Source organism: Dipodomys merriami, unplaced genomic scaffold (assembly GCF_024711535.1).
Source record: "Dipodomys merriami isolate MVZ:Mamm:240054 unplaced genomic scaffold, mDipMer1.0.p SCAF_255, whole genome shotgun sequence".
Taxonomy (NCBI): Eukaryota; Metazoa; Chordata; class Mammalia; order Rodentia; family Heteromyidae; genus Dipodomys; species Dipodomys merriami.
The window spans coordinates 1,429,438-1,501,526 of record NW_027203993.1 but is presented as its reverse complement, the minus strand read 5'-3'; the positions used below and the strand labels follow the sequence as shown (position 1 = coordinate 1,501,526).

The 72,089-nt window shown below is 39.1% G+C and overlaps 1 protein-coding gene across 1 annotated transcript; it reads right to left on the bottom strand.

The window, feature by feature from the left end:
• Positions 1–16,392: 16,392 nt before the first annotated feature.
• LOC138836716 (vomeronasal type-2 receptor 116-like) lies at positions 16,393–56,766 on the bottom strand. Its single transcript, XM_070035408.1, has 10 exons — positions 56,690–56,766; positions 52,926–52,979; positions 51,761–51,949; positions 38,644–38,790; positions 34,070–34,358; positions 32,566–32,916; positions 30,971–31,189; positions 18,462–18,585; positions 16,844–17,534; positions 16,393–16,723 (listed from the first exon to the last, which is right to left on the bottom strand). Exons 1-10 carry the CDS (start codon positions 56,764–56,766, stop codon positions 16,393–16,395), a joined length of 2,472 nt encoding a protein of 823 aa, XP_069891509.1.
• Positions 56,767–72,089: the final 15,323 nt, after the last annotated feature.

Sequence of the window (72,089 nt, the reverse complement as noted above, 5' to 3'; positions counted from 1 at the left end):
ATGAACTTTACAATTTTGGTGGGGAGGGAGTGGGGGCGGGGAGGATTGGGTGGGGGGCGGGGGGAGGATGGGAAGGAATGGGAAGGGGAAACAAAGGAGGAGGCTACAATGCTTGATAAAAAATGTAATCATTATCTTGCCCATGTAATTGTAACCGCTCTGAACAGTATTTTCACAATAAAAAAAAAAAGAAAACAATAAAAAGGAATCTCAACCATCCTTTTTGCAAGTGAGAATGCCAAGACTGAATAATTTTAGGGGTTATGTTTGGTAATAAAACAATGGAGTTTCAACTTTTGTTTCTTGTGATGTATTAATGTGAATATATTCTTGGACCTGGATGGTTTATTTTGTCTCTATATAGAAGCACATACTTATTTAGGGAGGTATGCAATAAAACACTTAGGGTTGATCAGAGCTTGTTAGCAATAAGCTCTCAAATGAACTCAGGAAAATTAAAACGTCTGTACCATTTCTATCAATTTTCTCACATTGTTCAAAATAATCAATTTTAAAAAGACCATATACTGTAAGAAGCAAAATGAATAAAATAAAGGTTAACTGTGTGTGGGGGAGGGGTTCACGCACACGCGCGTGCATTCCTGGGGCTTGAACCTCAGAGGTCTAGGTGCTGTCCTTGATATTTCCCCCTCCATCTTAATTCTACTGCACCATCAATTGAGCCTGACCTCCATCTCTGGCTTTTTGGTGATTAATTAGAGGTAAGAGTCTCCTGGATTTTTCCTGCCTAAGCTGGATTTAAACTACAATTCTTAGATTTCAGCCTCCTGAGTAGTTAGAGTTATAGGTGTGAACTACTGGCACCAAGCTAAAATCAACTATTTTAATTAAACTTGTGCTTTCCATTTGAAATTCATGTACAGCAATATATGTATTTCAGACCAATGAAATAAATAACATCAGAAAATAGGAGAATGGGAAAACGCTACCAGCTGTACATTCAATAAGGGTCTAATATCCAGAATTGAAAGATTATGAAATTAGAAGTCAAAGAATTAATAACCCAATAAATAAATGGGCAAAGCAACTAAGTACAGATTTCTTAAGAAGAGAAGTAAAAAAGGACAATAAACATATCAGGAATTGCTGAACATCTCTGGTCATGAAGTAAACGCAAATCAGAACAAAGTGAGACTCCATTTCACCCCAGTGAGCATGGTCATCATCAAAATTACAAACAACAGATGCTAGTGAGGATGAATTGTTTGTGAGAATATAAAATGGTGTAGACATTATGGAAGGCAGTTTAGGGATTCTTAAAATAACCAACGTAGGATGATCCAGCCATACCACTCTTGGGAATCTATTCAAATGTTTACAAGTCATGATATGGTAAAGATATTTGCACACCCATGTTCATTGCTGTACTATTCACTGTAGCCAAGTTAGAAATCAGCCTAGATGTCTTCAAATGGATCAAGAAAATATGGTATAGATCCACAATGGAATTTAATTCATCCATAAGGAAGAATATTATTGTATAATTTCAAGGAAATGATGGAAAAAAATCATGTTAAGTGAAGTAGGTATAGCCCAGAGATACAAAGAACATGTTTTCTTTCACATATGGACGTTAGATTTAAAGTATACATATTTATGAAAACACATACAGGGTCATATGCATTTCTTACAAACTGAATAATTACAGTATAGTATATACACCAGAGGATTTCAGTGGTGTAACTCTTTTGAGTAATTTTTACAGTTTAAGAAAATAAATATCAGGAAGATGGAACATGTGTTGTTGGTGAGTGGTGGCAGGATGAAGTCAAGGGAAAGGAGCAAAGGCATGGAGAAAGGAAGAGTGGATAAATGCAATCATTATACTCAATGTACATATTTTAAAAGGAGCTAGGTAGATTGAGGTGATATATGAGGTTGAAAGAAATGTGATCCCAGCAGTGGCAGAAGCTGGGCAATAAAAATTAAAATTCTTGCTACAGTAAATTTCAAATCTTGCCTGGTAATTGATGTCTGATAGGAAAATGTAACATATGCCTAGAGACTGAATTTACATTTCAATCTTCCATGCCTAACTAGTTAACATGTGTGTGTCTGGGCATGTAAACACATGTGTGTGTGTGTGTGTGTGTGTGTGTGTGTGTGTGTGTGTGTGTGTGTGTGTGTGTGTGTGTGTGTGCATGCTAGTACTGATGCTGAAATGGAGGCTCTGTGTACTATTCCTACGCTCAAGGCCAGGGATCTACCAATTGCAGCTTTTTCATGGTTAGTTGTACTTAAGAGTATTACAGGAATTTTCTGGAGAGTCTGGTTTCATACTCTGAGCATAACATCTCAACCTCCTGAGGAGCTGGGATTATAGGTATGTGTAACCAGTATGGAGCTTTAGTAGTCCTTGATATTGACTTATTGACCAAATTTGTTGTGGTTGCTGCTAGTTACTAAATCATAATCTAAATCCACATGGATTCAATGGACGACTCTACTTTCCCCAGTTCCCATTAGACAATTATTAACACACTATCGCAGAAATCAGCTTTCACTGACATGAGCATGCCCCATAGGGAGATTATATCTAGCAAATATCCTCTCATTTAGATCAGAGAGAATCTTCATAGTCTAAGTGCTCATGGTGTGCACCAGCCCAGATACCACAAGGGAGTGTCTATTGACCTTCTGCAGTTGTCAGACGTGGAGGTTGAGGAGAGTATATTAGTGAAGCTGGTGGAGTGAGGGGTGAGCCTAAGGCCTGGCTTCCACTTAGATATGATAAGCCATTGCTACCATGTCTAGAGGACATAAAGGGTCCACTCAATGGCTCAGAGATGTTGGATACTCCAAGGTATGGCTCTGCCACCAGCATAGGGTATATCTTGACTTTGCACTTGCTAGCTATAGTCCCAACAAGTCCTCATACATTCATATATGCAAGGAGAGCCTTTAAGCTGGATTTTCCCTTTCTTAGACAAAATGAATCCTTTGTTTTCTTCATCTTAGCTCCAAAGATTTCTTCCATTTCTCCCTCTTCTGTTGGTCTTCCTTCCAGGCCAAGGATGTCATTCCAGTCCCAGCGCTTCCACTTCAGCATGTGTAGGTGTGTAGGCTTGCACAGTTAGAGCCTGGTAGTCCAGCCTATAGTCTAGTCCTGAGGGCATGGGATCATATCCAGGCAGCCACAGATTCCAGTCAGGACTACCTAAGTGGAAAATGACAACTCTCTATGGTGGCTAAGGGAGTACCCAACTAGCAACCTGGTCAGGGCTGCACAGCAGGTAATCATTCACAAGCAGCTTGAATTAGAGGACAATCTGGTAAAGGATGTTCCAATATCAACCCAGGACTGTGAGTTATTGGTTTCTTTTCATGGACACAACTTTTCTTTTATGCTGTAAGAAAAACAATTCATCTTATAACTCTGTAGTATAAAAAACAACCAGAAAAGAATTTTCTTCCATATTATTCTCCATGCTTCCGTGGTAACCCTGGGGACTATCAGGTGATTGCCACCATGTAAGAGCAGTGCTTTAAGAGATGCAAACTTTAACTTCTTCCATCATCCAGGTAGCCTCTCCTCTTCCCACATTCAGAAAAGATTCTACCAATGTGTGCTCTCATTTCTGTAGTTGGGCACACTTCATTTATAGGCAAAGTAAGAGTCGTTATCAAAACACAGTCTCCAAGGTTAGTTTGGAACGTCCACATCCTAAATTGTCCTGAAATCTCCACAGTAGACATATTTTTGCTCTTAACATTTTTGTGCCTAAGCTAGAGATTAAACTCAGGCCCTGGATGCTCCTGAGCTTTTCTTGCTCAGGCATTACACCATATCTCTTTAGTCACTGCTCCACATCCAGAATTCTGGTGGTTAATTTGAGATAGGAGTGTGGTGAACATTACTGCACAGGCTGGTTTCCAACTGTAGTCCTTACAGCCTAAGTAGCTAGGATTAGAGCCTGGCTGCTGCAACTGTTTTTACATTACCCATAGTGAGGTCTCAAATAGCAATTAACTACCGAGTGCACCATCACTTTTCTTGGTTTCCAAACCCTTGAGAGAGATGACCTCTAATGGAACTGCCTCCTCCATCCCATTTAAGTTTGAAGCTAACCTGTTAAGGCCACAATTCTGACATAAGACCATTTCATTCATGTTTTCCTAGCCTTCTGTCAGAATGGCTTCTCCCAGAACAAACCATTTCCAGACTAGAGAAGCTTCCTGTGATATTGTTTGGGGACATTTATTCATACAATTCTAAGGATTCATAATTCCAGTCACAGAAAAAGGAAAAAATCCAAAGAAGGTGACATTCTAATGAATCTTGATAAATAAATACCACCAGTATATTGAGTACTGCCTCAAAGGCTGGCATGAGAATTTCATTCCTTTGATATTGGAACAGGGTTTGAAGTCTTTGGAGTTGCAAATTTCTAACACCTTTTGGTTTATGTTTTATGTATTACATAACTCTGATTATAGAAAGAGTGTGAGAGTGGAGTGTTTGTCATTATCTATTATATTGTACACACACACACACACACACACACACACACACACACACACACACACACACACACACACATCTTTCAGTTCCTCTGGATATCAAAGAGATATCCATTCCATTCCTTTATGTTCTTTGTATTTTTCTCAGAAATTTCAGGTAATTGTTCTTTAGAGCTGATACTCTACATGCTGTATATTGTTCTTGGCCTCCTGAATAGCCTCCGGGTTTCAGAAAGGACCAAGTGAGCTCAGAAAGACGAGGGGTTGGAACATATAACAGGAGCTGTTATATGTTCATGTTTGCTGCTGTTTTCAAAGAAGGTGAATGAAGCACCAGCCCATTGCTGATAGGAAGTGCTGCCATCAGAGTTTCTTTACTTTTACTCAATGGAAAAGTTGAGGAATCATCTCTCAAATGAGGGAAGTGTCTCATGAGTCAGCTAAATGTGGACAGGTGGTGGCCAGATTCAGAGGGTTTGTGATCTGGTGAGGTAATAAGACCTCTACACAGCATCTGAAATCACTACCTGTGATTTCAAACCCAGTACAAAAGTCACCAGAGCTTCAGTCTCCAGCTCACCTGCTCAGCAAGATGCAGTGAATGGAAACCCTTCAGCTGTGAGAACAGTGCTCTGCCCTTCATAGCCCCACCTAGCCAACTCCTGCTACTTTCACCTTAGTGCCGCCCCTCTCTGACCCGCCTAGCCAACAGGAACCACTTTAATGAGGCTCTGTTCCCTTCTTTCCATAATGCTTCATTTTCTCCAGGGTTTCATTCCTCTCTTCCTCCACCCCCTGAGCAGGTGCGACTTTAGCAAGGCTTCACTCCTTTTCCTATCTTTTAAAATTCAAGATATATTCATATCATGTTACAAAACTGTTTTGTGGTTAATGTTAATTTCTTTCTTTTTCCCTATTTTTTTGAAAAAAAATAATGTGATAACTCGTAGACACATTTGTTTGCACCAATATTGATGAGCTTCTCTGATATTTGAGTTTAAAACCATTTCCCTTTTTTTCCTTTGGCCTGTCGAGCCAGGCTATCTCAGAACTTCCTCAAAACAATTTACTGTGGATCTTCCTAGTCAGGCTGTATGGTCAGATCAATTTCGTTGATTTTAGGCTCACATCACCACTTCCATTGATAAAAGTTTTTCCTTTTAACAAGCAGAAAAATTAATAATTATGTCCTGTGACCCAGGTTCACATTAGTTACATTAAATGAAAAAAGCAAATAATTTAATTTTAATTTAATTTAATTTAATTTTGGGTCCAGTCGTGGGGCCTGAACTCTGGGCCTGGGCGCTGTCTCTCAGCTCTTCAGCTCAAGGCTAGCACTCTACCACTTGAGCCACAGTGCCACTTTCGGTTTTTTTCTTTTTGCTTATGTGATGTTGAGGAATTGAACCCAGGCCCTCATGCATGCAAGACAAGCGCTCTACCACTGAGCCACCTTCCCGCCCCAAAAGCAAATAATTTTTGATCATGGTAACAATTTTTTATGCATTACAATGAAAGTACTTTAAACGTATTTACACACACACACACATACACTTTTGCACAAAAATTTTTAGGCATGATTATTTTTAAAATAAAATGAAAATCGACCATAAGTTCTTCAGAATTTTAGTGGCAAAATACATTTTGGCCATTTTATGATTAAACCATGGACTCAATGCTAGAAAAACAGGCAACACCAAACAAAGTAAAAGTCAAACCTTTAAAACAATTTTAATAATAAGTCCTACTATCACATTAATTGACCTTTAAATACTTGCTAAAAGTGTGGGGTTGTATAAAAACCAACCACATGTCCAAGATGGCAAAAAACATGTCAGGATGGTAAGAAAACTTGGTGGAACATTAAGTAAGTAAGCGAAGAGGAAGCAGGCAAACAAGAAGCAGAAAAATATATAAGCAGAAAGACAGAAAGACAGATCACACAGTAACACGGTAACACAGTGTGGATGTACTCGAGAAGATATAGAGAAAGTTTTAGCTAAGAGAATTTAAGTCAGGATGGCTTGCCTTGAGAGGGAACCTAGAGGAGGTTCCCTGAGACCCCGTCTGCACTTCACCTCTCAAGAGCACAAGCAGAGAGGCAAGCAAAGAAGGGAGGGAGGGAGGAGGGGGGGAAAGGGAGAGGGAGAGGAGAGCGAGAGGGAAAGAACACATAGTGGATTTCCTTCCATTTTCTCATGCACTCATGGAAATTACATAGGCTCCATAAAATATTGGGAGACCTGGACTCATTTTTCAGCAAATATTGGGGCTAGGCTTGATGAACTATGTGTGCTAGCCCATAGGCTTCAGCTTGGGCAAGACCTTGAGGGCCTCAGGCTGTGTAAAAGACAAGCTCGAAAGGAATGTTGAGTAATTTGGGGCTGGTCCCTCCAGCTGATTGGCCCGTGGCACTGCATCTGGAAATCCACTGGCCTGTCGGGGGATTCCAGCCACCCTTAACCAGTAGTGGGGAGTGGTTTTACAATTGGGGCCCAGGCCCGAGAATGCTCAGAACTTGGTGCCTAGATTCTCCCCTGAAAATCAAAAACACAGACTCAGAGTCCCTGGCCTAGAGAAGTGGCCAGTCGCCCAGAAGAGGGGGGACCGGAAGCTGGGGATGTAGCATGCACAGTCGTGGGGTGGGGAGGGTAGCCTTGGAGGTCCTCTGTGTGGGTCTGAGACCAGCACAAGGTCTGGGGGCAGCTGGAATTCCCAGGGGGAAGAACAAGAGCCAGGGGGGGACCAAGATCAGAGTCGTGGCACCAATGAAAGCTCAAGCCCAAAAGACCCCCCGGAAATCCAAGCACATATGGCAAAGCTTATTGTGAGCAATTGACAGACACCACTGTCAGGGGGTGCAGTAGCCTGTTTATGTGCAGGGGAGTATTTTTAAGGGTGCAGGGGTAGAAAGTTCCCCTTCGAATGGGGAGTGTTCTGTGATTACAGGGGGAAGTTAAAGGTAACAAGTGACCCCAGGAGGGGACTTTGGGGCAACGGTTGTGGCTAGGACTGCTGGGTCACTTGATCTGGGAGAGAGCAGATGACCTAGGGTGCAGCAAGTCAAACCCCAGTGGAGGGAGGTGCGCTAACAGATAGCAGAACACCCCAGAGGGGAAGCTTACAAGAGGGGGAACAGGGAGGGCAAGCTGGAAACAGGCAGGGCTGACACCTGCTGTGGCAAATCTCTCTGTCCTGCCGGGGTGGGGACCCCTGTCAGAGAAGGGAGGATGGTTGCTGGCACTGGGCATTAAGGATCTGATCTACCTGGCTTGTCAGTCAGTGTACGGGCCTGGGCCAGTATTGATTGCCAATCACAAAGGCTAACTGTCCAATGAGAAGAAGGGGCAGTGAAGCAAGGCATGGCAGCGCCTGGTTCACCTGTTGTTTCATGAGGCCCAAGGTGGGGACAGCATGGAAACTGTTTCTCTGGTAACTTTGGGATCCATTAGGGGAGACAACATAGATGAGAAGACCATGGCGCCTGTTGGTGGGAAACTGGAGGACTGGCTGTGACTCCTGCAGTCCCCTCCCAGGGACCTGAGGCCTGGGTCCCCCTGCCCAGGCCTCTACCTCTCCAGACAGGCAATGGAGCACAGGGGGACTGCACTTGCATAGGACGGGACCTGAGAGAGACTTGAGGTTTCAGTGCCTTCCCTCTCTTCCGTAGGGAGGCTTTGAGTGTATTCCTTCAGGATTTGCTGATGGAGCCTCTGAACTTCATGTTTGCCCACATTGCTACACATGTGGCTGAGGCCGGAGTGGGAAGAGAGGGGACCCTCTATGACCACTTAGCCCCAGTGACTCTCTACAGACTTTTAAAAAGATACTAATTCATATCAGATGCTTGAATGTGCAAAATCAACTCTCCGTCTATAAAAGATTTTCCTTATGATCATCTTGTTTTTAAGGTGACCCTAGAGGGGCTGGGAAGGTGGCTTAGGGGTAGAGCACTCACCTCACATGCATGAGGCTCTGGGTTCGATTCTTCAGCACCACATAAGCAAAAAGAAAAAAGGCTGGAAGTGTTGCCATGGCTCAAGTTGTAGAGTGCTTGCCGTGAGCTGAAGAGCTGAGGGACAGTGCCCAGGCCCAGAGTTCATTCCCATGACAAACAACAACAACAACAACAACAAGAAAAGAGGATAGAAGAGTTCATGTAACTTTTTAGGATGTTTGCTTTCTCTATAATGTCTTCAAACAGAAAGGCTGAAGTCAGAGCTCTGTATAATAGCTACTTATCCAGATGGACTACAGCATTTGGGCAAAATATTTCACCTGTTGTTTTGTCTTTAGGTAGTTGGTCAGACAGGGTAATTCACTGCATTTGAGAAAGGTTGAGAAGGGGCACTCTGAAAGACACCTTTGGTTCTGCCTGATGGGGAAAGGTTTTGTGTGTTTGAGTGTTGGTGTGCGTGTGCAATATGTTTCCTTTTTTTGTCGGTTGTGGGGCTTGAACTCTGGGCACGGTCTCTTATCTTTTTGCTCAAGGCTAGTTCTCTACCTCTTTGAACCATAGCACCAATTCTGTACAGTATGAATGTCAAGGACTGGTCTATGTGTAAGGTCTATCATGTTTGAACAGGAGCATCTTTGTTTTTCATAATCATCTTCCAGCCTGTTGATAATTGATGTTAATGAGGTGACTGTGGTGCAAGACCTCTGTCTTCAAGATTATTGGTGACTACACAGAGTGAACACATGCTTTGCATTGGCTTCTGCCCTGGAGAAAATGTGGCAGGGCTGAGATGTGAACTTGTGTGGACTGTGCTAAGTCTAGGTGGTGTCAGAATTACATTGTGGGCCATTCAGTTGGGGTTGGGAACAAGTCTTTATGTCGAAAAACGAACTTTACAACTTTGGTGGTGGGGGGTAGGTTATGATGGGGAGAGTATGGGAAGGGAAGGGAAGGGGAAGCAAAGAGGAGGCAACAATGCTTGATAAGAAATGTACTCGTTATCTTGCCTATGTAATTGTAAGTCCTCTATATGGTATTTTCACAATAAAAAAAAGAAACACCACAGGTTTGGTATCAGAACTGTTGGAAGAAAAAAAACCATGCCAAATCATTATTGCACTCTCTCTGGGAGACTGATGGCTGTTTAATTTAGTCTGTGTGAAAGAGACTTTTTTTTTTTTACCATCTTTCATGGTTTTACCTATCTTGGATTCTGAGTTATTTTTGGTTTTTATGTACTCATGCAGAAATAGTTTACATGCCATAAACTTGCACATTATGGTGAACGTTAAAAGATATTTTCGGGTTGTTTTATTGGTCTTTTCTCTCCATATGTCTTGATTTGTTTCTTTTTAAAATAAATTGACTATGCTATTTATGTTGTCTGAAATCTCATTGCATCATAAATTACGTTAAGGAAACATCAATTGTGTAATGACTATGGATGATTCAAAATTAGTAAGAAAATTTGGTAGTACAAACATTTCATCAGAATTTTTAATGGTTGTTTGCATGGAGCTTAGTTCCTATGTGGTCTTTCATATTTGAAAATGTATCTCTCTCCTGTCTTTATATTGTATTCTCTTTCTGTCCATTGTCTCTCCATTCCTTCTTTTCCTTACCTCTTAGTACTAGTATTCTGTTTTTAATTTGAAGTTTATATTTTATAGTAAATGAAGTCAAATGATGCATCTTTGTGTATTAGTCTGGTGTTGTATGATACTGCTATCATCCATTAGTTCCAGGAATGTTCACACCTGGTATTGACTATATAGACACTAATGCCATATGAGAACAAAGACGTTTTTCTTCTCAAAATACGTGTTACCATATATTTTGACACTTTTATATGGTGTTGTACATAGACTCTATGTCCTCAAGCATACTAGCTATTACATTAGCTCACTACTAGTAACATATATTTCTGCCCCTGCATACTGTGGAATTCTTAAGTTTCTCTGAAGTCTTCCCTTTAATGTGTGCAATTTAAAATTTGTGATGACTTGTTTCTTCAGATATTTTAAATATGTTGATTTCCATTTTTATTTCAGGATAGATTGAGAGCATATAACATTTACAAAAGTTATAGCTGTTAGTGTCTATTTGTAGATCAGGACATCATCTATGCTGATGAGTGCACTATGTTATTTCAGTAGATTACGCACATTGCAGTTGTTGACATGAAGTGTTCTGTAATGTCAAAAGACTTCAGTAGATGGAGTATGCTGTGAATTGCCATGATGTAATTACGGGTATTCTTGGCTTTCTAATCTATTACTGATCTAGATGCGTCAAAATCTCCACATACAGTCCTGATCTTGATTTTAGTTTTCTATTCCTTTTGTGATTTGATGGTCTCTTTAGCATAATACTTATTAGCATCAAATAAATTAAGGACAATTATACCTCTAGGAATAATACTTGAGCTTTTAGTCCCTTTATTCCCTTAGTCTAGTTTTTTCTGAAGTATGATTTGAAGTTTCACATAAATATATTTTTATGCCTTTATGTTATCTATATATCTTCATATTGATTTACTTTTAAAATATCCATATCTATTTACACATAAAATGTAATACTTTGATTATATAGACCATAATGTTTTGAAATATGTAAACATTGCCGAATGGACCAGGCAATTGATGTAAATATGAGCTCTTGTCTGTCATTCTGCTGTGGTAAGGTGACTTAAAACCTAATTCCTTGGAGATTTTCCGGGTGCCTTTCAATGTTCTTAACTGTGGTGATCATTTTTTATTATAGATCTGTCACTCGTTTTTTGTATAGGTGAAAATTTCAATCCATTGAATGGTATCTCCAGAACTACTCCACAGCATGTGTTTTTGTATTTAACATGGTTTTACTTGTGTAGCAACAAAATTTTGTCCTTATCTTCTAGTTTACTGTCTCTATATTTTAATTATCATATGTAGATAATTCAAATAGAAAGTTATCATTGATCTACTGAGATTATTATGCATAGTTGAACGTTTTCTATTTGTTTAGTCCTTACAGATTATGTATAAATGTCTAATGCTTTCTGTGCACTCATTATAATTCGGTGCTTTATGTGTTTTCTCTGCTCCCTTCAGAAATCAAGTATATTTCGTATACTGTTATTGATGTCCCACTTACAGACATATGTATACAATTCATCTAAATGGTCTTTCCTATTACAGTGTACAGTGTCAGTGTAAGTATCTTGGCATGTACCCAACTCCTGGTGTCCATCCTTTAAATAAATGAAATCATTCACTTTATATTATCATTACTATGAACTCCTTCTACATTGTTGAGGTTCCTATCTTGTCAGAAAACATTTTTTTAATACAGATTTGAACTTAAGAAGTTGATTAATTTGCTTCACATTCATGTAAGTATTCTTAATACTGCATTTTTGTACTGAGTTCTTAATATACATTTTCCTTCTCTCTAGAAAATTTCTATTAATAGTTCCTGTAATGTGGAAGCTGGTGATGGAGTCCCTTCCATTTATTGTTTTCTTCAGGCTGTATGATTTCCTTAATTTTATCTTCATGACTATTTTTTATTCCTCGTACTCTAGTGCCCCATTGAGCAAATGTAATCATGGCTTCCTTTAAGTGACTTTATACATGCATAATTTCTCTGTAGTCTTTTTGGTAATTTCTGATTATTTGTTGATATTTCATATATAAACATATTTTCCCCTTGTTTCTAAGGAATTTTTCATTATGGTGCCTATGAGCCCTTTCACTACACTTTATACTTGCTAGTGAGTGTTTTGTAATAAGTTTTGTGTCCGAGATTTGTTGGAAATTGTTTCATTTCCATTGACAAATTATTTCCCTGTTTCATTGTTCATATTTATATTATTTCCATTGATATTTTATTTTCATATTTTATTTCTTCATTGTCATTGGAGAGTGAACATTTGCATAGTAGAATGGTAGAAGTTCAGACCTCAGATTCACCTTCTTCCAGTATAGAAATCTTTGGATGTATACACGTCGGAGGTGGTTAGGCATTTAGGAAATATTTGTTGTTGTGACATGATACAGGTTGTTGTGCTTGTTTTCACTTTTTCAGTATAAAACTTTTAAAATTTAAACAAAGGGCTGTTTAAGACTATGTGTTGCAATATCTCAGAAAACATAAGATTTAAAGTCCTATGTTTGAAATCAGTGTAAACTAAGTATCTAATCTTAGGCCATAAACTCAATTTTTTCCTATTTAAATGTGAAAATCTTTTTTTTCATCCCAAGGAATCAGTAGCTCTGGATAAAATATTCTCAGTAAAGTCTTTATTAAAAGTTAACCATAACTAAAATTGTTAGACTAATGAGTGCAACGTATTAATACTGTATTTTAACCTATATCCTACAAAAGCTCTTTGTATTTTAAACAGCCTTTTCATGTCTCTCTTCTAAGAAGTCAGTGTTTTAGTTTCAGTTCTATGTTTAGAAGGGTAGGCTTTCACATTGGAGCAAGGCGGTACACTCCACATGTTTCTTTCAACCTAAAGAGAGAAGAATTGAGGCAGAAGAGGTGACACTACATTTTTGCAATTGTTAAACATAAGCAGATTCTTTGTCACGATACTTAAATAAATAGAAGTATGTCAGAATGTAGTATTTACTTCCAGATTATAAATGTGATGGGTAAATTACTTTTACTTGGCTACTTAAATTTCGTCTTTCAAAGAATTTTGTTTGATTTTCATCAGCAAACATCCTTGTGTGGACATTTTTTTAGTCAAGAAAAGAAAAGAGAGCATACCTAGCAATAGCAGGTCTGGGAACTTGAAGGCCAATGAGATCCAAGGATTATCACATTAATTCAATTTTGGACAACTAAGTGAAAGATTAGGCTTCCCAAATAGATGCCCGGTGATGGACTTCATATGTACCTGTTCTTTTGTAAGTTGATTTGTGTGTGTGTGTGTGTGTGTGTGTGTGTGTGTAGGTCTTAAGGATTGGAACAAGAGCTTGAGTGCTGTCAGCTTTTGTACTCGAGGTTAGCATTCTACCATTTGAACCACAGTCCCACTTCTGGCTTTATTTTCGGGTAGATGGAGGTTAGTTGGACATAAAGGTGTCATAGGCTTTCCTGCCCAAACTGGCTTTGAACTCAGATCTCAGCCTCCTGAATAACTAGGGCTAACAGACATGAGCCACCAGCGCCAGGCTGAGTCTTGTTTTTATCACCAATATGTATACTATGTATTGCATTTGATCTTAATATTCTGTCTCTAAAAGAGTTGTTGATTTTAACCTCCTTTGCTTTTTCTTGTGTGTTTGAGAATCTGGTCTTCTGTACCCTCCAGCAAGAACTGTAATGTAAAAGTGTGTGACTTCATTTAATCATGATTGTAATGCAACGTCACTCTTTTTTTGTGACTCACATGAAATTAAGGTGATCAAAATCCAGGGACATCATCCTATGGAACTGTGAGTGGCCTCAGACCACTCATATCTCTGCCTTTGTTAGTGAATACTCACTATAGACATGCATAAAATACATGTATATATCTACTATGTACTTCCGTGGCAAACTTGCTACCAGTTTGAGTGGCCTACTCTTCTCATGACCTATTATTTAATTGAGTCATAAGCATTTGAATGTTCTCTTGATTTTTAATGCCTTATGATCACTAATGTTAAAGCCAGAACTTCACCAAGATGATGATGGTTGTACAACATTGACAGGATGTCTTAAGGACTGTCTCTTGTCTCTTTTTCCTTACAGGGAGTTAATAACTTGCTGATGGCTACCAGGCACTCTCACTTCTTCATAGTTGATATTGAGGAACTCGTATGTTGTGATGATTGTTAATTGAGTGCTACTTAATGGGTAAGCAGTGCTTTACACAGCAACAGTAATCCAACCCCATTGATGAAATCATTCAAATCAAGAAAAAAATATATAACATGAACTGCAATAGAAATGGGAATATTTTACCATCTCTTGATAAAACATTAACAATTTATAAATATTTGCTAAATAGTATCCCTGTATAAAGGAACATACAATTTTACCCAATACATTATCATATTTCCAACTTAAAACTAAATAGAAGCCCATTGTCAGTATATAATCACTTGCCTATTAGAAGTACAAACTTCTAAAGGTTAAATGAGCAATAGCAAACAGCTAGAAAGACTGCCGTTATGCAACCATGTCTTAAATAGTCCTGTGTTCCTTAAAGATGTATAGAACCAAATAATTCAGTCTGTTAAAATTAATGTATAATGCATTTCTTCAAAAAATATAGTGCTGGAAATATAACATTTTTGTTATCAAGAGATGTAACAACATCAATTAATGATATAAAATGACAAAATGTGTATACATCCTGTATGTTTAATATTTTAAGTGATTAAACAAGAATAAGTTGAAAAGTATATCCCGCCATGGATAAGCAAACTATTAGGAATCTACACTTCCCTCAGCTATTACTCCTAAATCCAATTATTTTGATATACAGTTGAAGTGTGTTTTTGTAGAATGTGCACCACATTGTTGCAATTCTACGACCTTAGAGAGAGGGAGACAAAGGAAAGGCTGGGGACCGGCCACCACCACAGCCACCAGGGCAGACGGTGGCCACCTGCAGCCCCCAGTCTGCTGACACTAGGTGGATGGCCGTGAAGTGAGGCCTTCAGAAGACACCTCCACTGCGACGAGAAGAAACATGCCCCAAAGCAGCAGTGAAGCGCATCAGGTGAAAACCCTGAGAACCAAGAAGCAGCAGATAGAAAACTCAAACAGGAGGTGATGGTAGCTCAAAGATGGTCATCTAGGATCCAGAATGCCAAAAGTGGCTGCATGGTAGAGGAGGAAGAGGAAGTCATTCTGACCGAGTTGTGCATTCTGGAACCCAGATGCTTGCTTCAGGGATGTTTTGGTGGAAGGGACCCATTTTCATTAGACTTTTTTGAAGACCCATTTGCTGACCTTTTGGGGATCAAAGGGGTCATGGAGGAAGTGGGAAGCAGGGCGAAGGCTTGTGTCACTCTGCCTTCCCGGTTTCCTTCACCTGGGTTTGTGGGTCGTGGAGGCCTCTCCTCCGTGTCATTTGGCCATGGTGGGATGGGCAGCTCCAAGTCCACACCAATGTCCACTAACACAGTTAACGGCAGGAAAAGAGCTACCAAGAGAACACTGGGAATGGCCAAGAAGAGTAGAAATTGAAGAATACGGTCGGACAAGTCCTTGCCAATACAGAGTTCAAGGTGGGGCAAGAGGAAGTAGCAGGAGCAGAATAAGGAGACGGAGAAGAGGAAGCTGACCACAGGAACCTCGAGCCCACCTGTGTGCCCTGGGTCGCAGCTTCTGCCTGACTAGATGGCGATGGCTAGCACGCACTCATGGATTGGCAGGGTCAAGGCATTGCAGGTGGCCTGGTAGATGTTTGGGACACAGCCTCAACTCATTCCTTAGATCTTCTCCAGCACTAAACCCACGAGCGTGTTCTTTGAGTGTCGCAAGGTTTTGTCTTGTACTTTTTGGCTGATATTTTGTAGTGGTGAAGTTCAGGAAGGTACAGCCGGAAGCCGGCCACATCTCCGTACCTGCACCTTTCCCGTGGTGGCATGGTGTTATGGCAACTCACCCCGTAATTTAAGGGTAACATAAATCATCAGTCCTTCTTTTTGTCCACAGTAATCTGACAGCACACTGTTGGCTATCTTAATTGCTTCACTTTTAAGATCATTGCTGTAGTTGTCACTCTCTCCAACTCCAAATTTGACTGCTTAAATTTTGCTAAATCTCATCTTTCTCAGATGTGTAATTGTTCTTAAGAAGGTTTTGCTCACTGATTCTGTCTCTAGCTTTTACAGGTATGGCTTATGCTGGGGAAAACCAAGCTGGTTATTCACAAACACACACACACACACACACACACACACACGTATGCAAAATAACCAGCTGTTGGGCAGATGCTTGACCTGAATGCTTCAGTTGCACACTTAGGTCCCTGAAGACGACGTCTCACTCTTGCACAGTCTGTTGAGCTCTGTCCTTGACTCACTCCCAGACCATCGCTGCTTCCCCTCTTTTCCTCCAAGCACTGGTGGCTGTGTGCTCTCTCGTGCCTGTCCCTGTCCACACGGCCTGGGTCTCTCCACATGGGCTTTTTCCCCTGGGAAGTGGTGACGGCGTTTAGGGTGTCGCACACCACCATGGGGAGATGCTGTGACATCCCTGTGGTGGAGGTCCCGGCTGTGCCTGGCTCCATTGGACGTGGTATGGCAGTCATGCTGGGGCAAGTCGGTATTAAATACATGTGGAAAATGTGACCTTCAAGGCACATGAAGAAAAATAAAAGTAACAGAGAGAGGGAAAGAAAACCGAAACAAAACATATTGAAGAATATTGGCAAAAAACACACGTAGGAATGTAAATACACAATTATCAAACAAAGTAAGCTCTTGGCCATTGAACGTATTAGGCAGGTTCCTGGCCAGGAAAGCCAAAGTGAAGCTGACCAGAGCCAGGAAGCCCAGGTATCCCAGGACACAGTAGAAAGCAGTGAGGGAGCCCTTGTTACACAGGATGATGAGGTGGTCATGTTCAGAGTGTGCATCTGTGTCAATGAAGGGAGGAGAGGTTCCCAGCCAGATTCCACAGAGAGTCACCTGGATCAGGGTGCAGATGGGGATGATGAAGTTAGGAGCTCCTGATAGCATAAGCCACCTCATCCTTCTCCCTGGAGAAGTGACTTTGAAGGCCAGAACCACAGTTACAGTTTTGGCCAAGACAGCAGAAACAGCTACAGTGAACACAACTCCAAATGTGTTCTGTTGTAGAATGCAGGTGCTGGTGTTGGGACGGCCAATGAAGAGCAAGGAACAGAGGAAGCAGAAGATGAGGGAGATAAGTAGGATGTAGCTGAGAGCTTGATTATTAGCCTTGACAATGGGAGTGTTCTTGTGTTTCACAAAGACCCCAAGAACAACTGTTGTGAGTGTAGATAAAGAAAGAGCCATGCAGGCCAAGGCCATCCCTAAGGGTTCTTCATAAGTCAAGAATCTTGCAGCTCTTGGGAGGCACTGGTTTCTCTCTGTATTGGCATACTGATGATCTGGACACTTCATACACTGCTCCATATCTAGTGAAGAATTCAAATAAACATTTATCCATTTCCAATACTTAAAAGGAAATTAGAAAGTCCCTGTCTAGAGATAATACTGACACGTGAATTCTTAGTAGCATAAAGTAAATATTACCAAGTATTACCAGACATGATCACTATTATTTTTATGTCTTCGTCATGTTCCCACACTCATACCCATATTCTCATACTTTAGTCTGATTGAAATTCTTTTGCTTGTAATGACCATCACAAATATTGTTACTTGCCATTTCTAATATCCTATGAATAATTTTCTCTGCCTCTTCATGCTGCCATAATTCTCAGACATGTGTGCACAAGTCAAACCCCTTATTCAAAATTGTGGGTAGTAAAACTTTGCAACTTCCTCTATATTCTCTATACAATATAAATTGGACAACTGTGACCCTTCCTTGAAATTGTTATATTTGTCTCTTCTACTCACCTATAGAGGATGGAGAAATCACTCTTTGAAACTATAAAGTCATACTATGCACAACACTTTTGCCTGCATCTTACACCAAACCAAACCCAGAGTATTTTCTCCATTGCAAGAACAGTTCTAAGATCTAGGAAATAAAGATATACACGATCTGTGTTTTCTTTGTAGTCTGAAGGTAATTTTGAAGAAGATGGGGTCCTCGTGCTTAAAAAGATTTGCACTTACTATGATAGAAGTTAAGCTTACATTACTGAGTATTTGAATAAACATATATACAATAGACCAGAAAAAATTAATCTTATGCATAAATCAGAGTCCATGATGTTTTTTTCAAGAAGAATCAACCAGTGTCACAATTAGATGATTAAGTGAAGGAAGGAAGAATTTGATTCTGTAATCATAATATACAACTTTTGCATTGGCTTGCATGGATTGGGGATACCAGCAAAGAAAATGAATTTCTCACTATGGCATGAACTTACCTGACCCATTAGCAATCTCATTCTCTGAGCACGGTGTGCAATCAAAGCAACAGGCTGCCTTTTCTTCCTGAGGGGATTTCCTGAATCCAGGACCACAACTCTCACTGCAGGCAGATTGAGTAGGCTGAGGACAAGCAGATATTTGTCAGTATTTGTTTAGACTTTACATAATGCTCCAACAATCCATAGTATTAAAATACTGAATTATTAGAACTGAATCTAGAGGGGGGACTAAGATGGCAACTGGGCAGTAGGGAAACACCACAGCTCTCCCCCCCAAAAAAGAGAGTTCAAGTTCCATCGCTTAATCTCCCCAAGTGACCGGCAACAACAAAAAGACAAACACCCTGAGAAAAACAGAACGAGGGAAAAAAACAAAATAAGAGAGAAAAAGAAGAATTTCAGACAAAAGAAAAGCGAAGAACCCTCCCCCAATCTTTACTGGCGACACTTCTGCACGTGAAGCCGCTGCCAGCCCATCCCAGTGGGGGCTGCCAGAGTCCTAGAGACACAGGGGTTTGTCTGCAGGTCACCCACACAGAAGCCACCTAAGGTACCGATGTTGGACCTGCTGATCGCTATGAACAGAGAAACCTCTGAGCCAGGAGCTTGCACAAAAATCCCACCCCCACCCCTCACTGTATATCTGAGCAGAGAGGTTCCGTCCCACCAAAGCCACTATGCACGACACCGGGAACCCCAGAGCTACAGAGGACACCCACAGAACAGCAGAGCAAAACTGCAAGGAACCAGTGCTGATCCAGAGAGCATAAGCAGAGACAAACCCCAGTGCTCAGTGCATGGAGGACCCTCCCCTACCTCTTGGGCAGATGCTGGAGGCCCACCCTATGGCGCAGACCAGAACAGCATCAACTGAGACAGAGACAGAAGTGAAACATGCAGAGCGACCACCGCCCATTCCAGCCCACAACCACCTCAACTGAACTCTGATTGCAACAACAACCAATGACCTACATCACACAGAAACAGCTACTAGCTCCAGGGTGAGTACCCTACAGGGGACAGTGTATACCTCAAGGGAGACCACAGCTGGTGGGAATCCCCAGACCCTGACCCAGCCTCCCTATCCCAACATCTGGACCACAGTACCCACTAAAAATGGGAACTTTTCGAGAGCTCCATCAGTCCATGGAGCACACACAGCTGGCCAGGCTAGAGCAAGAGTGCCCCTGGAAGGGACCTTAAATGCCCAAGCCAGGAACACCGCCATTGTGTCAAGACAACCAACAGTGGAAGAAATTTGAACTGTGTATTCCAGGCTGCATAACCTAGGCAGGATACACAACAGCACAGGTCCAACCGGCATGCCCCAGGCTAGGGGGCATGGGAATCCAGTGCCTGAGCAACACAACAAATTCCTCCTAACTGAAGTCAGAAGCTGAGCATATGCCTCAGCAGAGGGGAGAAAAACAGGGAACTGCACCCCTTGGGCAGCACGCCTGTGACAGCAAAAGACCCGAGGGGTCAGGACAAGAGAAGCCCAATCCATACCAGAACCTGACCCATATATTCTAGGCTGGGAATTGGACAACACAGGCCATAAGCATCTGATAATAGTCAGATAGGCTGGTAAGGTGGCTCAGCAGTAGAGTGCTGGTCTTGGGTGCATGAGGCCGTGGATCTGAATACTCAGCAACACATAAGCAGAAAGGGACCGAAATGGTGCTGTGGCTCAAATGGTAGGGTGCCAGCCTTGACCTGTAGAACTGAGGGACAGCAGCACCCAGGCCCAGAGTTCAAACCCACAACCGGCCAAAAAAAAATATCAGGAGCCCATAGCAGACTCCAACATCTGGAAGAGTGCATCCAGCACATCCGATCTCGCCAAGAGCATCTGTAGGAGAAAACAGGAGCAGTCTAGGCCATTCAACCTTCTAAAGGCAGGAACTGCCAGTGATCTACAGCAGAGAGCCAAGAACCCCTATGTGGTTCAGACCAACAACTGGAGGTTGGCTCCCAACAGAACCGAAATCAGTTACAGACTCTCTACCAGCACAGAAACAGCAACCAAGCAATGACAAACACCTATTGAACAAAACAAAATTTCAGATTAGTCTCCAATAATCCCTGAATCCCCTGCAAAATCACAGAGAAAAATTACAAGGTTTATCAATACCCAGGATAGCAAGCTATCACCAAAAGCAAGCAGCCAAGCAGAGGAGAGCTCCAGTGGGAGCAAACAGGAATGGAAGACAAAAGCTACATCCAAGAGATGCTGTAGGCAATGACTCAAGGAATAAAGCAAGAAATAGACCAGAAATTGAAAGAGCACAGAGTCGAAATATCGAAAGAGATGCAGGATATCAAACAGGAGATGCAAGCAAAAATAGAGGCAGACCACACCTCACTACGAGGTGAGATTAGCGCCAAAATAGAGGCAGTACACTCCTCATTGAAAGGTGAGATTAGGACTTTGAGAACCAATATTAAATCCATAAATGAGTCCATTTCCTCCATGCAAAAAACAATGGAAGACACAGATAACAGAGAGAACGAAATGAAATGTAGATTGTCAGATACAGAAGACAGAATATACCAACTGGACCAAAAAATTACAGATATGGAAAAATCACATAAATTATGCTGAAGGGAAGTTAAAGAGTAAGCAGATAGTGCCAAGAAATTTAACCTTCGTATAACTGGAGTGGATGAAGGTGAGGAATATCAAAGCAAGGGAATGCAACACCTATTCAACAAGATAATCAGTGAAAATTTCCCCATCTCCAAAAAGAACATCTTACCTACATTACAGAAGCATATAGAAAACCTAACAAGCAACATCCTAGGAGAAACACCTCTAGACACATTATAGTAAAAATGATAGGTCTGAATAATAAGGAAACAATCTTGCATGCAGCAAAAATGAAGAAGGAGTTCTACTACAACGGGAAAAAATTAGAATCACTGCAGATCTCCACACAAACACTGAATGCAAGAAAGGCCTGGGAAAGTACCATACGAGCCCTGAGAGCAAACAACTGCCAACCCAGACTGATATACCCGGCAAAGATAGCATTCACATTCGATGGAGAACTGAAAAATTTTAATAGCAAAGAAAAACTAAATGAATACATAAACATTAAGCCAGCATTACAAAGAATACTAAGAGGGGGAACACAACCTGAAGATAGCAACAGGGAACAGGGATCTGTACCCAGACAGGCAGTAATAGACGTCTAACTGAGCAAACACAGGAGGAAAGGAAAGAAGAAAAACAAGGAATGACAGGGACCACAATGCATCTCTCTATACTGTCTTTTAATATTATCAGGCTTAATTCTCCAATCAAAAGAAAAAGAACTGCAGACTGGATCAGAAAACATGACCCATCCATCTGTTGCCTTCAGGAGACCCACTTCTCAGCCAAACATACAAACAAACTCAGAGTGAAGGGTTGAAAAGGATCTACCAATCAAATGCCCCCAGTAAGAAGGCAGGTGTAGCAATAAAGAAGGTGTAGCAATCCTGATATCTGACAAAATGAACTTTTCATTGAATTCAATGCACAAAGACAAGGACGGACACAACATAATAATACAGGGAACAATCCAAGAGGAGAATATTACTATCATCAACTTACATTCCGCAAACATTGGTGCACCCAAATATGTTAGGCAAATACTCTCAAACTTACAGAATAAAATAGATCCCAATCTGATAATACTAGGAGACTTTAATGCCCCACTCTCACCAAAGGTTAGGTCTACCAACCAGAGGATTGGCAAAGAAGCTACCAAGTTAAGTGAGGCCATACTTCATGTGGAACTAACTGACATCTACCGAGTATTTCACACTGAATCAACAGAGTACACATTCTTCTCAGCAACTCATGGAATTTTCTCCAATATAGACCATATCAAAGTTCATTCAAGGAACTTAAGGAAATACAAGGGGATCAACATAATCCCCTGTATCCTATCTGACCACAGTGGAATCAAACTAGTTCTCAATAACAAAGCATACCGCAGAAATTACTCAAATACATGAAAATTGAACAGTACACTTCTAAGCAATGCCTGGGTAATGGAAGCGATCAAAGATGAAATTTAAATATTCCTACAACTCAATGACAATGAAAAACACATCACAAAGAAACTTGTGGACACAGCAAAAACAGTCCTGAGGGGCAAATTTATTGCCCTCAGTGCCCACATCAAGAAAATGGAGACAGACTAAGTAAATAATCTCATGTTGCAATTAAAACAGCTAGAAAAAAAAAGAAAAAAATGGAACCTAGATTTACTAGATGGAGCCAGATAACCAAACTAAGAGTGGAGATCTATGAAATAGAGAATTGGAGAATCATAGCCAAAATTAACCAAAGAAAAAGCTGTTTCTTTGAAAAAATAAACAACATTGATGGACCACTGGCAAGATTAATTTAAAAAAAGAAGAGAGGAAACCCATATTAACAGGATTAGGGATGCCATAGGAAAAATCACAACACATACCCAAGATATCCAAACAATTTTAACTGACTACTTTCAAAAGTTATACTCTCTAAAGAAAGAAAACCTGGCAGAAATGGTTGCATTTTTAGAGTAACACAAGTTGCCCAAACTGAGCAAAGAAGTAAATCAATTAAATAAGCCAATATCCTACAACAAGATACAGGAAGCAATCAGAAGTCTTCCAACAGAGAAAAGCCCAGGACCAGATGGATTGACAAGAGAATTCTTAAAGACACTTAAAGAAGACCCTTAAGATCCTTAAAGAAGGAATAATACCCATACTCCTCAAGCTCTTCAGAGAAATAGAGAGAGCTATCCCAAACTCATTCTATGATACCAATATCACACTCATCCCAAAATCAGACAAAGACCCAACTAAAAAAGAGAATTACAGTCCAATTTCCTTGATGAGCAGATGCACAGATCCTTAACAATATTCTAGCTAATAGAATCCAGAAAAACATTAAAAATCATAGACTACAACCAGGTAGGTTTCATCCCAGAGATTCAGGGATGGTTAACATATGTAAGTCAATAAATGTAATCCAACACATCAACAGAGCCAACGTCAAGAATCACATGATTATCTACACAGATGCAGAAATCGCCTTTGATAAAATTCAACATTCATTCAAGCTAAAAGCTCTGGAGAAAATAGGAATAGAAGGAACTTTTCTTAAAACAATAAAAGCCATTTACTACAGACTAATAGCCAATATTAAACTTAATGGGGAAAAGTTACAACCAATTCTCCTAAAATCAGGCAAAAAGGCAAGGATGCCTTGTCTCTACTCCTCTTCAATATAGTCCTGGAACCCTTAGCCAGGCAATAAGGTGAGAAAAAGACACTAAAGGGATCCATATAGGAAAAGAAGAAGTTAAACTATCCCTTTTTGCAGATGACATGATACTATACATTCACGATCACAAAAACTCCATCCCCAAACTCTTAGAAATCATAAATCACTTTGGCAAAGTAGCAGGATACAAAATCAACCCACAAATATCAGTTGTCTTCCTGTACACTGACAATGTACAAGCAGAGTGGAAATAAATGAAGCAAACCCATTCACTATAACCTCCCCCAAAATGAAATATTTAGGAACTAACCTAGCCACAGATGTAAAAGAACTATTTAATGAAAACTATAAACAGTTAAAGAAAGAAATTACAGAAGACACTAGGAAATGGAAAGACCTCCCATGCTCTTGGATAGGCAGACTTAATATAGTGAAAATGGCAATACTGCCAAAATTAATATACAAATTCAATGCAATTCCTATTAAAATCCCAATGACATACATCTCTAAAATATAGAAAATAGTCCAAAAATCAATGTGGAACAACAAAAGACCTAGAATAGCCAAAACAATTCTAGGGAATAAAGATAACATGGAAGAGATATCCATGCCAAACTTCAAGCTCTATTATAGAACCATAAAAACAAAGACAGCATGGTACCGGCATGAAAACAGACCCGAAGACCAATGGAATAGAATAGAAGATCCAAAAATAAAACCACAGGCCTCCAGTCAGCTGATACTTGACAAAGAGGCCAAAGACATACAATGGAAGAAACACAGTCTCTTCAACCACTGATGCTGGGAAAAGTGGGTGGCCACATGGAGAAGACTAAAAGTGGACCCCAGGCTATAATCATGCACTAATATCAGCTCAAGACGGAATAAAGACCTTAACATTAAACCAGCATCTCTGAAACTATTGCAGGACAGAGTAGGAGAGAAACTTGAACTTATAGGCACAGGAAGGAAATTCCTGAACAGAGTCCCAGGGTCACAACAAATTGGAAAGTGTCTCGACAAATGGGACTACCTTAATATAAAAAGCTTCTGCACAGCTAAAGCTATAACAACCAAGCCAGAAAAGCAACCATCTAATTGGGAAAAAAATATTTACCAGCAATATATCAGGGACGGGGTTTATATCCAGTACATACAGGGAACTCAAGAAACTAATCCCTTCCAAACCAATTACTAAATGGGAAAGGGAACTAAAGAGAGACTTCTCAGATGAAGAGATAAAAATGGCAAAGAAACACATGAGGAAATGTTCACCATCGCTGGATGTGAAGAAAATGCAAATAAAGACAACACTGAGATGCCACCTTACCCCAGTCAGAATGTCCCACATCATCAAGGCAGCCAACGACAAATGCTGGAGGGGATGTGGAGAAAGAGGAACCCTATTACACTGCTGGTGGGAATGTACACTTATACAACCACTTTGGAAAGCAGTCTGGAGGGTCTTTAGAAAGCTGAATATTGACATCCCTTATGACTGAGTCATACCACTTCTAGGCATCTATCCTGAACAACAGGAACCACTATACAAGGACACATGCACCTCCACGTTTATTGCAGCACTGTTCATAATAGCCAGGATATTGCAGAAGATCGAATTGCAGAAGATCGAATCTCAGGAATTGAAGACAGTCTAGATATTATAGAGAAAGAACATACAACCATCCAAGACAAGTCCAAGAAATATGATAGTTCTGTCCAACCCTTGGAAGACATCTTCAGAAGGCCTAATCTAAGGATAATGGGTGTAGAGGAGCAGCTAGAAACAGAAGTTAATGGCCTAGGAAATTTATTGAACAGGATCCTAGCAGAGAACTTCCCAAACATGCAAAAAGATAGGCCTATTCAGATACAAGAAACTTTTAGAACCCCAAATAGACCAGACCAGAATAGGACATACCACTGCCACATTATAATCCACACACGACCAAATCAAACCAAGGAAAAGATCCTTAAAGCTGTCAAGGAGAAAAGATTAACCACCTATAAAGGGAAACCAATTAGAATCACCTCAGATTTCTCAGCAGGGACAATCAAAGCAAGAAGAGCCTGGAATGATGTATGCCATGCCCCAAAAAACAAACAACTATCAACCAAGAATTCTGTAACCAGCTAAACTCTCCTTCATAACTGAAGGCCAAATAAAAATCTTCCATAGCAAATAAAAATGAAACAATACATCTCCACCAAACCAGCCCTACAAAAGATTGTTAAAGATGCCCCACACATAGAAAACCAACAAGACCACAATAAAGTCCAAGAAACTGCATCCAAACTGAGATTCCAAGAACCATAGGAAGAACACAGTTTTTGCAGCCCCCAAGAAGGTTGATAACATGGCAAGAATCCCAAATATCTCTCAGTCTTATATCTTAATGTTAACGGACTTAACTCTCCAATTAAACGACACAGACTGTCTAGTTGGATTAAAAAACAAGACCCTTCTATCTGCTGCCTGCAGGAGTCACATCTTGCCCGTAAAAAAAAGACACATTTTCAATGTTAAAGGCTGGAACAAAATCTACCAAGCAAACGGACCCCATAAAACAGGCGGGAGTTGCAATCCTAATATCAGATAAAATAGACTTCAAATTAAAATTTGTGAGAAGAGATAAAGACGGTGGCTACATACTAATTAAGGGATATCTCCTTCAGGAGGATATTACAATTCTAAATATCTATTCGCCAAACAATGGAACACCCAAATTTATCCAAGAAACACTACTTTCCCTCAAATCCCATATAGATCCAAAGACATTAATTGTTGGAGATTTTAACACACCAATCTCCACACTAGATAGTTCAACTCGGCAAAAAGTCAACAGAGAAACTCCAGATCTAAACAGCTGCATAGATCAACAAGATTTAACAGACAATTACCAAACATTTCACCCAGCAGCATCAAAATACACATTTTTCTCAGCAGCACTATTTTCTAAAATAGAACACATTTTAGGCCACAAAGCAAACTTGTCTAAATTCAGAAACATTGAAGTTATACCTTGCATTCTATCTGACCAAAAGGGAATAAAATTAGAACTCAACACCAAATGCCACCAAAGAAAATCCGGTATCACATGGAGGCTGAACAACACACTGTTGAATCACGAGTGGGTCATGGAAGGTATTAGAAAGGAAATTCTAATGTTCCTGCTATTCAACAAAAATGAACACACAAATTACCAGCTCCTCTGGGACACAGCAAAAGCAGCACTCAGAGGCAAGTTTATAGCTCTGAGCTCCTACATCAACAAATTGGAGAGATCTACAACCCACAATTTAATGACACATCTAAACCTCCTTGAAAAAGTGTAGCAAGATAAACCCCAATCCAGTACACAGAAAGAAATAATTAAAAGTAAATCAGAATTAAATGAATCAGAATCCAAAAAATTATAGAAACAATCAACAAAACAAAGAGTTGGTTCTTCGACAAACTTAACAAAATTGACAGACCCTTAGCAAGTCTTTTCAGAAAAAGATGAGAACACACCCAAATTAATAAACTCAGAGATGAGAATGGAAACATCACCACAGAAACAACAAAGATTCAGAACACTAAAAGGGAATAGTTCTCAAAACTTTATGCTAATAAGTTTGAGAACTTAACCGAAATGGACCTTTTCCTAGCAAATATTGTCAAGCCAAAACTAAACCAAGATGAGTTTAACCATCTTAACAGGCCCATATCAAGCATTGAAATAGAAACAGCAATAAGAGACCTGCCAGCTAAGAAAACTCCAGGACCAGATGGTGTTACAGCGGAATTTTACATGGCCTTCAAAGCAGAGTTCACAACAATACTCCTCCAACTCTTCAATGAAATTGAAAGAGAGAGTTCAGTACGTAACACATTCTATGAAGCCATCATAAGCCTCATCCCAAAACCAGGCAAGGACTCATCAAAGGAAGAGAACTATAGACCCATTTCTTTGAGGAAAATTGATGTAAAACTTCTCAACAAATTTTGGCCAATCACCTTCAACAATTCTTCCAAAAAATTATACACCACAATCAAACAGGATTCATTTCAGGGATGCAAAGCTGGTTCAATATATGCAAATCAATTAATATTATTCATCACATCAACAGGGGCAAGAAAAAGAACCGCATGGTTATCTCAACAGATGCAGAAAAAGCATTCGACAAGATCCAACACCCCTTTATGATGAAAGTTTTGGAAAAATTAGGAATCCAAGGAACATTCCTCAATATAATAAAGGCTGTATATGACAAATCTACAGCCAGCATTATACTTAATGGTGAAAAACTAAAGCCATTTCCTCTTAACTCAGGAACAAGACAAGGATGTCCACTCTCTCCACTTCTCTTCAATCTAGTATTAAATTGCCTAGGTTCAGCAATAAGACAAGATGCAGACATAATGTTGATCCATATAGGGAAAGAAGAAATAAAACACTCCCTCTTTGCATATGACCTGATCTTGTATTAAAAGAAGCCCAGAGATTCCACTCCCAAATTACTCAAGCTGCTTCAAAACTTTGTCAAAGTAGCAGGGTTTAAAAATTAACCCACCAAAATCAATGGCTTTTCTGTATGCCAACAATGAGAAAAGTGGGGCTGAAATTAGGAAAGCAACCCCATTTGTAATAGCCCCACAAAAATAAAATATCTAGTAATTAACTTAACCGAAGAAGTGAAGGACCTCTATGATGAAAACTTTGAAATCTTCAAAAAGGAAATCAAAAGAGAACTTATAAAATGGCAAAACCTCCCATGCTCCTGGATTGGAAAGATTAACATCATGAAAATGGCAATACTTCCCAAGGGTAACTACAAATTCAAAGCGATACCTATCAAAATTCCAACCTCATTCTTCAAGGAAATAGAAGAGGAAATCCAAAAATTCATATGGAACAATAAAAACCCTGAATAGCAAAAACGCTCTTCCATGGAAAGAACACTGCTGGAGGAATATCAATACCAAATTTCAAAGTCTACTATAAAGCCATAGTAATCAAAACAGCTTGGTACTGGCACAAGAACAGACCTCAGGACCAATGGAATAGAATTGAAAACCCAGAAATGAACCTACAGACCTATAGCCATCTAATATTTGATAAGTGAGCTGGAAAAACAGAATGGAAGAAAGACAGCTTCTTCAGTAAATGGTGCTGGCAAAATTGGTTCACTACTTGTAGAAAACTAAAGCTAGATCCTTATATATGACCCTGCACCAGAATCAACTCCAAATGGATCAAAGACCACGAAGTCAAAGCAGACACTCTGAAAACATCACAGGATGGGATAGGAGAAACCCTACGTCTCCTAGGCCCAAACTGAAATTTTCTGAATAGAGACGCGGAAACACAACCAATCAAAGAAAGGTTGGACAAATGGGATTGCATGAAGTTGCAGAGCTTATGCATGGCAAAGGACATAGCTAGCAAGATTAATAGAAAGACCATGGATTGGGAGAAGATCTTTACTAACCATACAACAGACAAGGGTCTCATATCTATAATATACTTAGAAATCAAAAAATTAAAACCCCAACAACAAATCCTCAAAGAAACAACTGCCCAATTAATAAGTGGGTAATGACTTAAAGAGAAACTTCTCTGAAGAAGAAAGAAGGATGGCCAATAGACACATGAAGAAATGCTCAACGTCCCTAGCCATAAAAGAAATGCAAATCAAAACAACATGGAGATACCACCTCACTCCAGTTAGAATGGCAAAAATCAAGAACTCTAACTACAACTGATGCTGGTGGAGATGTGGACAGAAGGGAACCTTACTTCATTGTTGGTGGGAATGTAATCTTGTTCAACCACTTTGGAAAGCAGTATGGATGTTCCTCAGAAGACCTCACATAGAGCTCCCCTATAACCCAGCAATCCCACTTTTGGGCATTTACCCAAATGTTTACAAACAAGGCCACACTAAATCTACCAGCACAACTATGTTTATTGCAGCATTATTTACCATAGCTAAGATCTGGAACCAACCCAGATGCCCCTCAGTAGATGAATGGATCAAGAAAATGTGGTATATATACACAATGGAATTCTATGCCTCCATCAGAAAGAATGACATTGCCCCATTTGTTAGGAAATTGAAAAACTTGGAAAAAATTATATTAAGTGAAGTAAGCCAGGCCCAAAGAAACATAGGTCCCATGGTTTCCCTTATTGCAATATCTTGTATATGTATGAGTCAAGTGGAAAAGATCAGATAATGTGATGTTAGGAAAATGAACCCTTAGATATGTACTTTAATGTTTTTTTTTCTTTCATGCATTTCTAACGCATTTATAAGAGTATCTCTTCGTTGCTTTGTATGTCCCTTTCCCACAGTATAACCCCTGCTTTCACTATAGTTGATGTCAGTGTAACTTGTGGAGGACATGGGTAAAAACAAGTCGTTTAAGGATACAGGTGGACCTGTTGCAACAATGAGATGTACAAGTTGTCATGTCGAAAACGAGCTTTACAACGTTGGTGCGGGAGGGGGGAGGGGGGACGGATTGGGTGGCTGAGTGGGGGAGGCTGGGAAGGGATGTGAAGTGTAAACAAAGGAGGAGGCTGCAATGCTTGATAATAAATGTACACATTATCCTGCCCATGTAATTGTTACCACTCTGTACACTATGTTCACAAAAAAATAAAATAAAATAAAAAATAAAAAATGAAAAAAGAAATATGTATCTTATGACACTATTCTAAATCACCATGTAGAGACTGTGAATGTCTATTTTTTTTGTCCTAGTCCCAGGGTTTGATATAAGTACATGTTCATTTTCCTTGGGCTTTTTTCTCCTGAAGGTAAGCACTCTACCACTTGACCTGAGGTTCCATCTGAGGTTTTTGATGGTCAATTGAGAAAAGAGTCTCAAAGACTTTTCTGCCCAGTTGGACTTTCAACAGATATGTAATCTTAGTCCTGAGGATATTTTTCTCCTGAGTAGATAGGATTACAGGCATGAGTCACTAGTGTCCAGCCCTGCTTTTATGGTGGTTAAATGAAAATAAGCCTCTCAGAGAAGATCCTGCTTGGACTGCCTTCAAACCACAATATTTTTATCTCAGTCTCCTAATTAGCTAGTATTACAGGAATAGGTTGCTGGCATCCAACCAGATATACATTTTAAGGCTGAAATTTTCTTATATGTTATCCAACCAGATATACATTTTAAGGCTGAAATTTTCTTACTTATATGTCCTTAAAATCATTGCAATTAAACCCAATCCACCTCTATTGTTCCTATGGCCCAGTGTACCATATCTTCAGATAAAGACAGTTGATGAGCATATGGAGAAAACTTTCCTACTTTCACCTCAAGTTCAAGACCTTCTGGGAAATTCCATATGTTTACAATGTCATAGTCTGCTTCCAATTTCCTTTTCTCATCCAAAGTCACTTGATCTCCAGCAGTATTGTGAAACTGGATGTTCTTCAGAAAAGAGTGCAGCTAAAAGACATACATCATCTTATGGTGAAGTACATCCTGAGTTACGAAAGAAAACCTGAAGAAAAAAAGTTCCTGATTGCCTTTAAATTTTGATGTAGAATGAAAGAATAGTAGAACCACCTAATGAAGCATTCCAGAAGAGAATCTATGGAGGAATAAAAATAATTTTGCCAAATCTTGGTCACTCAGCAAAGGGGTAGATGCAATCTTTTCAAAAGAAACCAAGTCTAGAGAGTCACAAATAAGATGACTCTCAGTAGTCTAGCCAGTGTTTCCCACAACCACTAATTTTATGCATGTTGCTAATCTGAACTTGGTAAAATTTTAATATTTAAAGTAGAATAAAACTAGGTCCCTTATCCAAAATGTGGATAATTCTATTCAGCAGGTCATTCTTTTGCTATTACATAAGAAACTCATAGGGAAACTCAAGGTGCATTTATAGTTTTCAAAACATCTGCTATAAGGGAGGGGTCAAAGCAACAGCAATATATACAAGACAATATTTTGGAAATGATCTGTACAATTTTAGGGGGAGAGGGAGGGAAAGTAATAGAAAAACGAATGAAGGGGTAACAAGTTTGACAAGAAATGTACTTACTATCTTACTTGTGTAACTGTAACCGCTCTGTATATCATCTTGACAATAAAAAATACGGAAAACTATCTCCTATGAATATGTTGAGGCTATTTGTAATTAAAAGAATTTATGAAACATGGAACTCACTTGATCCATGTTATGGCCTGCTTTTCCTGAAGAGCACTAAAATACGTCCAGAGTACTTCACAGACATTTAAACAAACATTATTTGTTGGTTTTTGGAAAACATACCAAAAATGCTTAAATTTTATATGGCATGAAAACTATCTAGGAAGTGACATTGCCTATGGGGTATGTGATCTAACACAGAAGGCCTTACCTGTGCAGGGGAAGTCACTGCCCCTTCCCTCTTTCCCACTGTTTGTGCTTCTGTTTGATGAAGAAGCAGCTCATGGAGAGCCTGGGCCACAGCATACACAGCATTGTATATATGGTAACTGTCTCCAGACATAGTCGTGTCAAAAATGTGTCCAGGCAACAAATCCAAGGAGGCTTCGTGAGGACAGTTCTCCCACGTTACACAGTCTGACTCTGAATCTGAACAATTAAAAGACAGGAACCATAGCCTTGCTAGGAAAAAGTCTTCTGGATATTTGAAAGGGTTAACTGCCTTTACAAAATCTGTGAATCCCAAAATATCTGGATGATGGTGTGAAAAAATGAGAGGTATATGTAATGAACCTAATACAAAATATTTCCTCCTCATGGTGAACTCTAGCTGTGAGTTCATGATACAAACTTTTCCTTTTACTAAAAATTGCTCAATACATCTTACCATATCTAGTAAGGCTTCATTATCACCATGTATGATGAGGACGTTTGCTGAAGATTTATTAATCTGTTTATAAAGTGCCATGACTTTAAAAACATATGCCAAACCAGAGGTTGGGATTGCTAGCTCAAAGTCTACACAAATTCTATTCTTGTCCATCTCTTCTTTTAATTCAGGAAGAATCCACAAGCCATTCTCATCTTGTGAGGTCAATAGTCCAACCCAGTTCCAGCTGAAATGAAGGAGTAAGGAGATCAGGGCAATGGCTATCGATGTGTCCTTTGAGGCCATCTGATACAGAGCAGGAAAGTTTTTATGGTCACTCAGAGCATGATCAAAAGGCCCAAATGTAAGCTAAACGGAATGAAAATTGAATGTTTCATGAATGAGAAGATTTCTATCCATTATGATCTCACTTATGATATGTATTAAATAACCATTTGAAGTAGGTGGAAGGTAGATTTTTCTTAGTTTAAAAAATTGTTTTTAATAGTTGTACATTTCAATTTGTTCCTACAAAGCTCCTTGATCTTTGTCACTATTTCCATCAACTCATTCAATCTATAGCAACTCTACCCATTCCTTGACTTTCCTAGGTCCATTTTCACACACACACATCTGAATATGTATATGTATCTAAATATCTATATATAGACATATACATACATATATGTGATATGTTGTATTTTCCCAACATCTACTCCATATTTCTCTGCCCCTTTGCACATCCCTCTAACAACTCTCCCCAGACAAGTTATGCTTCAATGTTCTAGTGCTAGTTTTTTATATCTCTTTGTTGATCAGAAATGTTATACCATGGGATTCCACCTCTATGTGTACCATAGTTTACAGATTAATCAAATCTATTTGTAAATGGATATGTGTGTGTCCTATATTTATTTTATATTACATGTTCATATTTTAGATTTAACTTTCACATATGAGAGAACACATGTCCCTTTCCCTTTGTGAGTCTGAGTTATATCATTCAACATAATATCTTACGTGCATGTGCACACATGTGTGTGTGTGTGAGTGAGAGAGAGAGTGTGTGTGTGTGTACTATTGTAGGAGCATGAACTCAAGGCCTCGTGCACTTCCTTGGCTTTCTCCCTCAAAGCTACCTCTCTATCACTCAAACCACACATTACTTCCTGCTTTTTGTTGGTTAATTAGAGATTTCTCCTTAGTAGCTTGGTTTGCAGTTAGCCATCAGGACACAGCTCAACATATTGCTATATTTTAAAGTCATTTTTCCATTTCCTGATTTTTTAAGAAAATTATTGACAATGCTTAAAAGTCCAAACAATCTCTTTGTGGCTCTAACTTTTCCAGTCCCTTTACTAAAAATGGTAGTGTGGATCTCTATTACTTTGAATACTTACTCTTGATATCACAAAATTTGATAGGCTCATAAATCCAGTATCTTCCTATAATTATCTTCTAACAGATGAAATGGCACCAAATTAGATACTTTTTTATATCCCTTCACTCCTCCCACTCTCACCTGGGGAAACCTGTACAGGTTCAGCAATATACCAATCTGGGAAGATAATAATCCTGATGGTCCTGTCAGTACTGCTATAGACTTGCTCACTCTCACACAGGAGTAGTTTGGAAGGTTGTCCTTCCCAAAGAGGCTCGTGAAGGGATTTTTAAATGTTTTCCAAGTTTCCATATGAGCATTACAGATATTAAATCCTAGCGTCAAGTTATGTAAAATATGAGGATTTTCATTGATCTCTTCAATAGCAAATGCCAAGGCCAAAACAAACTGGTAGGTGTTGAAGATAAACCTGCATAATGAGCATAGAAATTTAAAACATCAATTTGATGGACTAAGTACTTGCTTCTCTGCCAATGAATATGTTAAAGCATTATCCCAACTATGATGGAATGCAAATATAGTCTTTTATGCTTCTCTATGGGATTAAGGACATGAAGGGAATTTGTCATGCATAAGATTAAGAAACTTAAGAGAGAGCTTGCTTATTCCCCATAATCACATGCACCACAGCAAACACTAATGTTGCCCATTAAACATGGAATAGTCTTTCATGAGACACCAAATATTCTCTTGCTTTTTATCTTCGAGTAACTAGCTCCACTGTGTGAAAAATCTTGTGTTTTCGGTCACCCAGTTTATCTTATGTGGTTATAAGGCAGGCTGGGCTAAATAATACATCTTCAATAGTTATTTAAGGAAGATTCTATATTAAGTTTCTCTAACTAACAGACCTGAAATATTGAACAGCTCTTCCTGCAATATCAGCCAGAAGACAGCTCAAATACCAGGTGAAGGAATTTTATTCTTATTTATGTAATAAAACCAAGGGGATGAATCTAACTACAAGCACATCATAATGGAGAAAGAAATCTCCAACATGAAGAGTAATGAAAGAATTGTAAGCTTTACATTGAAATCCAAAGATTCAAGGCCACCATTGTAAAATGCAGTAATCTCTATTGCCTTCCCAACATTGTTAGGTTGAGATTCTAGAAAGACTACAGAGGAATAAAGAGAATCAACACTTTGCTCTCTCTCTCTCTGTTATGTCTGTGCAATGGTGTGAGTATGTGTACACACACATTCTAAAGAAATAATATTGAATCAATACATATTGTTTAAAAAGGAAATAATGGAGGCTAGGAAGAAATAAAAATGTGAGGCTTAACTTGTTTAACTCATGGTATACACATACTTGAAATTTCAATTTGGAAGCCTATCATGTTAATGATGTCTTCTAAACAGAAACAAATAGTAAGCTTGAATAAAGTCTAATTGAACATATGCATATATAGGAGGAACCTGAAAGAAGAATGAAGACGTGTGGAAAATGATTGGTCAAAAGCTGACAACACTATTTTGAAAAAGCAAATATTAGTGTATTGAGGATTTAGTAAATGGTTGAGAATGACAAAAGTTAAAATGCTTGTTCTAAGAAGCAATGGCAGAATTTAACTTTCCTAATGTAGACAATGATAGAAATATGAGATAGCTAGAGATGAAAGCTTAATCAAATATTTGACCACAACACATACTCGTGTACAGAAGCTATAAATGGAACTCATAACACATAGGTATTCCTCTGTTTTCCTAATGGCTGACTCCACATTAGAATCCATAGAATCCTGGAGAGCACGGCAGACAATCTTTAAAATATTAGGGACAAAAATGGATAAATTGGGTACTAAGATTACTGTTGCCAGCAAAGACATCCATTAGAAGTGAAGGATAAAAGGGTAAAGATATTCCCAGACAAGTACAATTAAAAGAATATACTCCCACACACCTGTTCCACAAAAAAAACAACAAAAGTATTCTATTTGTCATCCAAATTTAATGCACATGTAATATGACCACTTTGTGAGAAAATCAGAATGGGTAGACAGCTGTTTGAAGAAGTTTTTAAATGGGAAATGTTAAATGTTTATGGAACTACTGTATACAAAAATAAATAGTTATTTTTACATAGTTAACAGAAAAGCATTTTGTGCAAAAGATTGAACCATAGATGAGTAATAAAAATATTCAAGAATGTGTAAAACCTACTAGTCAAAGTGGCTATAAAACTAGTTGAAAATACTCTAACATTGTAAATGTGCTAGCAAAATCACACACACAATTTTTATGCAGAGGGAAAATTGTTAATATAATTACATCTTGTAATTACTGTAGAATCTAAAATTGGATATCCAATATTACAAATGATAAGAGGAATATAATGCAGTTGCAGTTCCTGTTTGTCTTTAACATTTCATCTTAATATATTAAATGAAAGATTTAATTTAAAATTAAATTAAAAGATTTCATTATGACATTTCTGAACATTCATTTATGGACTTTGATCATAGCCCTCTATTGCTTGTATGTTTATTTTCTCTTTTTATTTCATCCTCCTCATCCCAGAGAGTTGTTATTCCAAAATAGCTTCTTGTCATCTATTTTCAGCCCAGTAATTACCAGAAAATATATAACAGCAAATGAAAGCACATAATCCAGTAATCAAAAGACACTACTATTGAACTTCCTTCATAACCACTGAAGGAGAGAAAAAGTCGAAGAAGCTTCAATTAACATGGAGAACAAATTACATAATAGCAATAAGGAACTGTGACCTGTCAACAATGACTGCAAAGGTAAATGCATGAAATTCTACCAGTAAGAGCTAAAATGGATGAATGAATAAAAACCCAAGGCCAAAGGAAACGTTGATGCCAAGAAACTCACTTCACCATCAGTGGCCCTCAGTGAGAATAAGAAAGGTCAGTAAATACAATTGAAATACAAAAGAAATTAGGAGTGTGTATAACATATCCAATAGACTTTAATCAAAGCAATGAAGTGACATTTTGTAATGTAATGATGAAGATATCAAGTTTACAAGATGAAATAGCAATTCAAAATGTGTATTTACATACTATACAATCACTAAACTATGTTAAGCAGACTTTGATAGTCCTCAATATAATAATAGCTGAAGATTTTATGGATGGATCATTCTGACAAAATCAACAGGGAGGCAGCAGATCTAAATTTCAAACTTGATCAGAAGATCCTCACATACACCAGCTGAACACCTCATTCAACTTCTGAGTAAAACTTCTCTCCAAGCAAACAATCATGGGATGGGACACAAAGCCATCCAGATTTTTAAAATGTTGAAAGTATATTGAGCATATATACAAACACATATAGTAAGGATAGAAATTAAAAAGGAAAATAAGCATATAACGTGAAAATTACATGAATTATCCATTAACCAAAATTAAGTAGTAAAATAATAATTAAGATTATTCAATTTAATTAAATGATTAATGGATGATAAAGTGAATTGTTTTCAAGGCAAATTTCAAGAAATAAATATAATGAAAACCATAAATAAATGAAAATAAATGAAAATAAAATGAAATAAATAAAATGAAAACCATATTGGTATAGAAAAAGGGGAATAAAAGGAAAACATAACCTTTCCTATAAGTCAAGAGAACAGATAATTAGCTGAAGCACCTGCACTGCATCTGAAGGAACTAGAAACAAATTGATTTTTTTATTGTACTGTTTTCTGTTCTTCTTTTTCCTCTTTTTCCATTTTTCCTTTCGCTTTTTCTTTGGTATAATCCCCTCTTGTCCTGTTTGTTATTCCTCTACCCTCTGTTTTGCATATAAGCTTATCTAATTTGTGGAAGAGAATGAAAAACAGAAAGGGTGGGACAAAAGGTGAAACAATTAAGCAATGATACACATTAGACAATATGGCATAAACTATACCCCTTGTCAGGGAGAGTAGTCGGGATAGGAGAAACTGAAGGAGAATGAGGGAGGGAGTGACACTGTTCAAAAAGAAATATACTCACTAGCTTAATTATTTAACCCCTTTGTATATATTCTTTACAATGTAATTTTTAAAAATTGAAAATAAAATAATGAAGATAAAAGAAAATTAAAAAAAAAACTATGGCTATAGAAAATTTAGGAAATGGTAAAAACTTCCACAAGTTAGTAAAAGGAATGAAATAATCAAGTAGAAACAGTGAGACAAAAGGTATGCCAATTTAACAGTAATACTTACTAGACACTGCTTTGGAAATGAATTTTACATCTTGGAGCAGAAGAGGAGTCAGGCGATCAAGAAGTGGGAGGAAACATGTGGAGGCGTAACATTGTTCAACAAGAAATGTATTCTTTACCTGACTTACATAGCTATAACCTCTCTATAATCATCTTTATATTAAAATTAAATTCAAAAAGAAAAGGAAATAGAGTATGAAAACACAGAAGCAATAATCAATCAAGCAAAGAGGACGTTCTACAAATCAAAAGGTAGATAAAACTGAAGTAAATATCACGAAGAGCTTACCATCATAGAAAGAAGAATATACTTGGATGGAAACTAGATTTCTCTCTTACTTGTAGGCAGAAAACCGCTCAAAAGTAGATGCGAGATAAAATAATGAAACTGAGGTGTTTCTCTAGCAAAAGGATGGGAAGACACAGAGCATTTATGTGTGCACTTGGAGTTACCATTGCCCATCCTGAGAACAAATTTGTAAATGGAAATACAATGATGAGTTACTTACGGCTTGTTCTGTCCATCTCCAGAATCATCACTTTGACTGCGATCTGTTCCCAAAGTGTAGAGAGGGAAAAACCCAGCAATCATTACATCTCCATCCATGTGTGCTCGTTGCTTCATAGTAGAAAAGCAGCCAGTGCCAGCACAGGACCTGATAAGGAGGGGAAGCTGGAGAAGAACAATTGTGAACATCAAAAGGCTCATTTTTGACGCACCTGCCTAGGTGAAATTCTGGCTGTCAGGTATATATATTCATAAATCTTTTTATTGGTGTCTATGTGTCTTTTTATTGACAGAGAGGTACACTGTAGCGCATCTTTCATTAAAGCCTCTGTGAATCCTCAGGAATAATGGGTAAAACTTCCCTGGGGCTCTGCATCTGTGGCCCTGAATGCAGAGAAAAACATGAATTGAAAACATGTTTGCAGATTCTCCTTCTTCATCCTAAGTAATGTGATTTCCTCCAGGACAGCAGATAGTGATGCCCCAGGGATGAAGTTGTCTTTGATGTATTTGCTCTAATATCTGTGTCAAGGAACTATTTGCATCAAAGTTATTTGGGATGACGCAACCGGATTGCATCAGAATATGCCATTTCAGGTGCATGGTGAAATGGCCAAAAAAATTATGCCAGTGAGATGTCAATGAAAGATATTATTGCATCATACCCAGATGGTAAATTCACACACCTATTATCCAAAACAGCTACAGAACATTGCTGGTTGATTCAAGCAGGTTACAATCCAGATTCAATATACAGAGGTCTCTACAAATGCATCCATTTACCATTGCCTAAGGAAGCAACAATGTTCCTGATCTATTGATTGTTTACTTTGTTGTGCTAAAAGTTTTTAGTTTGATATAATCCCAGTTGGTATTTCTTGTTCTTGTTTACTGAGCTATTTGGAGTTTTAATCAGGAAGTTACTACCTAAACGAAATTTTCCATTTTTGTCCATATTGTAGTGCTTTATCTCAAGTTTTAGCTCATAAACATCAGGGTGCTGAAAAACAATGATCATTCACAATATAGGGCATCCTTGGTACTTGGACACGGTGTCCAGGGAAGATGGCTGCAAGTGTGTCCCTAAAGAACCTCTGTGAAAAGAAGCATTTAATCAGCACATGGGCTGGCCTTGTGTGTACACATGTGGGGTCTATACACCCAGGGGCATGGCTGCCTGGTGCTCTCTCTCTCTCTCTCTCTCTCTCTCTCTCTCTCTCTCTCTCTCTCTCTCTCTCTCTCTCTCTCTCTCTCTCTCTCTCTCTCTCTCTGCAGACAGCAATTGCTTCCAGGACTCTGAGTAAAGTCCCACAAAAGACAAATGCATCAAAAAAGGACACAATGGAATTATATGCTTCCATAAGACAGAATAATACTGTGCCACTCAGAAGGAAATGGAAAAATGTGGAAAAAATTATATTAAGTAAAGTAAGCCATACCCACAGAGACATAGGTTGCATGGTTTCCCTCCTTTTTTCTAACTAGAATATTCATATAAGTTAAAAGTAAACACGCTGGATGATAAAAGCCAAAAATACACTGGATGGAAAAAGACAAAAAAATACACAAAAACACATGATAAATTATACTGGACTCCAATAATTCACACTGTGAGACCCAAGGAGGATATTCTAAAGAGGGTCATGAATCCCAATAAGTGATTGCATATGAGCATATAAAATGATATTTATAGATATGAACTCAAAGACTTGGAAATGAAGGTTTCGATATTTTGTTTATGTTTTCTTTGTCTTGTTTTTATTTTCTGTACATTTTGTCTTGTATGTAAGTTTAACCCTTTTGGGGAGTGTAAAGGGGGAGCATAGAAATTGTAGGACAAAATGCAGCAGAGATAATCACTAGACACTATTTTGAAAATGAACTACAACTCGTGAGCAAGATTGGGATGATAAAAATGGAGGAAGAAAGGGTAGGGTTGATGCTGTTCAAAAAGAAATGTATTCATTAATTGACTTACTTAACAGTAAGCCATCTGTATATCACTTTTACCATAACAGTAAAAGAATAATCTTCTAAGATGAAGTATGTATCCATTAAGTGTTTGTAAGAATTAAGGGGATATTGAATTGAATTATAATTGCAGATGTTCCACATACACTAATGGCAAAAATAGGGCATTTCTGCTCAAAATGAATAGTATAACAAAGATTTTACCTGCTATTTGAGTGAAAGATAGAGTATCTCTATGCCGCTAGAATTATTGTATGTATAGTTTGTCTTCCCTAATGCCATTAGGATATCACAGTACAACACATTGTCACTTTAACCTGGACAGGGTTAAGTCTATTACAAGGTGTTGTAGAACTTGACTTCACAGCCCACCCTTTCTGTACACCTACCATAAGTTAGCTAACACCCAGCATATACTGAACTATCTGTTCAAAAGGTGAGTGCCAATTCTAATACCATGGGACTCTTTACCTGCAGGAAGAACATAAGGAATAGGCTTGTGAAGTATGTGCTCAGAGAAGCATCCTTTTTGGCTGATGTCAGAACCACGTGTCCATAAACAGTGGTGGTGCTAGCTTAGGCTGGTCCTTTGAAGTGTGCTGTCCACAGCTGTGGAAACTTTTCTGTGCCTCTCTTTCCTTATAAGTATAACATTCTCTGCATATAGTTTCAGTTATCTGAGGCAAGAAACAAAGAAGACATTTTTATGAAGAAGACACCAGATTCTATCTGGAAGAAATTTCCTATCCTAGATATATACAGAGCAAGGATAGCAGAGATGAGACTGAGAAGACTCTAGTCACACAGACATATCTGGGGTTGGTTGTCCATATGTATGGAGCACCTACAGCATAAAAGCGTTATTTCTAGAAACTGAGCGTAATTTCCTAAGATGATCAGGAAACCCATGCTCTGCTGGGCTTCAGGAAATAGAGAACTCTCTTTAACACTAGAAATCCTGAAGAGTTCAGTAGGTGTGAAGTCCTCAAAGACTCATCTAGACAGAATGAAATTCTCAACTCCAGTTTGAACTTCATATCATAGGACCAACTCAGAAAGTAAGAATGCTTTGGTATCAAGGGAGGATAATTTTCTTCAGCATGTTGGTGTGTGTGTGTGTGTGTGTGTGTGTGTGTGTGTGTGTGTGTGTGTGTGTGTGTGTGTGTATGTGTGTGTATGTGTGTTGGACATGGGCAAGCACTAGAGGCCATAAGTGTTGTGATGTGCCCTAGAACCCTGAGGATTGGGTCTTTTTCTACAGGAAGAAGAAGACATAGAATGGTGGGTATTGTTTTCAGCTCTGGACGAGGCTGCAGCTTAAAGTTTAACTCTGTGACAAGTCATTCTCATGACAGAGAAAGGTCATCCTTTCAGAAAAGAATACAGCTACTAACAACATTTTGTCTCTGGCTTCCTCCCTAGAGTTTATCATCACTAAATACTTGCCTCCTCCTTTGTTTTCCCCCTACCATTACATCCGTCCCACCTGAACAACTACCACACACCCTTGCCGAAGTTGTAAAGTTCATTTTCAACATAATGTCTTGTACATCTCATTGTTATATCGGTCAACTTGTATCCTTTTCTAAGCATTTTGTTTTTTCCCTTCTGCTCCCTGAATTAGAGTAGATGCAGGGCAATGAAAACAAATACAGTGACAGTAGGGGTATACCATGAGGGGAGAACATGCAAAGCAACAAAAAATTACATGGCACATTATAAAGACATTAGAAACTATAGTAAGAAAGAAAAAACATATTTGTGTCCCTATCTTGGGGTTCATTTCACTTAACATCATCATATATGGTCATATGTACATAGCTTTTGGCCTTTACTGTTTGTCCTACATATGTACTAGATATTGCAAATAAGGTAAACCGTGGAACCTATGTTTCTTTGGGCCTGGCTTACTTCACTTAATATAATTTTTTCCAAGTCTTTCCATTTCCTATAAAATGGGGCAATGTACTTATTTCTGATAGAAGCATAAAATTCCTATATATATATATATAAATATAAATATATATATATATATATATATATATATATATATATATATATATATAATATGCTACATTTTCTTGATACATTCATCTACTGAGAGGCAGCTCGGTGGGTCCCATATCTTAACTATGGTAAATAATGCTGTGATAAACATACTGTGCTGATAGCTTTAGTATTGCCTTGTCTGTGATCATTTGGGTAGATGCCCCAAACTGTAATTTCTGGGTCATAGAGGAGCTCTATGTGGAGTCTTTTGAGGAAACTCCATACTACTTTCCAAAGTAGTTGAACAAGTTTTCACTCTCAACAACAATGCAGTAAAGTTCCCTTCTATCCACATCCCCTCCAGCATCTGTTGTGATTAGAGATTTTGATTATAGCCATTCTAACTGGGGTGGGGTGTAATCTCAATGTTGTTTTGATTTGCATTTCTTTTATGTCTAGAGAAATAGAGCATTTCTTCATGTGTCTATTGGGCATTCTAATTTCCTCTTCAGAGAAGTTTCTCTGTAAGTCTTTAGCCCACTTATTTATTGGGCAGTTGTTTCTTTGAGGATTTGTTGTTGGGAGATGTAGTTTTTTGAGTTCCAGGTATATTTCAGATGTGAGACCCTTGTCTGTTGTATGGCTAGTGATGATCTTCTCTCAATCTGTGGGCTTTCTATTGATATTGCTAACTATGCCTTTGCCATGCAGAAGCTCTGGAATTTTATGCAATCCTATTTGTCTAACCTTTCTTTGATTTGTTGTGTTTCTGGATTTCTATTAAAAAATTTCAGCCTATGTCAAGGAGATCTATCGTTTCTCCTATTTTGATCTGTAATGTTTTCAGGGTTACTGCCTTGACTCCAAGGTCTTTGATCCATTTGGAGTTGATTCTTGTGCAGGGTGATATATAAGGATCTAGCTTTAGTTTTCTAAAAGTGATTAACCAATTTTGCCAGCACCATTTACTGAAGAGGTTGGTTTTTTCCATTCTATTTTTTAGCTCCTTTATCGAAAATTAGGTGGCTATAGGTCTGTGGGTTCATTTCTGGGTTTTCAATTCTATTCCTTTTGTTGTGAGGTCTGTTCTTGTGCCAGTACCGAGATGTTTTTATTATTATGGCTTGGTAGTAGAGTTTGAAAATTGATACTGATATTCCTCCAACACTGTTCTTTCTATTAAGTATCATTTTTGCTATTTGGGGTCTTTTATTGTTCCATATGACTTTTTGGATTGACTCTTCTATTTTCTTGAAGAATGAGCTTGGAATATTGATAGGTATGTCATTGAATTTGTAGATAGCCTTGGGAAGTATTGCCATTTTCACGATGTGGATCCTTCCAATCCAAGAGCATCAGAGATTTTTCAACTTTCTAAGTTCCGTTTTGATTTCCTATTTCAGTTTTTTTTCCTCATAAAGATCCCTCAGTTCTTTGATTAAGTTCATTCCTAGTTATTTTATTTTTTGTTGGGCTATTATGAATGTAGTTGCTTTCCTGATTTCAGCCACACTTTTCTCAATGTTGGCATATAGAAAAGCCATTGATTTTTCAGAGTTAATTTTATACCCTGCTACTTTGCCAAAGTATTGAATCAGCATGAGTAATTTGGGATTGGAGTACATGGGATTCCTTAAATACAAGACCATGTCATCTGCCAAGAGGGAGAGTTTTATATCATCTTTCCCTATTTTGATCACTTTTATGTTTCCATCTCGTCTTATTGCTGTACATAGGCATCCTAATACTAAATTGAACAGAAGTGGAGAGAGTGGACATCCTTTCCTTGTTTGCGAGCTAAGAGGAAATGGCTTTAGTTTTTAACTATTAAGTATAATGCTGGCTTTAGATTTGTCATATGCAGCCTTTATTGTATTGACGAAGGTTCACTGGATTCATAGTTTTTCCAGAGCCTTCATCATAAAGTGGTGTTGGATCTTGTCAAATGCTTTCTCTGCATCTATTGAGGTAAACATGTGGTTCTTATCCTTCCTCTTGTTGATGTGATGAATTATATTAATTGATTTGCATATATTGAACCAGATTTGCATCCCTGAAATGAAACTTGTTTGATTTTGCTGTATGTTTTTTTGGAGGAATTGTTAAAGTCGATTGGCTAAAATTTTGTTGAGGAGTTTTGCATCAATGTAGATCAAAGAAATGGGTCTCTAGTTCTCTTTCTTTGATGAGTCCTTGCCTGGTTTTGGGATGAGGGTCATGATGGCTTCATAGAATGAGTGCGGTAATCAACTTCCTCTTTCAATTTCATTGAAGAGTTGTAGGGGTATTGGTGTCAGCTCTGCTTTGAAGGCCTTGTAGAATTCTGTTGTAAATCCATCTGGTCCCGACTTTTCTTAGATGGGAGGTCTCTTATTGCTGCTTCTATTTCAATGCTTGATAGGGGCATGTTAAGTTGATTTAATTCAACTTGGTTTAGTTTCGGCATGACAATATTTGCTAGAAAAACTTCCATTTTTGCCAGGTTCTCAAACTTATTAGCATAAAGCTTTGAGAAGTATTCCCTTATAATGTTCTGAATTTTGGTTGTTTCTGTGGTGATCTTTACATTCTCATCTCTAAGTTTGTTTATTTGGGTGTGTTCTCTTCTTTTTCTGATAAGATTTGCTAAGGGTCTGTCCATTTTGTTAATTTTTTTTGAAGAATCAACTCTGTTTTGTTGATTCTTTTTATGGTGTTTTGGGATTCTAATTCATTTAATTTTGATTTAATTTTAATTTTAATTATTTCTTACCATCTACTGGATTAGGGTTTATCTTGCTGCTCTTTTTCAAGGAGGTTCAGATGTCTTATTAAATTGTTGGTTTCAGATCTTTGTAATTTATTGATGTAGGAACTCAAATCTATAAACTTGCCTCTGAGTACTGCATTTTCTGTGTCCCAGAGGAGTTGACAATTTGTGTGTTCATTTTGTTGAATGTTTTGAATATGTGAATTTCCGTTCTAATCTCTCCCATGACCCACTGGTGATTCAACAATGTGTTGTTCAGCCGCCATGTGGTACAATACTTTCTTTGGCGGCTTTTGGTGTTAAGTTCTAATTTTATTCCCTTGGATGCCATTTCCTAGCCTTTACTGTGGTCTTCTTGGTTTTCTAAGTTTGGAACATCTTAAGTAGGCCTGGTTTGGTGGAAATATATTGTTTCAATTTTTCTTTGCTATGGATGCTTTTCATTTGACCTTTGGTTATGAAGGAGCGTTTAGCTGTGTACAGAATTCTTGGTTGACAGTTGTTTGTCTTTAAGGCATGGCATACATCCTTCCAGGCTCTTCTTGCTTGAATCATTTCTGCTGAGAAATCTGAGGTGATTCTAATGGGTTTTCCTCTATAGGTAATTGATCTTTTCTCTTTGAGAACTTTAAGGAACCTTTACTTGGCCTGAATTGATGCTTTGTGGATTATAATGTGATGGTGGGATGTCCTTTTCTGGTCTGGTCTATTTGGGGTTCTAAAAGCTTCTTGAATCTGAATAGGCATATCTTTTTGGATGTTTGGGAAGTTCTCTGTTAGGATTCTGTTAAATAAATTTCCTAGACCATTACCTTCTGTCTCTAGGTGCTCCTCCACACCCCTTATCCTCAGATTAGCCCTTCTGATAGTGTCTTCCAAATATTGAATAGTTCTATCATATTTCTTGGATTTGTCTTGGATAGTTGTATGTTCTTTCTCTATAATATCTAGGCTGTGTTCAATCCCCGAGATTGGATCTTCTGCATGGTCTAACTTACTGTCAAGTCTCTCTATCTTGTTTTTAATTTCTTTTCCTTCTACTTGGTCAGCTTTGATGGCTTCAAATTCTTTGTTGGAACTTTGTTTTAGATCTTTAGGAACTTTACTTCCTTAATTTGGTGTTCCGTGTTTATTCTCAAATCACTCAGTTGATTGGTTATGTTTTCCTTGGACTGCCATTCCTTCTGTCTGGCTCCATTCAGCATTTCATTTATGGTCTTCCTGAATTCTATCTGCTGTCTGTTTATGGATTCCATGAATACCTTTATGGTTCTTTGTCTATTCTCATCCCACTCTTACAATTCCTGCAATACTCTTTGATTAGCTTCCTCATGTTTTACACAACTCCTGTAATTCTCTATGACTGTTCTCAGCCTGCTCACGTGATTCTTGTATTTCTCTTTGACTGTTCTCACCCTGCTTACACAACTCCTGTATTTATATTTAAGTAGCTTCTTAATGCTAATAAGATTCCTGTATTAATTTTTTGTTTGCCTCTTCTTGCTCCCTATGCAAGTTTTCAATAATTTCAATTACCATGTTTACCAGTAGTATTTGTTGAGCTTTGGGGGAACTTTTTTCTGGATTATTCATTAACTATTCTGTCACCTGATTATCATGAGTGGGAGTTCAGATACCTGGACTTGCCATTTTTCTTGTGTTTTTCTGGCTTGTTCTGCCCATTTTGTATGAAAGTAATACCAATTTTGTGCTAGAGCACTATTTTAAGGCAAACATCAACCAGAGTCCTATAGTTGCACAATCAAAATGGCTGAAGATACAATCTAGTTCAATAGACACAATCTATTCAACATCAAACAATCATTGATTAATGGGTTAAGAACAGCAAAGAAGGATTTGGAAAACCAGAAATTATTAGCTTTAGGGAGAAATGTGGGGAAAAATAAGACTAGAGGCATGCGGAGATGTAAAAGGAGAGTAAATTTAACCAAGTCCTAATCTTTGAGAGGGAAATGAATTGGACAGAATGATAGGAGAGAGATTTAAAAAAACAAAAAAAAATGGAAACACAAAAATTTAGGTTTAAGAAGTGAAACACTTAAAATTACATAAGTTTAAAGATATTATTTTGAGAAGAAAATGATAGGAGGACAGGAGGGGAGGGATAGAAAGGAAACATAAATTTGTGGAAGCAAGGGAAAAAAACAAACCTTTTAAATAAGGATACAGGTGGACCCATTACAATAATGAGATGTACAAGTTGTTATGTCGAAAAACGAACTTTACAACTTTGGGGGGGGGAGTTGGTGGGGGGACGGGAGGGATGGCAAGGGATGAGAAAGGGAAACAAAGGAGGAGGCTACAATGCTTGATAAGAAATGTACTCATTATTTTGCCCATGTAATTGTAAACCCTTTGTTCAGTATTTTCACAATAAAAATATATTTAAAATTAGTTATTGAAAATTATGTAGTTATAAAGAGATAATACTGCTATTAAAGAAATTAAGCCTAAGAGGTTGTTGAGTAATAAATTTCTGGATGAAGTATGTACACAATTGGGAATAAGGTCTAATAATTGACAACAGGTATATATCTGGGCATGAGCAGAGCAACAATTAAGTGATGAAAAAAAGAAAGAGAAAAAATGTAAACAACAAAAAAAGACCAAAAGATCAAAAGAGTTTAAACACACACACACACACACACACACACACACACACACACACACACACACACACACACCACACTCACACACACACACACACACACACACACACACACACACACACACACAAACACACACCAAAAATAAAAATTATGAGAATAAAAAGAGTAACAGAAAACACTTAAAAATAAAAATTTTAAAAAAGGTTCAAAAAAGAGTTCTTTGATTTTTTGGGTTTTTTTTTTGGGGGGGAATGGGAAGACCCTATATCTCCCCTGTGTTTGTAACCATTCTCTTAGTGGAGTTTCTGGTATGCTTGTGGTGTTTGGTTTTCCTATGGCCTGATTGGTTTCTTAAGTCATTTTGTTTGGACAGGCAGAAAATGCTCTGTGTTAGGCAGGAATTTCTGATCCTCCTTCCAGGCTAGTTTAGTAGGAGGGAGATCTTCTTTGAGTATCACAACAGGGGGAGTTGGCTGTTTCCTTTAGTTTGGAGATGCTGTGATGAGGCTAGGTTCTGGGTAGGGTTGAGGCCTTTCAGTATACAGTAGCTTTTCCCTGAGGGGCTAGCTCCTGAGACACTCACAGATCCCAGCTTGAAGCCATTCTCAGGGTTTATGTTTACTGAATTTCAATTGTTTGTCTAGGCTGCTCCAGGGAGGGACAGACTTTGGCTCTGTTTACCCGGTGAAGAAAGTCACTCTTCTTAGGGCAGAGCTATCTTTAGAGGCCTGGGCTGGGTGACTTTCCCCTCGGTTGAACTGAGCCTGGTAGGTAACTTCTAGTTCCTATGACCTGCAAAATGACTCTTTTGTTTTCTTTCAAGGCCTGAGTTTGAGCTAGCTGCTCAGCCCAGCCTTTGTCAGTCACAAAAATGGAGATCTCCAGTGGGGTGGGGGGGCAAGGGTTGGCCTTCTCACCTCTGCTCCCTGATAAGGAGTGAGGATGTCAGGGTTCAACTCAAGCCAGAGTCTTGATTCCTGGGTCATCACTGGTCTGCGATCTGCAGGATGAAGATATATGCTCCTTCTCAGTTCTTTCTGGTGGTGAGTAGAATCACCTAGTCCTCTGTTTCAGGCACCTTTGTCCTGGACTCTCTCTGTTGTAGGTATGGAGGGTACAGCTGCCACTGCCTCTGCATCTGCTGCAGCCACGGCTACTGGTAATGTTCAGATCTGTCTCCTTGCCTAGATTTTCCCTCTCTGGCCAAACTCTCTGTACTGTTATTGAACACTTGGTGTGATTCTCTACCCTAGGACTGTTCACTGGAACACTAAAACTGCTCTCTATGAGAGAGCTTGTTTGCCCTTCAGCTTCTCCTCTGCCATCTTCCTCTGAACACCCTTAACAATATTATGACATGATATTGTGACATCACATTCACATTGTGATATCACTGTGCCATTCTGTTTTCACCATCCTTTTTTGAAATCACATGTTAGAAATATCATGGGTTTTAGGACTTCTAGATCCTTCCTTGAACATTTAACCTCATTGTGAACTAGTAGCAATAGAAATCAGACATGTGATTATAATATTGCAAACTCGTAGTGACATCACTATTCCATAGGTGACCTCATTACCACCGTGATATCACTAACCTCTTGCGTCATCACATTGCCATTCAGACATTTCAATCGGTTATAACCTCTTAGCACCTTTGAAAAAGCATATGGCCTTTGTGAAATCAAAATTCAATTCTTTTTTTTTGTTTACCCTTCAGCTCCCTTCCCAGCCTCTCCCCTCCCCTCCACCCAATACTTCCCCCACTGAACCCCCACCGACATTGTAAAGCTCATTTTTGTCATGACAATTTGAACTTCTCATTGTGGCAACCGGTCCACCTGAATTCTTAAACGACTTGTTTTTCTCCATCTCCTCCACAAGTTATACTGACATCAAATATAGTGAAAGTGGAGGTTATACTCTGGGGGAGAGACATACAAAGCAACAAAGAAATAATCTTATAAATGAGTTAGAAACACATGCATGAAAGAAAATAAACATTAAAATACATATCTAAGTGTTCATTTTCCTAACATCACATTATCTGACCTTTTCCGCTTGACTCATAAATATACAAGATATTGCAAATAAGGGAAACATTGGGACCTGTGTTCCTTTGGGCCTGGCTTACTTCACTTAATATAATTTTTTCCAAATTTTTCCATTTCCTAACAAAGGGGGCAATGTCATTCTTTCTGATGGACGCATAGAATTCCATTGTGCATATATACCACATTTTCTTGATCCATTCATCTACTGAAGGGCATCTGGCTTGGTTCCATATCTTAGCTATGGTGGGAGAAGATCTTTACTAGCCATACAACAGACAAGGGTCTCATATCTAAAATATACTTGGAATTCAAAAAATTAAATCCCCCCAACAACAAATCCTCAAAGAAACAACTGCCCAATAAATAAGTGGGCGAAAGACTTAAAGAGAAACTTCTCTGAAGAAGAAAGAAGGATGGCCAATAGACACATGAGGAAATGCTAAACATCCCTAGCCATAAAAGTAATGCAAATCAAAATAACATTGAGATACCACCTCACTCCAGTTAGAATGGCAAAAATCAAGAACTCCTAACAACAACAGATGCTGGAGGGGATGTGGACAGAAGGGAACCTTACTTCATTGTTGGTGGGAATGTCAACTTTTTCAACCACTTTGGAAAGCAGTATGGAGGTTCCTCAAAAGACTTCACATAGAGCTCCCCTATGACCCAGCAATCCCACTTTGGGGCATTTACCCAAATGTTTACAAACAAGACCACACTAAAGCTACCAGCACAACTATGTTTATTGCAGCATTATTTACCATAGCTAAGATATGGAACAAAATTCAATTCTTTACTCACATAATCATTATGGTCTAACAATTGAGATCAGCTACACCTTTGTTATATTACAAACCCGTGGAGGCAGAATCACCAGTGTGACATCATTTACCAGTTCTCTCCTCATAACTTTGTCATGATGCCCTTGTGATACATAGGCCCTTTTTGATCTCATAATCTGTTTTTTACTTCATATATCTGGTATGACATGAGATATTATAAATACAGTCTGATATCTTGAAAATTGTGTCATCACTCTGTCAGATATCATGAGCATTGTGTCACATTTTGACATCACATACCTGTTGGGAGTTCATCACGTTTGGGCCAATGCATGACTTTGTAGATCTCACAATCCCATTCTGAATTCATATTCTCATTGGGAGTTAATGAAAATTGAAGTCAAGTATGCCATTGTGACATCATCAACCCACTGTGACATCATAAATCTATTGTGACCTCATCACCATTATGGCATCACCAACTAATTATGACATCAAAATATTATTATGATTTGATATTGTGATATCATATTGCCATTGCAACATCACCTTCTCATTGGGTTTTGCAAACCTATTATGACCTCAACATTTTACAAAATTCGTGGCCTTTGAGACTATTAATGTGACCTTGTATACTTATGATGTATAAAACAAGACAATCCAATGAGTCACATTGAAGAAAACATTATTGACACTAGAAATGGGCCTGCATTTACCTTGTCCTGGGCTGTACACTCAGTGACAAGCCAGCACCAACCACCAAATCTCAGATCTCCAATGGGCAGCCGCACACATAGTTTGGTCTGCAACCCACCACCCCCCCACACCCAAATTATCTCCAAAGCTCCAAACTTCAAGAGTTAAGGCTTTATCCTTTTTCCTTACACCCTCCTTCTTTATAGACCTTTCCTAATTTACATTTTTTCCTTCCATCACTTACTTCTTCTCTTTAGGCCTCTCCATTATCCATTGGCCTACACTACTCTGGCCTGGTGGCCAATTGGCATCCTTACCTTCCTGCTCTTCCTCAAATTCTTCTCGCAGATCTTTCACCTCTTCTACCTCATCACTTCCTTTCTTCCAGATCTTCCCTTGATTTTCTTCAATTCCAATGCTCTGACCATGCAGCCTATATATAGGTTGAACCCCTCCATCATTCTAGAGGGTCTCCTGCCTAACAGTTTTCAACCATCACTTCACAAACTGCCTGTTCCGCAATCACTTCTTCACAGCTCATCATGTGAGGATGACATCCTACCCCCTCCAGCAGCATGCCCTGACCCTTTGGTGGTATGCCCCGTGCATTCCAAGGGCCAGGACATGGGGCCACATTGATTACTGGGCCCTGCTGTGTATTATGGCCCAGTTGCTTTATACATCCCCCACAGGTTTTCATGTGCAATCAAATCCTTGATTTCTTCTTACCAAATGCTAAAAATTCCCTTCTCTCCACCTAATGAACAGGCTTAAAATGTAAATTTAGTAGAAAACTGGTAAATTATAGAAACACACGAGTTAGCACGAATTAACACTTAGCAAGTCTTATCCTTAAAGGGATCCGCTGAGTGTATCTGAACAGTCCATCTTGCAGCCTTCTTTGTATCTTGGTCCACTGTCTGTTTCACTTGAGACTGATGGATTCAATGCTGTTTTCTAGCTAATTTAATTGGCGACAGTGAAGTTAGAACCACCAAGTAATGTCCTTGTCACTTTGGTTCCAATTCAGGAACTTGATGCATTTTTACCCACACCAGGTGTCCAGGCAAGAAAGAGTAGGTGGAGTTTGTTTTTTTTTTCTTTTTTAAACTCAACTTCTTACTTAATTTCAATTACTTGAAGTCTAGCTTTTGAATTTATTGCTGAAGTGAGACTTGCTATAGAATAAACTGCATTTCTCACCCCAAAGAAATTTTCTTTCTAATTTTTTTTTGTAGGAAGATAGCGGAGGAGAAGCTGGAGGCTAAACAAGCTTTTGCATAGAAAGCAGTTTTAGAGTTCCACTGAACAGTCTTAAGCCAGAGAATCACACCAAGTGTGCCTTCACAGGACAGAGAGTTAGGCCAGAGAGAGAAAATCCAGGGAAGGAGACAGCCTTGAGCACTTGCCAGCAGCTGCTGCGCTGGCGGCAGCAGTGGCGTTGGGGACTGCAGCCGCCATACCTGAATCACAGAGATTCTGGGACAAAGGAGTCAGACACATCGGGCGAGTGGATTCTACTCAACACCAGCAAGAACCAACAAGGAGCAGACATCTTCATCCTGTAGATCACAGACCAGAGACGACCCAGGAACCAAGACTCAGTGTGAGTAGAAGCCTAACAACTTCAGTCCTTCTCCTGGAGCAGAGGAGGGAAGGCCACACCACCCCTCCCAGTACTGGAGATCTCCATCTTGGATACCAAAAAAGCTCGGTGGAGCTGCTAGCTCCAACTCAGGCCTTGGAATAAATCTACAGTCATCTAGCTGGTCCCAAGAGCCTAACCTGACCTGCCAGACTCAGCTCCACCCAGGGAAAAGTCACCCAGCTCCGGCCCCAGCCCCAGGAGTGGCTTTCTTCACGGGATAATCAGAGCCAGAGCTGCCACTCCCTTTAGCAGCTTTGACAATCAATTGAAATTCAGTAAACAGAAACCCTGAGAGTGGCTCCAGGCTGGGCTCTGTCAGTTTCTCACATACCATCCCCTGGGAAAAGCTACTGTTTGCTGAAAGGCCTCAACTCTACCCAGAACCTAGCCTCATCACAGCATCTTCAAACTCGAGGAAAAATCCATCTCCTCCCATTTTACTAACCTGGGAGGAGGATTGCAGAGCATTATTCTGCCTATTCAAAGAAACTGACTTAAGTAACCAACCAAGACAGAGGAGCACAAGCAAACCAGAGACTTCAACAAGAGGCTGGTTACGGACACAAGGAAGACACTGGATTTTTCCCACCCCTCCCAAAAAAATCAAAGAACTTTTTTTTTGTTGTATCTTTTATAAAAAATTGTTTTTCTAAATATTTTTTAATCTTTAATTTTTACCTGTTTTGAACAAAATTATTTTCTAGTAAATTTTTTTCGTCTTAGAATTTTAATTTAGGGGTATAAGTGTGTGTGCGTTTTTCTTCCTTTTTTGTTTTTTGTTTTGTTTTGTTTTTCTGATTAGCTCTACTGAACTTCTGATCTTTTTTCTTTCTTTCTTATCCTTTTCACCTGCTCTTCTCTTTCGTTATTTATGTGACTTAATTGTGCTTTCTGCACATCCTCAGATAAACCCTTTGTCGATTTTTAGACCTTATCCCCCGTAGTGTACACACTTACTCCACAAATTTATTACTCAATTCAAAACCTCTTTGACTTAAATTCCTTAATAGAATTACTACCTCTTTATACCCATATAATATTTTAAATGATTTTACTTTTAAGTTTTTCACATCTCCTTTATATTCCTCCCCTTCTCTCATCATATTTATGTTCTTCTCTGAATAGTTTGTTTTTGATTCTGAATAATATTTTTAATTTTTACCTTTCTATTTTTTTGGGTCCCTTTTTGTTCTCTTTCTCTTTCTTCTTCTTTTTCTCTCTCTCTACTTTCATACTGTTCAAGCTAGTTGCTGCTTTGAGATTAGGACTTAGTTAAAATAACTTTCCTTGTGCCTTCCCACATCTCCCTATTCCTATTTTTTACCCACATCTCTCCCTAATCCTAATAATTTCTGGTTTGCCAAATTCTTTGCGGTTCGTAGACCATTAATATATAGTTGTTTAATTTAGAATAGATGTATCTGTACAGATTCTATCTGCAGACTATTGACTGCAAATACAGACTTTGGTTGATGCTTGCCTTAAGAAAGTGTTCTAGAATAAAACTGGTGTTATTTTTATCCCAAATGGGCAGAGTAAGGCAGAAAAACACAAGAAAAATGGCAAGTATGGGTATCTCAACTCCCACTCATGATAATCAGGGGAGAGAACAGATAATGAATAATCCAGGATAGAGTTCCCAAATAGCTCGAGAAACACTAATGGCAAACTTGATAAATGAAAAGATCAAAAACCTACAAAGAACTCTGTATGAGTGTGAGAGGGAGAGAGAGGAGGCAATTCAAAGTTTTATAAAGGAATATCATGAGCTTGCGAAGCTACTCAAAAACTGATACAGGATTTGCGTGAGCAGCTTGAGAATACTCAAAGAGAAAGGCAGGAATGGCGTGAGCAGGCTGAGAACACTCAAAGAGAACTACAGGAATCGCACGAACGGGAGGAAGCTAATCCAAGAGTAATACAGGAATTGAGAGAGCAGGATCAGAATACACATAGATCACTAAAGTCATTCATGGAATACATTAACAAAGAGCTGAAGCAAGTCAGGGAGACCACAAAGGGAATGCTGAATGGAACCCAACAGAAGGAATGGGAGTCCAAGGAAACCATAACCAATCAACTAAGTGATCTGAGAATAAACACTGAACACCAAATTAAGGAAGTAAAGAAGCTCATACAAGATCTAAAACAAAGTTTTAACAAATAATTTGAAGTCATAAAAGCTGACCAATTAGAAGGAAAAGAAATAAAAAACAAAGTAGAAAGTCTTGACAGCAGGTTAGACCATGCAGAAGATCAAATCTCAGGGATTGAAGACAGCCTAGATATTATAGAAAAGGAACATACAACAATTCAGGACAAATCAATGAAATATGAGACATCTATCCAACACTTGGAAGACACCATCAGAAGGCCTAATCTAAGGATAATGGGTGTAGAGGAACACCCAGAAACAGAAGTTAATACTCCAGGAAATTTGTTTAACAGGATCCTAGCAGAGAACTTCCCAAACATGCAAAAAGATCGGCCTAATCAGATAAAGAAGCTTTTAGAACTCCAAATAGACCAGACCAGAATAGGACATCCCACCACCACATTATAATCCACACAGGATCAATTTGGACCAAAGAAAAGTTCATTAAAGCTGTCAAGGAGAAAAGATTAATCACCTATAAATGGAAACCAATTAGAATCACCTCAGATTCCTCAGCAGAGACAATCAAAGCAAGAAGAGCCTGGAATGATGTATGCATGCCCTTAAAACAAACAACTATCAACCAAGATTGCTGAACCCAGATAAACTCTCCTTCATAACTGAAGGTCAAATAAAAACCTTCCATAGCAAAGAAAAATTGAAACAATACATCTCCACCAAACCAGGCCTACTAAAGATTCTTAAAGACATCCTACACATAGAAAACAAATGAGACCACAATAAAGGCCAAGAAAGTGCACCCAAACTGAGAATCCAAAAACTATAGGAAGAACCCAGTTTTGGCAGCCCCCAAGAAGGTGGAAAACATGGTAGGAACTTCCAAATACCTCTCAGTACATTCTCTTAAGGTCATCGGACTTAACTCTCCAATTAAGTGATATAGACTGTCAAGTTGGATTAAAAAACAAGATCCTTTCATCTGCTGCCTTCAGGAGTCACATCTTGCCTGTAAAAACAAACACATTTTCAATGTTAAAGGCTGGAACAAAATTTACCAAGCAAACGGCCCCCATAAACAGGCGGGAGTTGCAATCCTAATATCAGATAAAATAGACTTCAAATTAAAATTCGTGAGAAGAGATAAAGAAGGTCGCTGCATACTAATTAAGGGATCTCTCCTTCAGGAGGATATTACAATTCTAAATATCTATTCACCAAACAATGGAGCACCCAAATTCATCCAAGAAACACTAATTTCCCACAAATCCCAAATTGATTCAAAGACATTCATTGTAGGGGATTTTAACACACCACTCTCCCCACTAGATATATCAACTCGGCAAAAACTCAACAGAGAAACTCCAGATATAAACAGCTGCATAGATCAAATAGATTTAACAGACATATACCGAATATTGCACCCAGCATCATCAGAATACACGTTTTTCTCAGCAGCACATGGAACATTTTCCAAAATAGACCACATTTTACGCCACAAGGCAAACGTCCAAAAATCAAAAACATTGAATTATACCTTGCATTCTCACAGACCAAAAGGAAATAAAATTAGAACTCAACACCAAAACTACCAAAGAAAGTCCGGTATCACATGGAGGCTGAACAACGAACTGCTTAATAACGAGTGGGTCAAGGAAGAGATTAGGAAGGAAATTCAAATGTTCATGCTATTCAACAAAAATGAGCACACAAATTACCAGCTCCTCTGAGACACAGGAAAGGTAGTACTCAGAGGCAAGTTTTTATCTCTGAGTTCCTACATCAACAAATTATAGAGATCTGAAACCAATAATTTAATGAGACATCTGAACCTCCTTGAAAAAAGCAGCAGGATAAACCCCAATCTAATCGAGGGAAAGCAATATTTAAAATTAAATGAAAATTAAATGATTCAGAATCCAAAAACCTGTAGAAAGAATCAACAAAAAAAAAGAGTTGGTTCTTCGAAAAAATTGACAAAACTGACAGATCCTTAGCAAATCTTATCAGAAAAAGAAGAGAACACACCCAAATAAATAAACTCGTAGAGGAGAATGGAAACATCATCTCGGAAAAAACCAAGATTCAGAATATTTTAAGGGAATACTTCTCAAAACTTTATGCTAATAAGTTTGAGAACTTGGCAGAAATGGACCTTTTCCTAGCACATATTGACATGCCAAAACTAAACCATGTTGAGTTAAACCATCTTAACAGGACAATATCAAGCATTGAAATAGAAACAGCAATAAGAGACCTGCCAGCTAATAAAAGTTCAGGACCAGATTGTTTTACATCGGAATTCTACAAGGCCTTCAACGCTGAGCTCTCATCAATTCTCCTCCAACTCTTCAATGAAATTAAAAGAGAAAGTTCACTACCGAACACATTCTATGAAGCCATCATCATTCTCATTCCAAAACCAGGCAGGGAAAGAGAACAACAGACCCATTTCTTAGATGAACATTGATTCAAAACTTCTCAACAAAATTTTGGCCAATTGACTTCAACAATTCATCCAAAAAACAAGACACCACAATCAAACAGGATTCATTTCAGGGATGCAAAGCTGGTTCAATATACGCAAATCAATTAATATTATTCATCACATCAACAGGAGCAAGGATAAGAACCACATGGTTGTCTCAATAGATGCATAAAAAGCATTCGACAAGATCCAACACCTCTTTATGATGAAGGTTTTGGAAAAATTAGGAATCCATGGAACATTCATCAATACAATAAAGGCTGTATATGACAAACCTACAGCCAGCATTATACTTAATGGTGAAAAACTAAAGCCATTTCCTCTTAACTCAGGAACAAGACAAGGATGTCCACTCTCTCCACTTCTCTTCAACCTAGTATTAGAATGCCGAGCTTCAGCAATAAGACAAGATGCAAACATAAATGGGATCCAAATATGGAAAGAAGTAATAAAACTCTCCCTCTTTGCAGATGATGTAATCTTGTATTTAAAGAATACCATAGACTCCAGTCCCAAATTACTCAAGCTGATTCCAAACTTTGGCAAAGTAACAGGGTATAAAATTAACACCCCAAAAACTATGGCTTTTCTGTATGCCAACAATGAGAAAAGTGTGGCTGAAATTAGGAAAGCAACTCCATTTGTAAAAGCTCCACAAAAAAGGAAATACCTAGGAATTAACTTTACCAAAGAAGTGAAGGACCTCTGTGATGAAAACTCTGAAATCTTAAAAAAGGAAATCAAAACAGAACTTTGCAAATGGGAAAAACTCCCATGCTTCTGGATTGGAAAGATTAACATCGTGAAAATGGCAATACTTCCAAGGTTATCTACAAATTTAATGCGATACCTATCAAAATTCCAACCTCATTCTTCAAGGAAATAGAAGAGGCAATCCAAAAATTCATATGGAAAAATAAAAGACCCCAATTAGCAAAAATGCTCCTCAAAGAAAGAACACTGATGGAGGAATATCAATACCAAATTTCAAAGTCTACTATAAAGCCATAGTAATCAAAACAGCTTGGTATTGGCACAAGAACAGACCTCAGGACCAATGGAATAGAATTGAAAACCCAGAAATGTACCTACAGACCTACAGCCATCTAATCTTTGATAAGAGAGCTAAAAAAATAGAATGGAAGAAAGACAGCCTCTTCAGTAAATGGTGCTGGAAAAATTGGTTAACTACTTGTAGAAAACTAAAGCTAGATCCTTATGTATCACCCTGAACCAGAATCAACTCCAAATGGATCAAAGACCTCGGAGTCCAAGCAGACCCTCTGAAAACATTACAGGATGGAATAGGAGAATCCCTAGGACTCCTTGGTGCAGGCAAAAATTTTCTGAATAGAGACCCGGAAACACAACAAATCAAAGAAAGGTTGGACAAATGGGATTGCATGAAGTTATAGAGTTTCTGCATGGCAAAGGACATAGCTAGCAAGATCAATAGAAAGCCCACAGATTGGGAGAAGATCTTCACTAGCCATACAATGGACAAGGGTCTCATATCTAAAATATGTTTGGAACTCAAAAAATGAAATCCCCCAACAACAAATCCTCAAAGAAACAACTGCACAATAAATAATTGGGCTAATGACTTAAAGAGAAACTTCTCTTAAGAAGAAAGAAGGATGGCCAATAGACACATGAAGAAATGCTCAACCTCCCTAGCCATAAAAGAAATGCAAATCAAAACATCTTTGAGATACCAACTCACCCCAGTTAGAATGGCAAAAATCAAGATCTCTAATAACAACAAAAGCTGGAGAGGATGTGGACAGAAGGGAACCTTACTGCGTTGATGGTGGGAGTGTAAACTTGTTCAACCACTTTGGAAATTTGTATGGAGGTTCCTTAAAAGACTCCACATAGAGCTCCCCAATGATCCAGCAGTCCCACTTTTGAGCATTTACCCAAATGTTTACAAACAAGACCACACTAATGCTACCAGCACAACTATGTTATTGCAGCATTATTTACCAAAGCTAAGATATTGTACCAACCCTGATGCCCCTCAGTAGATGAATAGATAAAGAAAATGTGATATATATACACAATGGAATTCTATGCCTCCATCAGAAAAATTGACATTGCCCCATTTGTTAGGAAATGGAAAGACTTGGAAAAAATTATATTAAGTGAAGTAAGCTAAGCCCAAATAAACATAGGTCCCATGATTTCCCTTATTTTCAATATCTAGTATATGTATGAGTCAAGCAGAAAAGGTCAGATAAGGTGATGTTAGGAAAATAAACCCTAAGATATGTATTTTAAATGTTTTTTTTTTCTTTCACTCATTTGGTACAATTATAAGATTATTTCTTTGTTGCTTTGTATGCCCCTCCCCCACAGTATAACCCCTGATTTCACTGTATTTGATGTCAGTATAATTTGTGGAGGGGAAGGGTTAAAACAAGTCGTTTAAATAATGATACATGTGGACCTGTTGCAACAAGGGGAAGTACAAGTTTTCATGACAAAAATGAACTTTACAACTTGGGGGGCGAGGATTGGGTAGGGGGAGGGAGCCTGGGAAGGGATAGAAAGGGTAAACAAAGGAGGAGGCTATAATGCTTGATAAGAAATGTACTAACTATCTTGCCCATGTAAATGTAACCCCTCTGTACATTATTTTCACAATAAAAAAATTTCCTTCTAACTGGATATAATTTCTTATTTTATTTTTGAACTTTTTATTGTTATCCTAATGTCTCTTTATTTTTAAACACTTTTTTATTATTCTTATTATGTTTACATAGTTGTACAAAGAAATTTCCATCCTACAAAACAGTACATGAATACAAGTTGTCTGACAACATTGTCACCCATCCATCGTAACCCTTCCCTTCTCACACTTTTTGTAAAAATTGAGTTAGGTGATTACATATATTTCACCTATTTCATAGTATTGTGGAATTGTGATACTTAGTTACAGTCAAAAACACATTTTAACCTTGATAAGGCAAATTATCATTATCATTATCATCGTCTAAAGTTTGTTAATTCAATGTTCTTTGACATTGCAAATTATTTTTTCCACCTCAGGTGATGTTTACATTCTTTTCCTTTTCCTCTTTCCCTCTCATTCCTCCCTTCCCATCACTGTGTTTGGGTTACTCAGTTATTTTTCTTTTATGTCCAGTGCAGCTGATGGGTCCCTTTGTTGTATGTTGTTCCATTTCCCACTTATTCTGTTCCTCCTCCTGGCTTCCCTCCATTTCGTGCACATTTCTACCATCTACATGGTCAAGAACATGGATTCATTAATATTGATACAACAAAATGAGTGACTGTCCTTTTTTCCTCGTGTCCTGTTTACTTTGTCATACTTTCTTGCATTTTGGCTTTACCATCAATGTATCTTGTTTTTTGGTGGGGGGGTTCTGGTGGTGGGCCCTGAACTCTGGGCGCTGTCCCTCAGATCTTCAGCTCAAGGTTAGCGCTCTACCACTTGAGCTACAGTGAACTTTCGGCTTTTTTTTCTTTTTGCTTACGTGGTGCTGAGGAATTGAACCCAGGGCCTCATGCATGCAAGGCGAGAGCTTTACCACTGAGTTACCTTCCCAGCCCATCATCCACGTATCTTTGTTCTTGGCTTACCTCACTCAAATAATTTGGTCTAGTTTCATCCATTTCCCTGCAAATGCCATCATTTTGTCCTTTCTAATGGCTACATAGTATTCTATTGTATAGGTACCACAATTTTTGGATCCAATTATCAATAGTTGCTCATCTGGTTGTTTCCAAATCTTGGCTATTGTGAACAGTGCTGCAATAATCATAGAGGTGTGTGTGTGTTTGTATAGTGGTTCCTGTTGTTCAGCGTAGATGCCTAGGGGTGGTATGGCCAGTTCATAGGACTGGTCGATATTTAGCTTTCTTATTTATTTATTTTTTTTGTCAGTCGTGGGGCTTGAACTCTGGGCCTGGGCGCTGTCCCTCAGCTCTTCAGCTCAAGGAGAGCGCTCTACCACTTGAGCTACAGCGCCACTTCTGGTTTTCTGGTGGTTTATTGGAGATAGGAGTCTCACGGTCTCTCCTGCCCGGGCTGGCTTTGAACCGCGATCCTCAGATCTCAGCCTCCTGAGTAGCTAGGATTACAGGCGTGAGCCACCAGTGCCCGGCTCGATATTTAGCTTTCTGAGGTACCTCCAGACTGCTTTCCAAAGTGGTTGTATTAGTATACATTCCCATTAGCAATGAAGTAATTTTTTTCTCTCTCTTTTCATCCCTTCCAGCATTTGTCATTGACTGAATTTAGGAGGTGGGCCATTCTGACTGGGGTAAGGTGCTATCTCAGAGTTGTTTTTATTTTCATTTCCTTTACAGCCAGGAATGATGAACATTAACTCATGTGTTTCTTTGCCATTTTTATCTCTTCTTCTGAGAATTCTTTCTTTAACACCCTTGACCATTTCAAGATTGATTTGTTAGGTTTGTGAAGGGTTAGTTTCTTGTGTTCACCATATATAATGGTGAACTTCTCTTATATATATCTGATAAATATTTTCCCAATTATTTGGCTTTCTTTCTAGTTTGGTTGTTATTTTTATCTGTCCCATTTATCAAATCATTCTCCAATTTGTTGTGACCCTGGGAATCTGTTCTGGAAGTTCCTGCCTGTGCCTATAAGTCCAAGTGTCTCTCATACTATGTCCTACAGTAGTTTCAGAGTTTCAGGCTTGATGTGAAGGTCTTTAATCCATTTTGAGTTGATGTTAATGCATGGTGTTAGGCTAGGGTCCATTTTAGTTTTCTGCATGTGGCGAGTTTTCCCAACATCAATAGTTGAAGAGGTTTTGTTTCTTCCACAGTATGTCTTTTGCTCCTTTGTCAAATTATCAACTGACTGTACATATGCGGCTATATTTCTGGCTCCTCTAACCTGTCTCATTTATTTTGGGGTCTCTTTTTGTGCCATTACCAAGCTGTCTTTGTTATTATGGCTCTATAGTAGAGCTTGAAGTCCTGTATCATGATCCCTCCTGAATTCTTTCTTTTGCCTAAAATTGTTTTGACTATGCTAAGTCTTTTGTTGTTCCATATGAACTTTTGGACTATATTCTCTATTTCAGTAAAGAAGGTCATTGGAATTTTAATGGGAATTGCACTGAATGTGTTTATTAATTTTGGCAGTATGGCCATTTTCACCATATTAATTCTGTCTATACAGGAACATGGGAAGTCTTTCCATTTCTTGGTAGCCACTATGTTTCATTTTTTAAGGCTTTTATAGTTTCCATGAAATAGACCCTTTAAATCTTTGTTTAGGTTAATTCCTAGATACTTTTTTTGAGATTATTGTGAACGGGGTTGTTTCCTTGATTGCCATTTCTGCTTGTACATTGTTGCTGTACAGAAAGGCAACTGTTTTAGGTGGGTTAATTTTGTATCCTGCTACTTTGCCAAATTGGTTTATAAGCTCTAAGAGTTTGGGGATGGAGCCTTAGGGATCGTTAATTTATAAAATAATGCCATCTGCAAAAAGAGATAGTTTGTCTTCTTCCTTTCCTATGTGGATCCCTCTAATGTATTTTTCTTGCCTTATTGCTCGTGAAGAATTCCAGAACTATGTTGAAGAGGAGTGGAGAGAGTGGGAATCATTGCCTTGTTCCTGTTTTTAGGGGAATTGGTTGTCGTTTTTCCCCATTAAGTATAATATTGACCTTTGATCAGCCATGTAAGGCTTTTATTGTCTTATGAAATATTCTTTCTATTCCTATTTTTTCTGGAGCTTTTAACATGAGCGCTGAATTTTATCAAAAGCCTTTTCTGCATCAATGGAGATAATCATGTGGATCTTGATCTTGGATCTGTTGATGTGATGGATTACACTTATTGACTTACAAATGTTAAACCATCCCTGCATCTCTGGGATGAAGCCTAATTGGTCATAATGTATGATTTTTTTTATATGTTTCTAGATTCTGTTGGCTGCAAGTTTATTGAGGGGCTTTGCATCTGTCTTAATTAAAGTGATTGTTGTGTAGTTCTTTTTTTTGTTGGGTCTCTGCCTGGTTTGGGGATGAATGAATGAATGGGGATGAATTCATAGAATGAGTTTGAGATTACTTCCTCTGTTTCTATTTCTCTGAAGAGCTTGAGGAGTATAGGTATTAGTTCCTCTTTAAAGGCCTTATAGAATTCTGTAGTGAATCCATCAGGTCCTGGTCTTTTCCTGTTGGAAGATTTCTGATTACTTCCATTATCTCATTGTAGGTTATTGACATGTTTAATTGATTTATTTCTTCTTGGTTCTATTTGGGAAATTTGTATTTCTTTTTTTTCATGCAGGAAAAGAAGTTGATTTTCTGAACTGCTGTCCCCCACCATGCATGGTGGAGAAGCAGGCCTGAAAAGGAAGGGGGGATACCTACCTTTAGGCCAGGACTTATCTAAGGCAAGGACAGGAAGAGGTGTGGCCTAGTGGGGGAATGGTGTGGCCACAGTCGATCTTGATGTGATCTCAGGGTCTTGGATCCTCCTAAGGTCAGGTGGTAGGCATGTGACCAGAGGTGGCCCAGGATGTGACCTAGAAGGAGGGGAAGGTTACTGCTTCCAGGTGTGCCAGTTAACTATTTAACAGATACTGGGAGAAATTTAGGCAAGAGTGAGGGAGGTGTCCCTGTTCAGACCTTACATTCCAGCCTTTTGATTATTAAGAAAAAGGTCGAAGATTCTCTTTGGCTACTTCCTGTTTGCAAGGGGCATCGACATTAGGTTTAAAAGGCTTAAATGTGGTCCACTCTGGGAGAAGGCAGCATGCAACAGCTGTCACTTGGGCATTGCGTCCTTAGATGAAGTCTGGAGGAGGCAATTCTCTTGGACAAAGTCTGGAGAAGTCTAGTGAGGAATTGACGGACTGAAAAAATACTAGAGATCAAATAAATGGCAATAGGAAGGACTTGGGGCTGAAAATATTGTTAGAAATGTCCCTAGCTACTTCTGACATCTGGAAACTAGGTAGAGAAGACGTGAAGTGACAAAGGCAAGAATATAAATTCCTGTCCAGTTGAAAGGTAAACAGGTACGGACATTAGATGGGCAGTCTTCTTACTTGTATTCACCTCTGGGCTCTGTTAATTTTGAAAGGGCAGGCACAAAGTGCTTAATGTGATATCATCTCCTGTTACTCCACTCCATGATCCCTTGTTTCCCAGACTGGCTGAGGATAGGTGCTCATTGCTGGGATGGATTGTCCCAGTTTGTATTCAAGGAGGTTTGAACTCAAGGCCTTGGCACTGTACTTGAGCAGTTCTGCTCAGGTAGGCTAGCACTCTACCACTTTGAGTTATAGTACCATTTGCAGTGTTTGTTGGTTAGAGATAAGAGGCTCGAGCCATGCTTCCAGCCTGGCACTTTGCAGTTTAGTTGGGAGATGGAGTCTGAGGGATTTTTCAGCCCGGGCTGGTTTGAACTGGAAACTTTGCCACACTTTGGTGGCACTTTGTTATTTCCAATTAAAGCAACAAGGAGATCAAATAGAATAAGTAGAGCTTACCTGGTCCTTATCAGGAATTGACCAAATATGCTATAATGACAAAACTCGTTAGATGTGAGATTCTTAGCACAGATATTCCCAATATTTTAGAATCACATAGTCAGTACTAGACTACAAAACACAAAATAAAAAAGGCAAAACTCAAAACCTACAATTTTTGACAACAATGTTTTGACATCTTTGCTAACAAAGCACATTAGATAGTTCGGCCTCAGTTACTAGGGTCTGTGAAATGAGCAACTTGTTAGCAAGGTACACTAGAATAGATGAATGGAGGAGTAGTAAGCTTGGTGGAAGGGTCAGGGTTGGATGGGGCCAAACCCCTAACCCACCTTGTGGCCAAGATGGCAAACTCAAGATGGCAAATTTCTGAAAAAATACAAAGAAACGCTGAACAAAAAAATCAAGCTTGGCTAGCCTTTGAGAGGGAAACTAGAGGGGGTCCCTAGGACCCAGCCCACATCACACTCTTCAGGGCACAATTGAGAAAGTTGTAGAAAAGAAAGGGAGAGATATAGAAAGTTAGACATGAATAGCAGAGAGCAAAAAGAACCTGAAAGTAAACAGACTTCTGACCATGTACCATTGCAGAGGCAAAAATTGTCTAAATCTGAGAACAGCATGAAAATATTAGGTACTCTGGCTATCAAGGGAGCTCCTGAGCTCAGAGTGGTTTCACGGCTCGGCATGACTCGCAGCACCCCGTTAAATGTGTAGGACAGTCAATCTGGTGAGTGGAGAGCTGACCAGGCAGAAGCGGCATCCCGACTTCCCCCAGAGCCCTCTAGAGAAAAATGCCAAGCCCTCAAAACCTAGCATCCTCAGCTTCTGAGGTGACCAGCCTTTCAGCTAAAGGCTGTAGGAGCTCTCTGGTGTGGCGCCACGTCTGAACAGAGATTAAGCAACTGAGAGCTGTAGAGAATAGCTTTACTCACTGGAATAAAGAAGTGGTGTAGACTTGGATGTGAAGGCCAGCAATGGTATTGGTGAAAAGTCTCACGTGGTGTCTCAAGGCAGTTTGGTTCGCAGAAAAGGGGTGATTGGGAAATTCTAACATTTCCAACTCAAAAACTCCATCCGAGCATGGCACCATATGTAAGGTGTATTAAATAGGTAGGTTTCATTAGGTAGGCGATGGAGAGAACACCACATGCTACTCAGGCAGGAAAAGAAATTTATTTACCAAACTGCTGCCCCCACCATACATGGTGGAGAAGCATGGCTTAAAAGGAAAGCGGGGGATAGAAATTTGTATTTCTGTAGAAATTCATTCATCTCTGCTAGGTTTTCCTTCCTTTGTGAATAGAGTCTGGAATTACTTCTTTATGATTGTTTGGTGGGATGTTTGTTGTAATTTTTCCTGTCATATCTCTGATATTGTTGATTTGGATCTCTGCTCTGATTTTGTTAGTTACTGTTGCCAGTGATCCATCAGTTTTATTGACTTTTTTGAAAAAATATCTTTTTGTTTTAGTAATTTTATTTATAATTTTCCTAGTCTCTATCTCATTAATTTCACCTCTTATTTCAGTTATTTCTTTCTGTCTAGCAACATTAGGTTCAATTTTTTCTTTTTTCTCTAGCAGTTTTAGTTACATCATAAGATTGTTTACTTGATCTGTTTTATTGTTGTGCTCACTGAGAGCAATAAATTTGCCCCTCAGGACTGCTTTTGTGGGTCCCATAGGTTTCTTTGTGATGTATCTTTGTTTTCATTGAATTGTAGGAATTTTTAATTTCTTTTTTAATTTCTTCTGTGATCCATGTATTGTTCAACAGAGTGCTGTTTAATTTCCATGTGTTTAAGTTTTTTCTACTTTGGGCTGGGAAGGTGGCTCAGTGGTAGAGTGCTTGCCTTGCATGCCTGAGGACCTGGGTTCAATTCCTCAGCACCACATAAGCAAAAAGAAAAATACCGGAAGTGGCGCTGTGGCTCAAGTGGTAGAGCGCTAGCCTTGAGCTGAAGAGCTGAGGGATAGCGCCCAGGCCCAGAGTTCAGGCCCCACTACCGGACCAAAAAATAAATAAATAAATAAATAAATAAGTTTTTTCTACTTTATGCCTTGTTATTGAGAACTAATTTGATTCCACTATGGTCAGATATAATACAGGGTATTATGTTGATCCTCTTGTATTTGCTTAACTTCGTTTTATGAACTAAGAAGTGATCGATTTAAAAAAAATAGGGGGTTGGCAAGAGTAAGACCCTGCTGGTGTGAATGCCTGTAACTTCTTTATTTACTCAGGAGACTCAGATCTGTGTAGTCACGTTCAAAGCCAGCCCAGACAGGAAAGTTCATGAGGCTTTTCTTTGGTTGTTCAGCACTACACCCTGCCTCAAGTCTGGGGTTGTTCACCAACTTTGCCATCATGAGTTGTGCTGGGCTGTTTATGCAAGCCAGTATTGAGAGGCGCCACACCCCTTACTGGACCAGAGTTGTTCACTGCTGCTGTCCACGCTGCTGCTGCTGCCGATGCAGCTACCACTACCCAGCTGCTGCCACTGCCCCAGGATCAGCTGGGCCACTTATGCAAGCCAGGCACCTCACCACAAGTCAGGTATTAACCACTGTTGCTGCCTGGGGCTAGGCTGGGCCACTTATGTGGGCCAGCATGGAAAGGCAAAAACAGCCATGGGTCTGGAGTTGTTCACTGCAGCTGTCCCCACCCCAGGCACACTGTCGCCCAGGGCTGGTCTGGGCTGTTCCTGTGGCCTAGTGCCAAGAGGCATTGTGTCTGGAGTCTGGGTGGTTTGCTGCCACTACAAGCTGCCGCTGCTGCTTCAGGTTAGGCTAGACTATTTACACAAGCAGGACGGAGGTGCCACCCTGCAAGTCTAGGATTTTTCACCACTGCTGACAGCTGCTGCTGCTCCTGACTGCGTTGGGCTGCTTGCACCAGCCAGGCAGAGGTGCCGTGCCAGGGAGGGTGAGGGAAGTCTTCGTGCTGGCTCTTCCTTCTGAGAATTCTCTTTGTATTCTCTGGGTTGGCATCAGCTATTGGAAGCCTTCTGGGAGCCTTGGGATGATTCTGGTGCTCCTACCAAAACTCAAAATCCCTTCTTAGACTCTTTTTTTCCAGGGTATCTCTGTTATCAAACACCCACTGGGAAACCACTTCCAACTTAGAATACACCTTTACCTCACAAGCTTCTAACTTTTGAAGCTTTCTTCTAATATCTGGTGCTAATTGGGTAACAAAGGCCATATTTAGGGCTCTTTGATTCTCCAGGGTTCAAGATCTATAGGCCTAGATGTACTATAGGCTTCTGGGAGAAGTTTCAGTGTACTCACTGGAGAACTGTACCATCTCACTCACCTTAGATTGATGACTTGGCTTTCAAGCCACTGCTAACCAAACCTGACAATAATTGGTAAGCACCTCCATACCTCGATCACTGTTAGTCTCAGCTTGAGTAAGTCTGGGGAAAGACTTGCTCCAAATGGTCTGGTTCAATAGTGGGGCTACTGTCTGGTCCAAGGCCCACCATCAAGTCACCAAGGAGGATTCACTCCCTTTTCTACCAGGTGAAAAGCACCTGTAAAATTTGCTAACCCTCATCCCAGATGTGCTTGTGTTTGAAAATTACTGTCTCTAATGAGGTAATGAGCCCCTGGTTTTTTTTCTAAAAAGGAGGGATTTTGCTGTTTCCAGTCATACAGGTCACTACTTGTAAAGGGAACATAGATTAGAAAGGGGGTGTTCCCACCATATCCTCCATGTTTCCTTCTCAAGGGTAATAAGAGTAACATACCACATTATACCACCTCAGGCTGGTATAAGTAACCACTTTTGGTATGGCAGGACTTAACATTAGAGGGGCTGATGGCAAAGAATAGGAGAGAGAGTACATCAGTGCATCTTCCTCTGAGGGATTTTATAACCCTGGGGGAGAATATTTTTTGGATATGACAACTTTAGGCCTTGTTCTCCCATCCTAAGAAAAGGAGTAAACAGAAGGGCATACAGTACACAGATAGAACTATTAGCATACACACACAGACCAATATCCACATACACTTAACCCATATATCCCATACCTCTCAATGCTGACCTCTACAGGAGGCACCAGGTGACAGAGAGACCATCCCAGATTGCCTCTTGAGGAGGCAACAAGATGACCTCTGGAGGATGTCACATATGTCCTCCCTAGGAGGCCCTAGATGACCTCTCATGGAGGTTCCAAATGGCTTCCCAAGGAAGTGTCAGATGACCTCCAAAGGCAGTCCCAGATGTCCTCTCAATGAGGCTGACATTACCTCTCGAGTAGCTCCCAGATGGCCACTCAAGGAGGTCACATATTAACTCCAGAGGAGGTTCCATATAATCCTCTTGAGAAAGCCACAGATAATCTCCAGAGAAGTTCCTATATGGCTTCTCAAGGAAGTCTAAGATGATGTCCAAAAACGGTCATAGATTTCTCATCAAGGTAACCTGAGATTACCTCCCAAAGAAGCTCCAGACGACCTCAGGAGGTGGTACTAGATTGCCTCATAAGGAAGCCCCAATGACGACTTTTTTTTTAATTTACTGTGAAAATACTGTACAGAGGGGTTACAATTACATGGGCAAGATAATGAGTACATTTCTTATCAAGCATTGTAGCCTCCTACTTTGTTTCCCCTTCCCATCCCTTCCCATCCCTTCCCATCCTCCCCCTGGCCCCCCATTCAATCCTCCCCCCCAACAAAGTTGTAAAGTTCGTTTTTGACAATGACTACTTTTGAAGTGCCTTCAGGTGGCCTCCTGAGGAAGTCCCAGATGACCTCTGGAGAAAGTCCAAGATGGCCCCTGGAGAAGGCCCTAAATGACCTCCAGGGTAGGTCTCAGATGGCTTCTCAAGGAGGTCGCACATGTACTCTTGGTGAGGTTCCAGATGGCTTCCCAAAGAAGCCCTACATGGCTTCTCAAGGAGTTCCCAGATGGCATCCCAAGGAAGCCACAGATGACCTCCAGAGAGGGTCCCCAAAACAGGCAGGCAAGCTTGCCCAGACGCACCCCTAGAGGTACCTAAATGACTTTTAGCCATGTTGGTCCTCTCGAGACAAACACTCAAGGTAGACTCTGAACCCTAAGGGCTAACACTCTTACCTATGGAGATATTTCCCTGGGGCTGAGGCTTGATGCCATCCAAATGGATTATTTCAATGGGGTCTCCAAAAATTAGGACCTCTATAGTTCGAGAGGATCCATCAAGACACAGTTAATATAATAAATATTTTCCAAACAACCAACCCCCAAAATTATAATATCCAAAGCTCCAAACATCATAGGGCAAGCCTTTTTCCCCTTACCTTTGTCTCTCCTTCACTACAGACCTATACGTTTTTCAAGGTCTTTCCCTTTTTCCCTTCTACCAGATCCTTCTACTCTTAAGGCCTCTCCACTCTCCACAGGCCTGAACTGCTTTGCGTGGGTCGTCAATTGCCATCCTTCACCTCCTGCCCTCTCTCAACTTCCTCTCCTCCCAGGTCTTTCCCCTTCTGCTATCACACCACTTACTTCCTTCCAGGACTTTTCCCTTTTTCTCTCTCCTTCTATTGCTCTGAACAAGCAGCCTATATAAAGTCTGTGCCCCTTCTCCACTCCAACTGCCTAATAGTTTTCAACTGTCATATCCCAAACTCCCCACAGCCCAATCACTTCTTAGCAGCTCAAAACGTGGTGATTAATGCACCAGACCATCCCACAGAATGCCCCACCTTCTTTGGTGTCATACTTTGCCCTCTCCAGCTGGCCAGGAGATGGGGCCACGCTGATTATTCGATCCTGTAGATTATCGGGGCCCTGCTGATTATTACAGTATCCTCCTTGAGAACTAGTAGCAATTGAAATTGGAACTTTGATTGTGATATTACAAACTCATTGTGACATCACAAACCCATTTTGACATCATCACCACCACATCACAAAGCCATTGTGACAACATTGTCACTGTGACATTGTGATTCCATTGTGACATCTCAAATCTATTATGACCTCTTAGCTCCATTGAAAAATCACATGCCCTTTTCAACATCACAGTCCCTTTGTGTACCGATATCCTTGTTGTTAACTAATGACAATTGAGATCAGACATGCCATTATAACATCAAAAAGTGTTTGTGACATCTTAAACAGTGTGACATCACATTTTCATTATGAGAGCATCAGCTCATTTTGACATAACAAAACCCAATGGCATTATGACAACAATTCAAGAAGGAAGGACAGGTTTGTAGCGAAGAAGGGAGGAATGGAAAAGTAAAAAGCCTTGCCCATCAAGGTTGGAAGCTTTGGAGATAATAGTTTTTTGGCTGTTGGTTTGTAGACCAATTAAGAAAGGGTGGGACTGCCCATTCTGAGGTTTGGTGGTCAAGGCTGCTCTTGGACCCAGGTATCCAGTCCCAGATAAGGTAATTTCAGTCCCCTTTCGAGTGTAAATTGGTTTATTATATTAAATGTGACTCAATGGTTTCTCTCCTTGCCTTAGAGGTCATAAGTACATGAGTTCACAGAAAGAGCTTGAAGTCTCAAAGGCCATGAATTTTCTAAGATGTGATGTGACCATAACAGGTTTGTAGAAACACAATGAGACAGTGATATCACAACAACAATACCACAATATCATGTCAAAATATTGCTTTGATACCACAATTAGTTGTTGATGCCATTCTTGTGATGATGTCACAATAAGTTTGTAATGTCACAATGGGTTCATGATGTCAGAGTGGCATGGCAGATCTCAATTGTCATTAATTCGCAATGAACATATGAGTTCAAAAAGGGACTGTAATGTATCCAAAGGCATGTGTTTTCACAAATGTGATGCTCTTCT

Bases quoted from the DNA above. Each gene is read 5' to 3' on its own strand.
- LOC138836716 (XM_070035408.1), bottom strand. From the start codon at position 56,766: ATGTGGTCTATTTTGGAAAATGTTCCATGTGCTGCTGAGAAAAACGTG. The intron at 51,950-52,925 runs GCAAGTGCTCAA...ACCTATATATAG, and splicing joins CGCCAGCGCAGCAGCTGCTG to GCTGCATGGTCAGAGCATTG. The intron at 32,917-34,069 runs GTGAGAGTGGGA...CATTCCGTTTAG, and splicing joins ACCTGTACAGGTTTCCCCAG to CTTACATTTGGGCCTTTTGA.